The sequence below is a fragment of the Camponotus floridanus genome, unplaced genomic scaffold, assembly GCF_003227725.1.
Source record: "Camponotus floridanus strain SB8 unplaced genomic scaffold, Cflo_v7.5 scaffold155, whole genome shotgun sequence".
Classification (NCBI taxonomy): Eukaryota; Metazoa; Arthropoda; class Insecta; order Hymenoptera; family Formicidae; genus Camponotus; species Camponotus floridanus.
The window spans coordinates 89330-150277 of NW_020229276.1; the positions used below are offsets into that span (position 1 = coordinate 89330).

General features: G+C 33.7%; 1 protein-coding gene and 1 long non-coding RNA gene across 3 annotated transcripts in view; one reads left to right on the plus strand and one right to left on the minus strand.

The window, feature by feature from the left end:
• The window catches only part of LOC105252005 (sal-like protein 1), a 51980-nt gene extending 35833 nt beyond the window's left edge, over positions 1–16147 (minus strand). The window contains exon 1 of the mRNA XM_011259162.3: positions 13990–16147. The gene's annotated coding sequence lies outside the window, so the exon portion shown is untranslated. The remainder of the gene's footprint in view (positions 1–13989) is intronic.
• Positions 16148–28472: 12325 nt separating this feature from the next.
• LOC105252003 lies at positions 28473–60316 on the plus strand. 2 transcript variants are annotated; one of them, XR_889257.3, is made up of 3 exons: positions 28473–28888; positions 48227–48516; positions 59905–60316. It is a non-coding gene; the product is annotated as an uncharacterized LOC105252003 (long non-coding RNA). The 2 variants fall into 2 exon arrangements; XR_003122514.1 differs by lacking the exon at positions 28473–28888 and adding an exon at positions 30641–30882.
• The last annotated feature ends 632 nt before the right edge of the window (positions 60317–60948 follow it).

The window sequence follows — 60948 nt, forward strand, 5'->3', positions numbered from 1 at the left end:
CACGAAAATATTTATTCAGAGAATAATCTCTCTTGAAAATTTACTGCAAGACACCTCGTGTCAAAACAAGAGAAAACTCTAATGGAGGTAGATGATAGATTTCAATTAAAGCGCGGTCGATCTCTCGAAGCAGCAAACGACGACAGAGGTGAGTGGGAGTCGAGGAAAGATAGAAGGAGAGAGAGAGAGAGAGAGAGAGAGAAAAAGAGAAAGAGAGTAACATCGAGACTTATATTGAGATTGAATGCGATCTCGCGGTGTCAGGTACATACCAGGTGGGTACGCTTTTAGCCTATTTACCATGGAGAACGAAGAAACGAAGCGAAGCATCGTTCCTTCATCGTCGTCGTCTTGGTCTGCCTGATGTTGCGCAACCAGATTGTCGGTCGGTTCGCTGACGTTACCACGTGACCGAACCAACCGATGCCAGAGAGACTGGATAAGGTAGGTATCTCGCACGCCTACATCGCCCCGAGCTGCCTGTCGTCCCCTCCACCCTCTACCCCCCGTGCGAGGGGGTCCGCGCTCTCTCATACCTAGCTAAAGTGCCGTGGTTGCTCCAACAACGAGACAGCCTCGTGCAAGAGGGCTTGGCAGCCATCCGCCTGGAGGAGTAGTCAGCGCCGACGCTTTTCTGGGCGGGGGATCGGGGCCCAGGGAGGCGAGAAGGGGACCATCGCGAAATGACTACTCGTCAAAAGCAATTTCGGAAGTCGGAAGATTTATCTCAAAGGCAGACTCTCGACATTAGATGTGTAAAGCGTGATTTCTCGGCTTCTGAAAGAGGGGACCAGGACCTCGAATACCTCGGGCTTAGGAATTGTAAATGAATTTGGTGGCTTATATACACCGGTTTCGTGAATCCCGTACCGGTTTCCCTTTAAGTAATTTCTCTCAACTTTCTGCTCTCACGAGTTTGTATTATAATTCTCAACAAGGCAATAACGAGAGAAAAGAGTTCCTTTTTCAAGCGTGTTAGCACAAAAAGAGACGTCATTGTATAATTAATTTCAGTGGCGATATTCAAGTATTTAGTTTTAGGACTCTCGATATTATTTTAGAAACGAATCGATGAGAACCAGGCTGATGCAGAGGAGAATTTGCACCGCCATTATTTTGAAACGCAAGAGACTCGGGCCTCTCCCCACTTTATATATGACTGTTCCCACCATAAATTGCCTCTGACAATCGATCGATCGCTCTCGATCGGCTGACGAAACTGAACAGCTATTTCGCCATGGAACGATCGGTATCTCTATCTTTCTCCTTCTTTCTCGTACGACACAATAAAATCGAAGCGATCCAGTCTTGTGAGTTTGAGTGACACCAACGTGACGGCCCGAGGAATTCTGCGCCGCGAGGGCAACACGCACGAAACGCGCGCGTGTATCGCGTATTCCGTGAAACCGCGGAGACTTTAATGCGATGGAACGCGGCCTCGATGTCGACGTTAGCCCCCTCCGGGTACGCCTTCAACCTATTTACAGTGACCGATCGTTAGAGGCGATCCAAATACGCTACCGCGAGAACGCCGGTGTCATTAATCGTCCACCGGCCCTGGCTGCTTCTGTCACGTGTCGCACTTAACGCTTTTGATCGACCACCGTTAATCGGGATCGACTTCTGGTCTTCGTTCATGAATTTATGCAGCGTGTGTCTTTTTACATTCGACTATCTTACTATTACTCATCGCTTTTTTTTTGTCCTTCAATATTGTGCAATTTGTCGTCCTCTCGTGATCTATTAATTCACGAATTAATTATATTTAGGAATTTCAGATGCTGTTTTTGCGAAAGATTATTTAGAGTTCTGGCATTTTTAAGTTTAATTTCTGTTGGCATCATTTTCTTACTTTTTTTTTATTTATATATGTAATATAATTTCCTACTTTTATGTCAGGTTGATTAACTCGGAAATTTAATTACTGCTAAAATCAACGATGCGTTCAACACTCTTTCTTTTCAAGATGTGTGATTCTTACATTTAATTCTCGTACGCTACCTTTCTATTTCTTAATTATGTCATTTATCATCTTTCGATATGCTAGAGTTAAATTAAAAATATTTAATTTTATTCTCTCTCTCTTCTTTCTTTTCTACTCTTCACTCTTCTTATTTTATTCTTCAATAATTTATTTAATACAATAATACTAATATTATACAGGGTGTCCCAGACCATTTGTACACCCCTTTTAAAATGAAAATAAATGGCTTTTATCAAAAATCGCGAACAATTTTTAAATAAATCGGATATCGCTCTATCAAAAATAAACGTTTGAATACAAAAGTTCCGGAAATACGCCATTCGGATCGGAAGTTGAATTTTTTTAGGGGAATATGGTACTTTTTATTACAAATTCGAATTGTACATGAAAAAATAAGAAACTTTTGTATCAAACGTTTTTTCTAAAATCCTAAATATTATATATATTTTATTTTAATATAAATATTAAAATATAAATATTAAATATTATATAACTATCTATTTATATAAATAATAATTATATATAAATATTTTTTTATCACATGTATATATTTATTATACAGGGTATCCCAAACTTAACGAATCAGCCGTTAATGGTAGATTCCTGAGGTCATTTGGAGACGAAAATTTTAATACCAAAATGTTGAGAAAGACTTCATAAAAAAATGTCCAAACTACTGATTACTGTCACTAATCCTATTTTTTATTTTATATTCATCTCTCTATCGATATCAATATTATCGCGTTGTATGCGGGCTCCTTTATGCGTGATGTATGTCTCTAAGCACATGAGAACGTAACGCGCCGATTGATAATCTTTAATCTTTTGTAGCGCCGAAACTACATCTTCCTCATTTTGATATTAAGATTTTCGTTTCCAAATGATCTCAGGAATCTACCATTAACGGCTGATTCGCTAAGTCTGGGACACCCTGTATATAAATATATTAATATTAATTAACGCGACATAAAATTAAAATCTCTATAATCACAAACATAAGAGGAAAGTATGTAAGAAGGAATTTTAATATTCCATAATTATCTTAATGAGCATAATTATAAATTCTTAAAATATGATTATAGATATTGTTGAAATCGAAAAGTGCCAGAGGACTTAATATCGCGCGCCTTATCTCAATTTTATCAAGTCGATATCGCTCATTATATTTAATACACGGTCGAACAACTGCGACGGCTCTTCTAATTAAACACTCAGCGAAAAAGAAAATAAGAGAGAAAAGACGCTCGACTTCCGCCGTTTCGAAGACGAGGACGGAATCGCGTCAAGCGTCCGGGCGTCGATGCAAGTTCCCAGGCGGGCCGGTATTACTTTATAACCGATAATTACCGTCGCGTTTCGAAAGCGCGCTGCTCCACCCTCTCGAGGATCGGGTTTTGTTAGAGCCGAGAGACAGAGAGAAAGAGAGAGAGACAACGGCCGTTTTCGCGGCGTCCTTGCGCGGCAAACTGGGTCAGCCAGCCGCCGGTCCGGTTCGTTTTCTTTGACGAACGGAAGTTCTCTGTACTCGGAGGCGAGCACAACCGATTTGCGCAACCGATCTGAACCGGCCCCGGGGCGATATCCCCGCGTCTCGGGGAATCGAAACGAAACTTGACAGACACGTGGAGAAAGTCAAAACACACGCCACTCTATCGGTTATGCCCAAATTATATTGTGGGACCTACATTACGCGTACGTCCGAACTAATCGCGGATTTGGGCAACCCGAATTTTCGTACAAGATGGATTGCCAAAAAAGATTGCCATTAAATCTCTCGTCTCTCTTTTAGAAAAAATTTTTCATCACAGACTCGATGAATATATATTAAATTATTAAACATATATTAAAATTCCAATAATATAAAAGTTACTTACCAATTTAAATGTAGGAATAATGATATATTTGATTATATACGTGTTTAAAAAATATATTAAGTATTTAATATATTACATATATTAAAAATGTATGAAGAAATATAATAATTATTTAGAAAACGAAGAAAAATTAATGTTTTATAAATACATTAATTAATAACAAAACATTTTTTTACATTAATTAATTTCTTATAAATACATGAATAACGAAATATGTAGTTTTTCTTCCAGGAAAATATTTATTTATAATATTTATTATTTAAAATTGTATGAAAATAAGAGGAATATTTTTCATTTTACAATTTTTCAGTAGGGTGACAATTTCATCAATACTGATAACCGAGACCATTCGAGATATCGACATCCGCAAAGGCGGTGTGTCACGACAGTCGTTAATCGCGTGGCTCCGCCATGTCTCGATTCCGCTCCATTGGTTATGCATTAGCTCACAGCTTTTTGCTTATCCCGTGCTGTCGAAACGCGAGTTCAAAGGCCACCTCGGTATAAGTAAAACTCGTGATCCTTGTGCGATTCCTGCCGCCAACTTTCGGTATGACAGTAATTCGTATCCTGCGATGTGGCCGTAAATAAACGAGATGTCTCGCATTTTTTTTTTCTACCAGAAAAACCGCTTGTGCCACCTCCGTGTGACCGGGAGAGAGATCTTGAGATTCTTAAACACTCGAAAGTTTTATTTAAAATCCCTCATGAATCTTCAATAATATAAGAGTCATTTATCAATTTAAAAAATGATTCTGAATATAAATGATGATATACATAAATATGTTTAAAAAATATTTATTATTATATGAATTAAGAAGTATAATAATTATTATCTTTTATAAATTAATGTACATATAATTAATATATATTATATTTATAAATAATTACAATCTTTTATATAACTATTATTAATTAAATAATCACAATATCTTACGTAAGAAAATATTAATAAGATCGACTTAACTGAACGAAAATAGAATTTTTCAAATTATTAAATTAAATTTTTATTTCATTTTTAAATTAAATTTTTATTTTATGATTTTATGATTAATTTCATTTTTAAATTAAATTTTTATTTTATGATTCTTTAGCATCTTTAAAAAAAATGGACCGTTACCGTGTTTAACTCCTCGTCGAATTAAATCGATTAAAAATTTAATTAAAAAAACTTTTATGGTCGAGTTTCCTTCTCGCGTCGATTTACGGTATTAAAGGTTTATACGCGGTTTTTTCTTCTCTTGCTCATCGTCGAAACGGTATCGTCCCGAGTAACCTCGTTAGCCGCCGAAGCTAATTAAGACGCGTACTATCCTAAGCGCGACTCGCGCTAATAAATACAGCGCGTAGTAACGCGGGGCGACACCATCATTAAGTTGCATGAAGCGGTATACGTGTTATATTCGCGGCACGTTCGCGATTTTGCATTAGCACTGACAACCGAGACGAAGGCGCGAGAAGCTTCCGCGACGATTCTGCCTTCTTTTTTGCGCGTATAATCATATCTCCGACGTCGCGTAGCGCGATATTAGCTCGGAATCCACGGGAGGATAAAAACATTTTACATAAATATCAGATGTGATTAGACGTAGTAATTTTATACGAGCTGTTCAATCAAACGCGAGGACATTTGAGGACGAATAGAGAAATTTTCAGAAATTTCAGTTTTTTCAATAAAAAAAGATTCCAAGAAACGTATGTTTGACAGGTACTTCTTTGAATAATTAATATAATTAATATAATTAAAATATAATTAATATAATTAAAATACCTTGTTCTCCTAAATGTTGTATCATTTTTTGTAGAAGTTTATTTAGATGCATTTTTCGGCTTTCCAAGAGATGACATGTGATTAGAAAGAAATAATGCAACTTTTTGAGAAATATTTATTTTTAAGAATAATTTTAAATTTATGGTTTTGATTAAATATTACAAATATATTTTCTTAAAATGATGTACATATTTTAGGGTATTTTCTGAACATTACTTTTCTATATTAAATGCAATTAAATCTATTGTATTGCCTATTAAATTTTTAATTGTTGTGTTTCATTAAATGAAATGTAATGATAGAATTTAAGAAAATAATGGAACGATTTTTTTCGGGTGGTTGTTCTTTTGAGAATACTGGGTCAGTATACTCGAGTGTATGCATTTCTCTCAACCACCGTAATGGTCCGCCTTTGTAATGTTCTAAACCGCTCTTATCCGGTGTTCTAATTACACCCTTAATTACACGTGCACGCCGAGAGAGAAGTCTTTTCATGGCGCGGCCCGAAGTCTGTTCACCGGCATGAAGTCATTTCCTCTCGCTCCGCGAGATTTATAGAGACAAAAAAAAACGCAGAAAAAGTCGAAGTCTCGGAAATTTAGACGTTACGTTTTAAAATGGGATCTCGGGACAAAAGGAGATAAATTGAAGTGGAATTCGTGAAGAGATTGAATTTTTTTTTAACCGACATCACGACCTGTCATTTTGAAAAATCTTATAAATATTATTTTTTCGATCATGAATTAATCCTCCGTTTTTTTCCGTAGCAAAAATATCGCGAAATTTGTCATTTATTGTAACTTTTCAATTTCTTGTATCACGTATATATTGTATATACATTCGATTTTAAGAAAATTTAATTGGAAAATATAGTTTTCGAAAATTTATAGTCGTCTGTCTCCAAAGTTTAATTCGGAAAAACTCTCCCTTTTTATTTTTATTTAATAATTTTCAAATTATTAAATTGACTTTCCAATTTCTTGCATCATATATCTCTACACTAAGCCTGAAATTAAAATTCCATTAAGGCAAACTTCACCTGAAATTAACCGAGGAATGTATTTATTTGGCTCGTGGAGATTTAATTCTCTAAAGTTCCTCCTCCTCGATTATTTTTACAATCACCGAGATATCTACGAGAAAGATTCGACGTTGAAGAGAGGCTGAAGACGAAAATCTGTCATTGTCTCTCCTTTCGGCGAGGATATTTTCCCTCTCGCCTGAAACGTCTCGATCGCGATCACACGTCCACCTTGTGGGAAAAGGATCGTCGATGTAAAAAGGACGCGTCGATTCGCGCGCGTTCGCGATAGCGATGTTACATTCGCACCTGTCCGGAGTCCCCGCGATCCTGCACCTATGTCGAAACGACCGCTACGGCGCAGCAACTCTGCAGAAATTTCTCTCTTGGCAGCAGCGGTTGCAAACCTGCCCTCGGCTCCTAAGCTCGCTTCTGCAATCGCGGCTACAACTGCCTACATAGCGACTCCGCATTATATGCGCCATCCCGCGTTTTCTAGCCGATAATTATCGTACCACTGCCATCCCGGGGCCTTAGCCTGCTTTTTCAACTCGTTTCCCTCGAAATGTGGCGTAGGATCTAACAAGCGACCGTGCGATTAATGCCTACTTTGTCGAGTAGCCCGAAAACTCCGCCACCGGAAGTCGTTCTCGGCTCGGCCTCCTCGATCTGGAATCGATCTTCCTTCGACGGAAACGTCGGGTCGATTATAAACTACGCAAGTTGCCCGAGATTGTCCAAATTGTAGAGTTATTTTATAGAGAGAAGTATTCTGATTCATCGATAGCTATTGATCAATCATCTTGCGTAATTGTCTTCATCTTCTTTCTGCAATCGATACACAAAGAACGTTCCGTCTGTCCGCGTTATTTTATAATTAATCTCGAGAAATCGAAAGTCATTTCTCGATCTCAATTGTACTCGCGAGGATTCGCAATGTTTTGGACATTGGATAAATGTGCGAATGCAAGTGACGGTCTTTTCTCATTCTGAGAAAGTATCGTCAGCGTAAAAACTCTCGAAGAACACTCGATGATTCCCGGGACACCGGGTATAACGCGGAGGATAGGTGCACCTCGCTATAGGTGAACCACTCGACTATCAACCTGGCAAATGTCAGAGTATCCTGCCGACGTCGTCGTCGTCGGAACCTGTCCCGCACTCGTACAAGACCGAGAGAGCTCGTGGAAAATATTAGACCTCGCGAAACCCGCAACTAAGTGCGGCGTGTAGATTATTGCTACGCGGTGCATAATTCAGAGTTATTAGAATCCACGCTTAATAGATGTGCGAATAATAGATTCCGTTGGAGATTATCGCTTGACCTAGTTTGACGGAAATTAAAATTTCAGAAGAATCCGAAGAGCTGGAATTTAGAATCTACAATGTAAAAGTTTCTGAAATATCTCTTTAACTTCTTTTTATTACAATTTATTATAATATCTTTTATTTTATTATATTCTTTAATTTTATATATTTAATTTTATACTTTTATGTATTTATTCTTTCATTTATATTAATTTTAATATTAATTTGATTTAATATTAGTTTTATATATATAATTAATTTTATTATAGGTCAATATAAAAATTCTAAATGAGAATTTAAAACATAGAATTTAAAAAGAATTCTGCATTAATTAATTTGACTAAATTAAAAATGACAGATTTTGTTAAATATTAGCACTGGATTCGACGTAATTTTCAACGAAATTTTTAATAAATTTTTAATAAATAAATTTAATTTTAATTAATCAGTTCTACAGAGCGGAGAGGGGGAGGGGACTAAATTATGTCGAACATCAGTCATCTCGATAAAACGATAATTTATCAAGGAGTGGAAGGAACGAATTTTGCCTCAATTAAGCGAAGCAAACGACTTCGTCATCGCGAGAGGAATTTATTTATGCGTGTATGCGATTTAAAATTTGATCGAGCCTTTCGCAACGAAGTAAATAAGCGGGATTACGAGATTTAACACTTTTTTTTAAGATGTCGAGTTCTCTTTCGTCAACTTTTCTCCGTTTTTTCTTCTCGTTAATCTCGCGGGGACGTCTCTGATGTCAATAAGAGAGAAACAAGAGTGAGAAATCGGATTTTTTTCCCCCCCGTTCGTCCAGAACACACATGTGCATTCGCCATTAACATTCCGATAGAAAGCGGTGACTCATTGCTACTCGTAGAGTATTTTAACAGCGTCTAGAAACTGATGAAAGTCACTCGACAATAACTTTGTCCTACAATTTACGAGCAGATTGTATACCGAGGGTCCTTAATTCCCCAAAGGATCGGCGATTCCAGGATATCCCGAAGCCGCAATTGCATCTACGCTCGAGGGACTTTATCATCGAACGATCGAAGCTGATCGTAGAAAAATTTTTATTTTATTCATTTCTTGACATACATACGTGATCGGGCTGTTCGCTCCAATAATGTAGCGTCTTGTATGAGAAATAATTGAATTACTATCTCGGAAGATCGATCGATCGTGACCGAAACGTTACGTCGCCATCTAAAGATCGACACCGTGATCGATAACATCGAAATCAAGACCGAGACCAGTTAACGTTTCAGAAATATTTCGCGTTACGTTACCACGATGCTTGATCGATCGATTTAATTCTTCCAACATCAATTCTTTTTCCTTCCCCCCCCCCTCCCCTCGCGGCCGATCATCCTCGGGGCCCCAAGGATCGTCATGGAAAGAAATTCAACGGATTCCTCGGGTCTATCAGCGATGTATTTTGCGGCGATGACCTCACGTGTCCTTCCACTGTCTTCCTCCGGGCATCGCGCGCGCCAGCAAAAAGGACTATTAATAATCCGCCTTGCTTTCTCATCCTCTTCAATGAAATGCGCAAGATGCTCGATAATTATTATCCATGTAACCGGGAAGAACACGACGCGTTAGTTTGCATTATACGTTGTATTACGTAATGATGTTTTATATATATTTACATCTATTATAGTCGCCTCTCTTAAATAATTACATTTAATTATTCTAAATTTTTAGATACCATGAATCCCATTAAAATTTCTGTTAAATAAATCGATCATTATTCCACATACACATGTAAATCTGTTTGAAAAAATTATGAAAATCAATCTACTTTACTGACAAGGAAGTTATAAATAATAAATTAATTCACATTTTTTTTATAGAAATAAAAACTTTTTATTTATTATATTTTATTAATTTATATTTATTATACTTATATTTTATTACTTTAACTATATTTTATTATTTTTATTTTTTATTATTTTTATTTATTTTCATATTCTTATATTAACAATATTTTATTAGTGCTATGTAAAATATGCCGAAGGAATATTTTACAAATTTTATTTCCTAAATAAATCTCGATTCGGTTAAAAGCGCGAATCACACTTGACACGAGACGTTCAATAATTCGATTTTTTAATTTCATTATTTCCCTCTGATAAAGGTTTGAAAAAAAAAATCATGCCGACAAGATGTATGCAAGATACGTGCGTTTTGAAATAGCCGTCTAAAGGCGGCATTCAATCGAAGACAATACTTGGCATTACTAGCCCACGTCGCGCACGATAGTCACGTGGATTACAAAAGCGTCGGCGTCATTATGCGTCGCGACGCGGGGCGACGCGTCCTAGATATCTCCCGCTCGCGGTGACTTGAACGCCGGCAACACACGCGATCCCACGCTCGGAGATGCGTATCTCCTGCGTCTGCCTCCTTCCGATCCTCGCCTTTGTTTCGGCGTCTCGTCTTCCCGGCGATTTCTATTCCTCCGCCCTTGCTGTATTCCGTAAGCTCGTCTCTTTTTTCTTTCTTCATCTCGCAATCGATGTCCCTTTGAATTCGGGGAATCCGTCTATGCAATCGAAAGGACGATCGCGACAATAACCTAAATAATTTTCTCGAAAGAAAATGTATCGAGGGAATTATAATTGAAATTTTATTCTTTTTTAAATTTTCGAATTTTTAAAAAAGATTCTTGTAACTTTTTAAGTATTGAAATTTTGTTAAGAGCAGACAAAAAATAAAATTTGAGAGAATAAACAATTTCAGGATATAAAAATTTCAAAGTTTAGTAAATGCATACAAAAGATTGTATATTTATTGAATTAAATTAATTCAAAAATTCGTCCTTTAATTTAAAAATATTCTTTTATCAAATAAACAATTTCATTAAATAAAAATTATTAAATAAAATATTTCATAAACAAAATATATCTGTTTTTTAAATAAGATAATTTTTATGGGGGATAAATTAACCTAATCTAACTCGATCGATTCAGTGTTCTTAGAGGAGTTTTATGGTAAAGTCAAAGTTTATGGGATTCTAAATTAGGATGAAAATAGCGAGGAATGCGAGTCCGCGGATTTCGCCGGCGCCAAAAATAGCGCTGTTAGACGAGGCTTTTATTAGACGTGCTTTTATTTGTCGACCGCACGTCCGACATGTTTATGCTCGTAGATAAAGAAGAGGCGAGCCACGTGTGTCTTTGTCCCGCGTTTTTCTCGAAAAACAAGAGCCGTTTCTGGTCGCTCTTCTCAACCGGTGCCAGACCGGAATCGAAACGATCAAAATTCCACGCACGGTTTCCTCGGACAGGAATAACAGATTCATCCAAAATACCACGAGCGACAAACGACGGGAGGCGAATCCCCCCCATCATAAAAATCTCGAAACCGACATCACAAAATCGTCCTTTATAAAATCGACTCCGATTCATTTCAGGCGCCCTCCTTTTCTTGAAACTCGATTCTCAGTGTCTCCGCTAAATGAATTATTGTCCACTCGAAATGGTAGAAAAGATGACGCAGATTTTATTTAAATACCGCTTGAGACATCGCGATATTAAAAGATCGCCACTCTCGACAAAATCTCGAGCTATCTAATGATGACATTTTTGTAAAAAGAAACTTCATTTCTGACAAACAATAAGACTCTTGTCGAAAGGGACACATTCTCTTTACGTTTTTAAATAAAATTTTCATAAAAATAAACTTTCCCTATTTTTTGAATACGGTTTCTCCTTTAATTCCCTGGAAACTTGATTTTACTATTAAACCGATCACGTTCTTTCGCCATCGAGGTCGGTTTATTCGAGAGAGGGAGATTTGATAAAACTAGCTCTCTCGCTCGCTCCTTCGAATTCTCGAATCTCCAAATTTCTTTCTCTTCAACTTTCGCGGAATCTGCGAGCGTGATCGGTTTTTACTCGGCGACACGCGGAAAAGTTAGGTCCGCACGCGCGACACGGTCGCCATTACCGCGATTTTATAGTTAATTAATACTGTGGCACGGTTGCGGTATCGTGAGCAGCTGGAATTTTTCACCAATTATTTGTTTCGCAGCCGGCGATTCATAGCCGAGTAGAACGGATACGTTGCGGTCGATTTTAAGCGAGAGAACCGATTTCTCGAAACGTCAACGAAAGGAAAAAGATAAGCATACGAGAAGCGACAGAAACGTATGGACTTATTTATCAGTTGATTACTTTTAATTAATTCATCGCATTGAAAACGCGATCGAATCTTAATCATTGCGAATATTAATCATTCAATTTAATACCGATTCAATTCACACGTGCCCCATATCGACAATTATTTTATACATATAAATCAAAATGATATATTTTAATAAAGTATTTTTTCATCGAGTACTTTTCAAATTATGAGGCTTGAAATAATTTCTTAATTTTTACTTAAACCATAAAATATCTAGTAAAATATTCATTTTTCGATTATCTTATCTTAATGTACAAAATAATGAGAGGAATCGATTGGTGTAAAGAAAACACATAATTGTTTCGAAAAAAATATGTAGTTTACAAAAATATATAATTAAGAATTACTTTTTTTTTTCAAAACAATTATGTGTTTTACATCAATTGAGTCCTCTCATTATTTTATACGTAAAAGTATTAAGATAGGATGATCGAAAAATGAATATTTTACTAGATATTTTATGGTTTATGTAAAATTAAGAGATTATTTTAAGCCTCATAACTCGAAAAATACTCGATGAAAAAATACTTTATTATAGTGTTTTAAAAAGCTCTCGTAAGCTACAAGAGCTTTTTTTTTAGAAGAGTTTGCTTTGACACCCTGTATATAACGTAAACAAATTATAAAACTTCTGATTATTTATTTTTTTAATCTATATGATTATTTAAATTTATGCATATTGCTTTATTAATCTTTTCTATCTCTCGTACTTGATTATGTACTTGTTACTTTTTTTTTCAAATTTTATTTTTATATAGACACTTGTTGATTTCTGCTTGCTTTTTTTTTCTCATGCAGTGTCGAGGATCGAGTTCCGTGTTTACTCGGCGGGATGCGCGCACGAAAAAATACAATTTTGACGATAATCGCGATCGCGCGCTTTCTCCTCGCGTTGCCCGCGCGCTCATTTGCATCGTATCGTAATTTCCCATCGAAAATGAGCCGCGCGAATATACGTATCGCAGTAAGGCTTCAAGGAAATCGTTATTAAGTAATGATTTCCTTGAAAATATTTTTCCATTAATCGCGATTCCCGCGCGCGATAAACCAGCAACGGGTGTCGCGAAAAATGCGCTACCCATCAGTAATATAATATCATCATTCTCCTTCAAATATACACATATATATATAAGTATAATTTTTGAACCTAGTTGATGCCGTGTAATTTCCTTTCGAAACGTGCGTCGTGGGCGCGCGAGGTAGAATCCCTCCGGCGCGATTGATGAATCGGAGGCTGCGTCATCGCAAAGATTTCCACGCGAAATCGACGACACCTCCATCATCGCCTTTATCTGTAACCTGTAACTCGAGATTATACGCGGTCGCGATCGACAACGAAATTGTACACTTGTGTGCGATTTTATCTATGATTGTGCACCAATCATCTTTATATCCAGAAATTTTAATAATAACAGTAATGATGGAATTAATCATTCCAGAGGGAACATTATTCCTCTTTCGATATTTAGGGGAAAGATATCTGCTCGCTAGTATTTATGTCTTTAGAAGAGTAGCTTTGTTGAATGCAAAATTTTGGGATGAAATTTGACGTGTCCTTTTCGAAAGAGCGGTCGTGCATCCGCAACAACGTCCGATCGATCGCCGAAAAAAGTTTACACCTCGCTGGCCGCAAATAATGCGGCTTGCTGCACTTTCGCAACGCGGATAAATATATATCTGCACGAGGCTCGCACACACACATACATTATATATATATAGGCGCACGCACACGCGAGCAATCGCTACACCGCGAGCTGGTACCCACACTCCTGCCCACACACACACGCGTGTGTGTGTGTGTGTTGTGTGTGTGTACGATACCGGAACGAAGCGAGTGACTAACCTCTGTGAATAGAAGAGACGAGGAGATCGCTGCCAGGTTAATACCTCGAGAAGACCAGAAGGTCGATCCAAATGGCTCCCCCTCAGGACCCTCCAGAGAACTCTGGAGCTGGGAATTCCTCGGACGGATTAACAACGCGGTCGCGGAGAAGCTGCCGAAACTCTCTCGACGAGAGGTCGTTCACTGGTCGACGATCATGTGGTGCACGACACGCTGGATGACGCGAGGCGTCGTCGCGGCTCGACGCTCCTCGCACAGGTAACCACGTAGACGCGCCGACGCCTGGTGGCCATGCGACCTTCCTCGATCCCCCGGAGAAAGCTAATTTCTCGAGGTTTCCTAGGTCCTGGATGCTTGAATGTTCTAGGAACGCAATGTTTGATCCTAATTTCCCGTCAACTCTCCCAAAATACGACAGATCCCGATTCCTCTCGAACCCTCAGAGATCTCAGGATCCTAGCTTTTAATAGATTTTCCCTCTTGGACTCTTTGGAGATTTTCTGATTCTCCAACATATAAATTATTATAACTCTCAATTCCTCCGGATGGAATAGATCTTGAATAGATCTCGAACCTTAAGGTGTAAATCCTGCTTCTTTGGGTTTTTAACGTAAGAGATCCTCGGGATTTCTATTTCTTTGATTATTCTGCACTCGCGCAGTACCGTCTCTAGAAGACGGAAAAATATCACTCTCACTCGCGCGGACGTTCTTCGGAACCCACGAGTCCATGCATTCGTTTTATCAGGCAAGCTGGTTCAAACAGGGACCAGTCCTTACGACGAGGTCCTCGAAGATTTGCGATCGCTGGACGCGACCAGCGGTACCAGCTGTTTCTAGACGCGTATACGCGATCATAAACCGTATTGCTCGCCGGCAACCAAACGACTGTAAGCGCGATGGTAGTGGTGGAGGAGGAAGAGGTGGAGGAGGAGGAGGAGAAGGAGGAGGAGGAGGAAGTGGTAGGGTAGGTAGGTAGGTAGGTGAGCACTCGAGAAGAAGGAGAGCCTTCTTCGCGGCGTCCTCTTCCACCTCGCCACTACGATTGTCCGGCAATCCTTAGTCTGCGAATTTCGAGTTGCCGCGACGTTATCTTTCGACGATGACGACGATCGATTCAACGCAAATGCCTAAATAGACAGGAATACCTGTAGGAAGTGGCTCTCCTCTTTCTTCCTTGGTTCTTCAATCGGAAGTCGATCGCGATGCTGAGGAACTTTTGGAGAACGACGATGAAGATGATGAACACTCTTCTTCAACGGCAAATGGAAAAGTGTCTCTGAAACACTTCCCCTTTGTTACGATGATGTGCCAACTGTGTCAACGATCCTGATCGGACGCGCCACTTCAACAACTCTCTGTCCAGCTCGAAGATTCGAAACTCTTCTACTGATCGAAAGCTCTGCTAAATATTTATCTCGAAATGGTCAGAGTCACAATTTCCTGAAGATCCTCCTAGAGGTCTCGAAACCCTTTTGCAGATCAAAATTCAGCGGGACGAATAAACTCTCCTCGCGCACAGCAAGACGGCAAAGTGAAGAGAGAGAGAGAGAAAGAGAAAGAGAGAATGAAAAAAAAGAGAGAAGGAGGTCGACGGCGACGTCGCGACGCGCGTCGTCGGCGAGATGAGGCAAGCCACTGGTCGGTCCCCGCCGTTGCTCTATGGCGTGCATCATGGCGTGTACTTCCAGCGGTATAGTTTGCGCGAGCGGGGCCCGAGGGGAACTTGAGGAGGTAGAGGAGGGAGCGATCGACTACGAGAAAGAGAGAGAAAAACAGGGAGGGAAGGAGGGAGAAAAGAGAGAGAGAGAGAGAACACGCACTAGGTAGGTAGGTAGGTATGTATTTCGCCTGGGGCGACTCCAGGTATAGCGGTACTTGGATACCTCATTCCTCTCAACCCCCTCCGGGGCCCTGCTTGCTTCCTCCTCACCGCGCGACACCCTCCTCCTCGTCGTGGAGCGCACAAAGGTTCTCCAACCGGCGGTTCTCCGCACGTTGCACGTGTCACTAACACGGACCCGGTGAAGCCTCCTCTCCCAGGTCCGCGGGGAGACCGTCGATGCAACTTCAAGGACGTGGCTTTTCGGCCTGAGCCTAGGCGCTCCGACCTACTGAGACGCCAGAGACTTCGACGAGGGGTTAAGACATGTTCATCGAGTTCATCGGGAAGAAGGAACATGTACGATTATCAATCATTGCGAATGCGCTGGTCTGGGAAAGATGTAATTGATTGATAGAGAGCGTATAGCAAGAGAGTGGTATGGTAGTGGTAACGGTGCCACACTAATAGCATTTTATCCAATACACGTGTCGTAAAAGTTATTTATTTGAATCTCTTTTACCAACTTTTCTTTTTTTTTATTCTTTATACGAATGCGATTTTATTATGTTTTTCAAATTAAACATTTATATAAAATGTAGGGAAATTAGATTTACAATAATTAGAATTTAAATAAAAGAAATATAATTTTTTCACAAAGATTTATTTATAAAGAGAATAATTGTTTCTCTCTAAACATAAAATTCGGAATTAAATTCTTATTTGAATTTTTTTTATTTGAGTGCAATTTTGTTTTATTTAAAATTAAATATTTAAAACTCAAAATTTAAATAAAATTTAAAAAATGTAAATAAATTGGAGCTACAATAAAAATTAGAATTCAAATCGTGCGGCGCGGATAATATTAGAAATATATTACTTTTCGAAAAGTCTTACCTATCTTATTTTTTATTTCTCTAAAAGTGAAACAAAATTCGGACTTACTTAAATTAAATAAATTTATTAAATGAATACAAAACTATTTTTTTGAAAGCATACATTTTTTAAATCACACATTTTAATCAACTTTGGACAAAAAATTGTTGCAAAACACTTCTTTGCAGAAATCAAAGGAAAGACAAATAAAACTGATCAAAAAAAATATTCTCAAAAAAAATATGTAACTAACACTTTGACTAAATTTTTCATTGGCAAAAATACAATTAAGATATTTGTCTTCGAATTTGAATTTTTATTTTAACGTTTGCTTCAATCTTTATTTTAATTTAATTCAACTTTTTGCTTCCGCTTTTACTTCCTATTTTGATATGATTTATTAATCTGTCGTGATTTATCGATACACTCGGCAATCAGGGACAGGGTGTTGTCTGTAATCGACAACCCGTCGATATGTCGATATTGATATATCTCGCGAACCGAGTACACCTGCGAGAAAGGTCTTTTCACGTATGTATATCTCGCACAAAGAGAATAACGCAAATGCAAATGCACGTAAATAAACGATCGGCGGACAATAATTTATCGGGAGTCTCCGAATGCGCCTCGGAATTCGTTTGCATTCACGTGGTCCGCGGTATTTTTTTTTCTTCCACGACAAACATTCCAGCGCCGTGATAAAATTTTTAACGCAAAACCGCGGAATCCACCGCTAACTTGATGGCTATTAAAATCACCGATAACGTACTCGGAGACAGCGCGATCGATTGCTCTCGCAAAATTCTTCATAAGGAATTTTATTATATATAAATTTATTTTTTATTATAATTATATTTTTATTATTTAAAATTATAATTACTATAAAATTTATAGTTTGAGATTATAATTATTATAATATAATTTAACTAATTATTATAATTTATTATTATTTATTAATAAATTATTATATTATTTATAAATATTTGTTTATAAATATATATTATATTAATAAATTAATATATTTATTATTATTTATTAATAAATTATAATTATAATAATTTAACTAATTATTATAATTTATTATTGACATCACAAATTAATTTTTATAAATTATGAAAGAATTAAATTAAAGGAAGACGCAACTTCCGATTAAAACGAGACGAGATTCTTCAAAGTTCGCGGGATTCTTAGGATTAATCCGATAAGCGTTGATTTTGCCGTGGAAACCTACATTCGGCGGTCAGATCCGGGTCCAGGTTGGAAACGCGGATCTCTCATTGTGGCGAGAAAATAAATTTGATCGAACGGATCGGGGAGATCGATTCGATTCGCCGGCCGGCCGATCGCGGAAAAATGACGGGAGAAAGAAAGCCCTGACTAATAACCGACGGCGGCCTTGGAAAAATAGCGCTGCGGATGATGGAGCGCGGGAACGTGCGGAAGAAGCGCCGCTCGGCGAAAAGGAAAAGAGAGCCGACGGGTTCTGATCGATGATGTCAGAAGGATGCGCCGCTTATCGACGTCTGCACGTGCGCCGAGATGCTGCTGCAATTAAGCCTTTCTCTCTCTCTCCCTCCCTCTCTATCTCTCTTTCTCTCTCCCTCCCTCTCCCTCTTCCTCCCTTTCTCCCTCTTCCACAGCCCACCCTCGTCTCGCATAGCACGTGCACACCTGGTACAAGTCGACCAGCAGAAAGTCACGCGAATAAACGATGAGAGATAGGATGGAAACCGTTTCGATAAATGATAACGCATCTATAACTGACCGAAGCGACTCCTCGTTATTCTAAACACGCCCGTGACTCTCGTCGTTGTTGAGGGGAGAGATTAAATTCTCCTTCGAATCATCCGATGAATTTGTAGAAATTTTATATAGCAGTTAAATTTCTATAGATTTTAAAATTAACAGCGATTTTATAATAGTTAAATTTTTCATAATCAAAATTTAAATCACGTTGAATCTGAAACGTAAAAAATTCCTTGCACTTGTTTGTCGTAAATAAATTTGAATCTTAAAAAATAAAAATATAAAAATAAAAACATATAATAAATAAAAATATAAAAATCTATTCTATACAAATTTTATTATGCATAATAATATTAAAAATTAACTTTTATATCATTATGATAATTATAATATTCTGATATTAAATTGAATAATGTATTTCGCTATACAAATAAATTTTACTAAATTATAATATATAATAATAATAATAATAGATATCATATTTATCACATTAATTAAATATTATTTTCTTCGATTATTTTTTCAAAATAATCAATACCATGTTGCAATTTCTCCGAATAACATGGTATCTTTACACGATGCTTTGGTTTAACAACGTGATAAAGAAGAGGCAACAGGATGTGGATATTCTTAATAACGGTAACGGCTCATTCGGGATCCCTTTATGATCATTAATTCACTTGGTCGCACTAATATCGCTCGCGTATTATCATTATACCTGATGTGCCCCGGCGAAGCTCGTTAACGAAACTACGTAGTATTTGGTTGCATCCTGTGTTTGCTAATTGCGCGTATAAAACGCGAGGCGCAATTTCATCGCCGGAGAGTCACCGGAAATTATTCTCGGTATCATTCTAGGTCTCGAAGTACAAAAAAAAAGAATTTAAATGTTTAATCCGCTACAATTTTAAATAACAATAATATAACAATAATTATTATTAATATAACAATAATATAACAAGAATAATTTTAAATAATAATAATAAATTGAAGCCCTTGATGCTTAAATATCCTTTTTTCTGCCAAAATTCTCACCTCTTGAAGGAATCTGGGAGGAAAAATCCTTCAAAAATCCTTCCTGAATCTCTCAAACTGCAAAACGAAAAATAAAATTTTTCTTTCTAAAATATATAATTATAAATGTCGATGCTACGATTGAAGGTTTGGCAGCTGGGGGGGCTTGAAATTTTTCGAAAAATTAAAGAGACTCCTCGGAGATCCTAAAAAGTGCGATATTTCGATGCGAGCGGAAATTTAAAAAACGGAGAGAGAGAGACAGGTTTCTCTTTCAGGGAGCCGAGAATTCGATAGGGGCTGAGAGGTTTCGACCGCGAGAACCGGCCGAGCGTGCGGCCGGTCACCGTAGCCGAATTCGTCGGCCCCGGTTCCGGTGCGCGAACACGGCGCGCCAGGTGCAACAGGTGAGTCCGGCTCCGGGGCCCCCGAGCAGACACGGCTCGGTGCGGTGGGCCTTATCCACAGGTCGGCTCGACCAATCCCAGGACGAGACCTACATACGAGAGACTTCCACCACCCGCGGCTACCTAAGGACACCGCGCTCCTACAACCGGTTCGACGTAACTCCCGATCCCGTTAACGCGACGCGGATCGGGCTCCAACTCTTTCGGAGCTGGATCCGCGCCGACTGATATCCCGAAGATCGCCTCTTGCTTCAAAAATCCCCTCCCCTTCTTCTCCGAGAGAGAGAAAGAGAGTGTGTCTCTTGTTCTCCATTCTTCGAGCGATCGATGTATCTCTTTTGTCGTCCGCGTCAATTTAATTTGAATAGATCGATTCAGCGGCTACCGCAGCGATTGTGAACAGATGTGTTTGTTGATATAGGTGAAATTGTTAAGAGTAAAAGTCTGACAAAGTAATCTTCTTGGTGATCGAGCGTAATCTTGTGTAGCGATCGTGTTCGAACATATCACGTTCGGGCACGACATGATTCTTTCGCAAAAGTACTCTTCAATTTTGTTTGTGATTTTCTCAATTATAGTAGGCTCGTAAGAGAGGACGAGGAGGCAGAGCTCAGATATTTTCTTCGGAAATCTATTATCTCGAGAGCTGAGAATTTTTTCTAAAATTGTTTCTAATTATATATATTTGAGGGATAATTCGAATAATATAACTTGGAAATCTTTACGATATATTTAGAGAATTTTAAAAATTTCCGAAAAATTAGAGAAATACATTTCAAGATAAAAACTAAAGTTGGAAATTTTTTTAAAAATTTCTAGAGAATTAAAAATATTTTAATATTTCATAAAGAAATTTTAATAACTTTAATCATGTGAAATTTAGCACTTATCATTTGAAAGATTAAAAATTCAATTTCGGTTGTCAATTTTTCTTTACGATAAATTTGTAATGTAAGAAAGAAAAATACAGATGAGGAGAGAAAGAGACAAATAGAGCTTAGAAAGAGAGACAAAAGCATTTCTTTCGAAATTTATCATCTTAAAAATTTCTTTTACAAGTTATTATTTAATTATATAAGGAAATTTGAACAACATAATTTGAAAATTTTAAGAATTCTAAAAACTTGCTAAAAATTTAAACTTAGAAGTAAAAACTAAATTTAAAGATTTTTAAAAAATTTCTAGAAAATTAAAAATATTTTAAAATTGCTGTATAAATTTAAATATAAACTTGAGACTTATTATCAGATTTATTATTTATTTATTTAGTATTTAACATTTTAGACGTTAAAAATTTCCTTAATTTTATGATGTTTGCAATTAAATTAGATTTATAATGTCACAGGAAGATAAAAGAAATAAACAGAAATTTTGTTCCGAAATTTATTATCTAAGAATTTTCTATAACAGTTGTTTAATTATAAAAAATATTAATAATACAATTTGGAAATTTTAATTTGTTTTTGCTCAAAGATTAAACACGTTCCCTAAAATTTCTTGGAGATAAAAAATAAATTTAAATATTTTAAAACATTTTTAGAAAATATTAAAGAATATAATATTCTTAGAAAATATTTTGAAATTGCTATATTTGATATTCGTTGTCAGACACATATCTTGATTAAAAATACCTTAGAAGTTTTATAAATTACATTAAGATTCATAGATTTTTTTTTAGAAATGTGTTTTTACTTCTAATTTATTTTACTTTTTTTTTATCTCGATGCCATCATCAAGGCATCAACGTCCGGAGACTATCACATCTCCTTCACGTTCTCATCCTGCGACATACGCTTGGTCGGCCAAGATGATCCGTCGCGATAATCCCGATTGCAGGCAGGACTTAGTTCCGCGACTAGTATCCGCTCCATAAATCGAGCGTTGCGCAAACCGATCCCGTAATGAATGCTAGATGTGTACCCGCCGACCTACTATATGTATAATTGATAGGAGGCGAGCCAGCTGCTCCCTCGGCGAATTCAATTAGGAGGCATCGGCGAGTCGTCGATCCTCGACGACATTCGCCTCGATCAATCGACATTTTTTCGAGCGTTCTTAAAAAATAATCGAGAGGGGAAGAGGGGAAAATACAACGGATAAGGCGTGTCCGATTCTGCATCGCGTGCTTACAATGTATTACGACTTGGCGAAGGAATCTCAAATGACAAGTCGGGTTCTCAGGTATCTTACGGGTTCCACTCAGGTGCTCCAGATCGCAGTAGCGGAAGTTGCAACGCGGGGCCGCGAGATTTTTTTTTAATCCGCCGACACATCTCCTCGAGAGCCTCGAGAAGTTGCAATCCTCCTCCGGCTCCGCCGGGAGAAACGCGACTCCTCCGAGGATGCAACTCTGTGCATCGTGCATCGTGCACGCATAGTTATGCGCTCGTTCTCGAAATGCACTGACGCTTGGGTGCTAATCACAGCCCGAGGTGCAGGGGCGTATCGGGGGCGGCATGACGGAATATTTTGCCCCCCTCCCGGGAGGTCGTCGATCCTGCCGACCTGCCGATACGGACGTCGGTCTCGTTTCGCGGCCTTTTTTTTTACTCCATCGCAAGTTTTGATCCTAAAATTCTGACTAGGACGCTACCTGTTGGTCCGATGTTAGAGATCTACGAATAAAATCACATAAGCTATTAAAAAGTAAAGGATATTAAAAAGGAATGATAAGAAAGAATTTTAAATAAAATATTAAAATAAGTCAATATTCAAATATTGATTTGAAAAATAAATTAATTGAGAGAAGAAAAATTGACATCTGTTATCATCAATTAGTTTATTTTCCAAATCGATATTTTAACATGATTTATTTTAATATTTTACTATTTAAAATTCTTTTTTATTATTTTTTTAATATATACATACGTAAAACTATTTAAATTCTTTATTTAAGAATAAATTAATTAACAAAAAAATTAATGAATGGCTTCATTGTTTTTTTACAATATTATTACATCATGTTAAAGGCAGTCTTAAATACTCGTTACATGATACCACTAAAATATTCATTAATTTATTTATTAAAAAATAAACAGGAAAAAATCTTATAATCTCCTTCACAAAAAAAAGATTTAAAAGGATGCATAGCAGACGCATATAAAATAAAAATACATTTAAAACAGTGATTATAATTAAATTCGAAAAATAGAAAAATTTAAATCAATGAGCATTTGAAAATTATAGAAAATTATAGAATTAAAATATTAAATTATATAGAATTAAATATTTTAATTCTATAATTTTCTATAATTTTCAAATTATATAGAATTAAAATATTAAATTATATAGAATTAAATATTTGAATTAATATGCAAGACAATTAGATTAGACAATACTATCTAAAAAAAATTACTAAAGAAGAAAATTATTAAGGTAAAAATAAAGACACCGGGAGAAATTAATAAATAAACAAATTAATAAATGATTAAAAAAGAGAAAAATACATAAAATCGAGAGACAATATCTAATAATGCATTCGCTGTGCTAATCTCATGAAAAATGACCGTCCAAAGTGCCGGTCGGGTTTGATTAATTAACAGTCACGGCTGCCCAACTTGTCATTTCTCGTTGCGCGTACAGTAAATCGTCGTGTACAATCACAGAATAAACAGCGTTCGTGCACGATTAGGAAAAGTGCAGCATCAGCATCGTTATCGCTCCACGTCGCGTCAATCTCCGCGCCTCATTGTCGATAGATTAAGGCAGATTAGTCGGACCTACTTTCGGATTACGCCGCCGTCCCTCTGTTATGGAGCCCGAGATAGCATCGAAAGATAGTCGTGCAAACACTGCATCAATTATCGACGACATATCGGCGAATTTGTAATCGATTTTCCCTCGGCAGGATCGCTCGATACGAGATGCTCGGGAGAGGATAGAATCTAGCATTCGCGAATCAAACTACGCGAGTGCGATGTAAGGTAACCGATGAATCGCATTTCGATTAATTCTCCTGCGCTCCTAAAGTATCATTTGAATATATCCTACCTTTCGAATCGCTCCAATCTGCAAATTTTACAAATTGCACGCTTATGAATATATGATGATAAATAAATCAATCAATAAATTAGCTTTTATACGAGCTTCCGAGAGATTATAATTTCTCTTGTAGCACGTAATTCTCTCTTGATAAAATACGATAGAATCCTCAGAAAAAATTAAATAAAATAAATGATAGATAAAATAAATAGAATATAAAGAATTTTAATAAAATTAATTAAATATAAATATAAAGAATTGATAAAATATAAAATTAAATAAAAGGTAAAATAAAAAATTATATATAAAATTAAATAAAAGATAAAATAAAAAATTAAATGAAAGATAAAATAAAAAATTAAATAAAATAAATAATTAGAAAAATAAATTCTCTCGCGAAAAAGGAGTAAATAGATTTATCTAAACCGATGAGGACGTAACGAGCGACGATTGCGGTATGTGTAGCGGGACACTCTTTATAAACGAGGGAATAAACGAGCGTCCGTTCGCGCCGCGAACGCGAGTACTCTATCTGCGAGTAACGCCAAGACGAGTAACATTCGAGGCGTTGAAAGATGACGGCTCGGTAGCCGGGGCTTTAATAATAAATATACGGGCCATGTAGCCGCGGGGGCTCCCCCGATCTTGGCCACCATGACGCGATCGTGCGGCGCGCTCTACAAAGTTGCTTCTCTCGGTTGCGCTCTACAAAATTGCTCGCTCGTACCATCCTCGCGATGCGGGATTATGAATATATATGTATCGCGAGAGAGTGTAGCGCGATTCTCTCGACCTTTCCAGATGCCCGATTATCGAATACAAGATTATTTGATTGTACGATACATTTATTCAGATATCGCTCCATGATCTCCAAGTGTTTGAGATTAATCGAGAAATTTTCGGAATTTTCAATTGAATCGAGAATAATAATGATTTCGATGATTTATTGCTACAAGTATTTAATATTTGCAATTTAAAATATATTCATAATCTTAAATATTGTAAAGATTCTTCAATAATATTCTTCAAACATTTATAAAATAAATTAAATGAAATAATAAGAGGCCATGATTACCATTTATAAAATAATAATTTATAATTATCTTTTGTGCTGAAGAATTTTTCTTTTTATTTTCTCTCTCTTTCTCGATATCATTATCCATCAAATAATTTACATAGATTTTCAATGCTTTTAAAAAATTTATAAATTATAAAAGATTGTAACTTGATATTTAATTGTGTTACTTTAGGAATTAAAGTTATCAATCGGAAAATTTTGAGGACTGAAAATACATGTAAAAATCCAGAATTTTTAATTAATTGTATCAGTTAATTTCCCTTATATTTTGCGAGCACAAGAAAATTTCCGAATAATTTAGCGTGCAAATTCTACGAGGTTAATTTATTTAATTATTATTTAATTTATTTATTTAAATAAATCGCACGTAAGAGTTTAAATCTTAATCGGCCGATATAAATTTACGATATCGTGGATCAGAAAAAATTGATGAAATATATTCGGGAAAATTTATACGATTCCCCCTTTATAAGATATCAAACTTATCGCGTCCCGATTCCTTCGACAGTTTCGTTAACGATCGATAACAATAAAGACGATACGATAGACTCGACCCGATTGCGAGCTTGTTTATTGCTCTATGTTGCGATTGAAAAATGATCGTTCCTTGCGCCTTGAAGGTGCAATCTCCACGAAGAAAAAGAACGAGAGAAGGAGAAAGATATTAATTTCGCCGTACCCTAATTGCATTATATCTCATGCCTCGCCTTCGCGCTCAGAATCGCGAAAAATACAAACGGCAATTGGCAACGGGAATCGCAAATTTATCGAATTTCCCCGCATGATCCAGGCTATCCTCTTCTAAATCATGGACTTATGTGACTAGGAATATAAATTATAGTGAGATATATCTTGAAAAATCAGAGTGAACTAGCAATACAGATGATAGAAAAAACACAACAGCCAAGGTATATCAAAGCTTTCAGATTCGAAAATCTTAAATATTAAACTTAATTATTTAATTCTGTAAAAAGATCTATTGAAAAAAACATCACACTTGTAAAAAAACAAATGTGTAAAAAATATCTTGTCTGTTTAACAGACATCATATTAATAAAAAGCAAGTGTATAAAAAATATTTTGTCTGTGTAACAGACATCACATTTTAAAAAACAAGTATATAAAAATTATATTGTCTGTATAACAGACATCATATTAGTAAAAAGCAAATAATATTTATAATATTTATAAATAATTATATTATAAATTTATAAATAATTTATTAAAATAATATAATATGTATAACAAATATTTTGTCTGTGTAACAGACATCACATTTTCAAAAACAAGTATATAAAAATTATATTGTCTGTATAACAGACATCATATTAGTAAAAAGCAAATGTATAAAAAATATTTTGTCTGTGTAACAGACATCACACTTTAAAAAGCAAGTATATAAAAATTATATTGTCTGTATAACAGACATCATATTAGTAAAAAGCAAATAATATTTATAATATTTATAAATAATTATGAATAAATTTATAATATATTATAAATTTATAAATAATTTATTAAAATTAGTTATAGATAATTATTTATTAATATAAATAATATGTATAACAAATATTTTGTCTGTGTCAACGGATAACATCATACTAGTAAAGACCAAATTCGTAAAAAATATATTGTCTGTATAACAGACATCACACTTTAAAAAGCAAGCATATAAAAATTATATTGTCTGTATAACAGACATCATATTAGTAAAAAGCATCATATTAGTAAAAAGCAAATAATATTTATAATATTTATAAATAATTATATTATAAATTTATAAATAATTTATTAAAATTATATTTATAATTATAATTATATTTATAGATAATTATTTATTAATCCCACATCTCTCAATTTTAATAATTTTGAAAATTTTGATTTGTTATCAAAACTATTATCTAGAATAAACAAATCATAGTTAACTGATTTCTAGAAAAGAAGACAAGATAAGAAAAATATACAAACTAATATCATTCAATTATACATTTTAAATAAAATGGAGCTCTATCATAAAATATTGCATATTGGATTCCGTGTATATGTTGTGCCTAAATTATACTGAAAGGCAGAGAGAGAAACAGGCTATAGTACATTGTAACGAATTGCTATTAATATTATGATGGCGAAGTCGAAGTCGCATGTAAAACGAAAGAGTCGGGAAATACTTTGGATAATTAACAATGATGATGTGAACGAGACATCGATTTCAACTAATTTACTCTTATTTGAACACCAAGTTTTTTTCTTTCTTCCGCTTGACCGCTTTGCGCATAAATAATCAAGCTACAGCGGCTTGTCCGACGCTTTATCGGAGAATTAAATCGTGAATTAAAAATCCACGTGTCTTCGGCGGTAATCGGCAACGATCACGAATGTCAGTGACTATCATCGAATGCGTAGGTTTATGAAACTCAATAGTCCATAAATATAATCCAAAAAGTATTAAAAGGATCCAGCGCTTGCGACAATAGACATTATTTTATTATCTGGTCATTATTGATTCATTAATTTTTATATCAACGATTTTTAAATAATTTCTGATGAAACAAAATTTGTGTTGTATTTTTTATAATCTTTGTTGTAGAGAAGTTATTTTCGTGACTTTAATCAAGTATAATATAAGTTTAATGAAAGAGAAATGATTGCAAAATCAATTTTTTGGAAAATTTTGAAGACTTGCATAAAAGAATTAGTTTATTTTATTTTATTTTTATCGGTAATTTGACTTTATTTTATTTTATTTTAAATGATATGAAATATCATAAATATTATGGATTATCTATAAGTATCACAAGACAGAGATTTTATTTAAAAAATTATATATCAGAGGATTGATTAATTTGTATATAAATATTAAAATTAGATAGAAAAAACAACTTGTTTAAATTTATTAAGAAGTTTATTCAAACAAAAATATTGTATCTACCGCGACTTATTCATTTGAAGTAAGAATCGAAAGAGAGAAACAGTATGAAAATTTTAATCTGTTATAGATATATTTACGCGAATTGCAATTATTTCTTTAGCGATTTTCCTCGATATACGAGTATATTATCTCGAATACATTATATCTTGCATCGCACAAAATATTTCTTATTGATATATACAATAATTTACACAGATTCTTATATCTTTAAAACATACATTTTAATACAGAGTGTCATTCAATTTGTCAGCAGTTATTAAATATAAGTTATTTTTATCTATAGATAATCATTGATTGATATTCTGTCCATTAGTACAGTAATTATATTCCGTTCAATCATAAATAGCTATAGTTTCACTGATAACGTCGCTATTAGTGGTTTATAATATAATGTATAAAGCCTGTTATCATTATTAATACTGAATTTGAAGTAACACATCATCATCGAATAATTTAGATAATGGAAAGCGATGATGCATATCTTATTAATAATTAAATTAATAATCAAAATATCTATTAATAATCAAAATTAGGAATTTGAATAATAAATGAATATTCAATCAAAAATATATACAAGGAATATTTATATTGATATAAAATAATATTAATATAAAATAATTTTTGGAATGACAACAAACCGGCTGGCGCGCGGCCTCGACTTGGTTTGTTTACACGCCGTATGTACGCGAGTCTTTCTATCATTCGTTTAACGAGACTCAAGCTGGTAGTAGCAGAAGCTTTGTATTCTTTCTTGAAACGCGATCATTCTTTACGAACATTTAGCAATTACGATTAATCAATTCTAATCGATTAAATAAATGCCAGAAAATGTTTCGCGCAACTTATTCGTTAAATAGAAGCGATAAAGAATAGAAATTATAAATTACTAATATATGATATGTTTAAGTCCGACAGTAAGAACTTTTAGTGAACTATATAAACTTTTTGCGAGTGTGTGTGTGCAACGTACCCTCTGACGACCCTTCAACAACCTAAGAGAAGGAGAAGACTTCGAGACATCGAGTTCGCTGCTGGAGTAATCTTGGGGTGAGTAATATTTATTATATAATAATTTTAAAAATGTTCTTTTAATATTTTTTATACAATAATATTTCTTTATATTAAAAATCTATAATTCTCTCTATAAAAATTTATATACTTGAAAAGAATAGTTTTCCAAAATTTTAAAAATTCATTCATAAATATTTGTTTATATTGTATCGAATACCGAATAAAATTCAGTAATAATTTTTTTGAAATATTAATAATTTTGGATAATAATATTAACCCTTTAATCTACAACTACGTGTGAGACACGTGATCTTGTATTCGGGCCAAAACTGATTATCATGGGCATGGCCCCTGGTACAATGATCGGGCCAAATGTAAATATCACCTTTTGTGGTATATCTACCACAATTATTACATCAGGTTGTAATTACTTATCAAATATTCCACAAAATTAAATCAGTTGTATCTTACACATGTATTTACATTCCGTTTTGGACCCAGGCTGTTGGAACGTAAATCGTAGGTTAAGAGGTTAATAAAATTTTTTTCAAACATTAATAATTTCGTTATAATTTAATGATGATTTTTGATGAGTTTTGATTTTTAGTTATTATAGTATTTAGTTATCATAGTTATTATAGATCAACGTAGAGTTTCAATTATTGCGCATCGACCAGTGAATCGCAAATTTTTAGTTTATAATAAAAAATGCTAACTGCATAGACTACTTTATCTTCTATTCTATTATTATATTCTTTTAATTTTTTACTTTTTTAAATTTCTATTTGTCGCACACAAATGTTTAGACGGATTTTGGCGTACTTGGCGTGCATTTATCTGCCTCATCTATTTATTAAAAAGATTTTACTATCACGCCACGTTAAAAATACGCAAAAAAGAAACTCGAGGACTTGATATATGCAACTTACATGTGCGCCAAATGCACGACAGCTACGAATATACGGCGCAGATACTCGGCGAGGATCTCGCGCGCTCGCACGGGAAACTTTCTAATGCCTGCATTAATATTTTTGTGCCTGGGAGCTAGAGCCGGAGTTGCGTCAAAAGGTCGGGCGCTCGCAGTTTCTTGCACGCGCGCCGCAAAACGGCCGGATATGGTACATCGAATTTAACAGCGAGAAAGAAACAGAAAGAAAAAGAGATGATACGATATTCCATTCCATCGCATAAATATTATTTCGATTGAATTCGTTCGCGATTAGCATTATTGCCCAAAGGAGCAAAGATTCCCCCTCGATTTGCAATCAGTCATTTTGATCACAAATGATAGATTAATATATTTATTTACTTAGATGGCGATAAGATGATTCTTTTATCTTTCCATGTTTAATACGAATTTTTCGAATCTTTATCAGAAAAAAATTTATTAATTTATTAATTTATTAATTTAAGAATTTATTAATTTATTAATTTAAAAATTTATTAATTTATTAATTTAAAAATTTATTAATTTTCCTTAATTTTTTCAGAACGTAATATTTTATACTAATATTAGTTATTTTTATTATTAATTTCATTTGTGCATCAATTATCGCGTGCTGGTTCTATTATCTTTTTTTACATCAAGAGAGAGTTGATTTTGATTAATATATCATAAGAATCTTTCTTTCAATTTTAATGTTAATAATTGTTTAATTTTTTTTATAAAATGTAACTCTTTGTAAAACATATTATGTATTTCGTTTTTTTTTCCGAGAGTCATTGTCTTAAGATCTTCGCATCCAGAAAAACTCTGGGATCTTTGTTCTGGAATTTCGCAGACTGAAATTCCCGAGGCGTTTCGCGCTCATCTGCGGCTTCGCGATCGCGAATTCCGTTAGCGCTAAATCGGGGAGAAAAATGTCGATGACTCGGGAAATCTGATCCTGATTTCTTGCCGGTCTGGAACGAAGAGGCAACGGCAGCATCCGATGTTCCCGTTGAATTAGCAACGCGCGCGCGAGAAAATTGCACGCCTCTTACACGTCGGCGGAAGGTCATCACTGGGACGTACCCGTTCGCGAAAAGAGGTAAGATCGTTTCATTTCAGATATATATCTATCGGTAATTGTCCTTGATAACGGGAATGCGTGTAACGGGGCGGCCTGATATACTATATATCGCTTTGTTCCCCCGCAGGATCACAAACTCTATTATCGATATACGGCACGGCATTTCATCGAGCAGCGGAATTCAAAACGCCCACCTTCCAATTATCTTTCCGAATTAGATTCGCTCTACAATTACTTTATATCGCACGCAATAAATATATCATAATTGGATACATTTATATCTAAACAGTATACATATATAATTTTTTATACACGAATGTGTCATTCATTTTTTTAGAATCTATTAATTATTAATAAATTTTAGAATAAATATTAAGAATTATATAATTATATATTTATAATAATAATAATTATTATTAATATTATTATTATTAATATTTATTCTAAAATTTATTAATAATTAATAGATTCTAAGAAAATGAATGACACATTCGTGTATAAAAAATTATATATGTATACTGTTTAGATATAAATGTATATAATTATGATAAAATTATAAAATTATATATTTATTATAAATATCAAAAATATTAATATAGCTATATAAATAAAGATTATTAATATATTAACATAAATTAAAAGAGAAACTTGTGTCTTAAATATTATATATAGTATATGTCTAATATATAAATTTATATAAATATTATAAATTAAATATTAAATATTAAATAATTATTAACATAAAATAATATTTTAATAAGTATGGCCATATTTCGCGTATTTCCATTTGACATTAAGTTACAACTAGATTTGCCGGAGAGGCAGGCATTCATTAATTTCACAGGGCGCTCATTAATTCTACAGCCATTGCACAACACATGCACCTGAACACGACGATATTTCGATTCTGCTCGTTTACCGGATCGTTTCTCGCGCCGACGAGAGATATGATATACGACGCGACGGTCTACGTAAACGGTTATTAGCGCGACGTTTAATTAACGCGCGGATAATTAGCCGCGACAGGGATTTATCCCGACTTGGCAAAATCTCGCGTTCGCGAAATTTCCCCATTTTTGCCACTTCTCTTTTTCTCTCTTTTTCCTCTTTCCTTTTTTCCCCCGTCTCGACTCGAGCGCGATTCATTTAATCATCGCGCGATTTCTATCGAGAACTCGTTATGATCTCTTGCAAGCTCTCTTATCGTCGTCTCCATCTTCCGGCGAGATAAACCTCCATCACGTGGCTCAATATTTATTACAAAATATATTAATAATTACTCGATAAACCTCTGGGGCAATAATAGATAACCTCACATTGAAATTAAATGAAAACTCGAGGCGATAATCTGCCAATCATTGCTCTCTCATGCTTGGCTCTCGTTCTGCCGCGAATTATAGCGCGAGACGATAATTACGTGGCGTAAATCACACTTAGCGCTATTTTCTTATTAAAGATTTCCTTTCTTCATGAGAACCAATTTTAAGATGGAACGATTGAAAATGAAACGTTTCTCAGAAACTTAAGTCTCATAATGAAAGAGAAGCTGAGATCGAATGGAGCAAAATCTAATTCCTCTTTCAACTTCAAATGAACTTCATTTTAACGAATTGTATTCCTCTTTCAATTTCAAATCAATTTTATAAATAATGATAATTAATAGTTTTAATAATTAATAATAATTAATAATTTTAATAATTAAATGATAATAATAATAATTTTAATAATTAAATAATAATTTTAATAATTTTAATAATTAAATAATAATAAATAATTTTATAAATAATAATAAGTTTAATAAAATTTCGTGTTAATGAGTCTCGAAGAAATATAAATATATAAAATGTTAAAAATTTGCAATTTGCGATAAATGAATTTTTTTCTATAGATATTCTTTCGTTCCGCTCAAATTTCTCAAGGAGTTTATATAATTGAAAGGAACAGCTATCAAATATTAATCAAATATCTTTAAATTTTCTATCACGAAAAAATTAATCATTTTTATATTCCAATTTTATTTTAAATATGTGAAGTCAAATTTTAAATAAAATCTATTTAACCGTAAATAAGCTCGTAAAAAAATTACGTTATTGCACAAACCACAAGCAACCTAGTAGAATTCTGCTATCATTCAGTGTCACCGATCTTCGTGATCTTACGGGAGATTAACGTCTTCCTCTTTCCCGTTAATATCGAAAGCCGCGGAGGGATACTCGCGAGCTTTTACATAAGCGCGATAAACCTCATCTCGGGTGCGTTTAGGCCTTAATTAGCGGACCCCCCGGTACGTAACCGGCATGTTCCGATATATCGGCGTAAACGCGTTTTACGGCGGAGAAAGTCGGTTACATATACATATATTTAATAAGCAGCGGGAAATCCTCCTCTCCTCCTCCCCCCCTCCCGAGTCGCCCCTTCCCCTCGTCCCGTTTTTCAGCCCTCGCGATCCGGGGACAGGCTCGTATATCTCGCCCCGATATCTCGACGCGCGATGTATTTATGGGCCTGCGAGAAGAGGATCGGCTCATTATCATTAGCGGATCTCGTAATTGTGCGTCTGTCGTGTAAACGTCCTCTCGCGAGAAATCGAGCGGCGAGGATAAGAAAGGTTCAAAAGATTCTTGCGACCGCGGGCTCTTGATACATTTTTTTTTTACATCCTCCGCCGAGAATCGAGGCTGAAGGATTCCGATTAAAATATTTACGGCGCGTTAATCGTGTCGATTCCGAATCGTCCCGCAATTGTTATCAGTCGCCTCGCATGAAATAAATCTCGGTTTGAAAAATAAAGGAATTAATAAAGATAAATAGCTTGTGATTTTTTTGGGACTTACTTGTGTCAGTCTTGTATAATTTATTATCAGGATTTATTTCGAAATTTCTTTAATTCATTTATTTCATTTCATTCATTTAATTTTTTAATTCATTTATTATCTGGAATATTTAAAATATTCCCAACAACAATCAGCTTTGTCTCTCATATCTAGGTTCCTTCTCCATTTCTTTTTGTCACTCAAAGTGTAATTTCTACGCTAATTTTGCAATTTTTTATTATTTTTTGGAATTTTTATAATTTTTATAATTTTTTGAAGTAAATTTTGGCTTAAAAATTAAGTGAATTAATAAAGATAAATAGCTTGTGATTTTTCGAGACTTGTGTCAGTCTCATATAATTTATTATCGAGATTTATTTCGAAATTTTTTTAATTCATTTATTTCATTTAATTCATTTATTATCTGGAATATTTAAAAAATTCCCAATAAGATAGCCAATAACATTCGGCCTTGTCTCTCCCATCTGGATTTCTTCTGTTTCTTTTTGTCATTCAAAGTAAAATAATTTCTACACTAATACACAAAACAATTTCTATACTAATTTTTTCTATACAATTTTTTATAATTTTTATAATTTTTTGTAATTTTTATAATTTTTGGAAATAAATTTTGGCTTAAAAATTAAGTAAATTAATAAAGATAAATAACTTGTGGTTTTTCGAGAGACTTGTGTCAATGTCGTAATTTATTATCAGGATTTATTAAAAATTAATTAAAAGATTCCCTTGAATAACATTGTCTCTCACATCTAGATTTCTTTTTGTGTCATTCAAAGTATAATTTCTACAGTAATTTTGCAATTTTTCATAACGATATCTGCTAATATCATATCAGTCTGATCATTAATCATATCACATCCTTTAGTATTTTCTCATTAGTCGATTTTTTCATTTTTTATACTTTATACGCGATTGGAGGCGATCTCGATCATCCGGCATTACCGACATCATATTGTCGCGGATGCACAGTATCTCTGACATCCTTACGTTGTGCTAATCTTCGCTTTATCACGTGATTATAGCGCGGGAAAGAAAAGAAATAACGATACGTAATTACATAGTGAAAAAAAGAAGGAGAATAGATCGCGTGACGATCGGTAACGGTCGTTCCTAGAGCCTTCACCTAGAGCTCATCGTCACGTGACTCCCCGGATATCGGCGAGCGCCGATCGATCGCGATCGATCGATTCTCGATCGGCGCGTTAACGTCGTCACGTTATTAGCCGGGCTTTAAACGGCTAATTACGCGCTCGAGCGCACGAGAGGATTTTTGCGGAAGATCCTTGCCGCCGATATGCGTCTCGTCGTCGCTCGCGAGCGACAACACAAGTCTAGAAAGTCCGCGAGAGGAGGACTTTTACGCGATCGCTATCGTGCCGACCTAATAATAACAATTTCGTCAAAACCAATAGCCGACAACGATGATCGGCGCGCAATCTTTTCTTTCTCTCGGACTAGTTTCTAAAAGCCAATTATCGCCACCCATCAGTCGGATTCCCGGTGTTGATCCGATAATTCGAGGCGAGTCATCGCGGTGTCCGCGGATCCTTCCGGATGAACTCCTCCCCGTTGGAGAGAAATGTATTGTGATACCATTTCTAGAGAAAAACCGTTAATATAACCGTAATATTTTTTCTCTTCACATTTTTTGTTAATATAATTAAAAAATTAAAGTTGCTGTATTTTTAATTTCCTTTTTCATCTCGTTCCGAGGTAATTTTAACGAAATGACGAGACTTCTGCGGCAAACCCGACATGATTCAAATAATTTTCAGTTATAATAATAAAAATGTGTTATTATGCGTCTAATTGAAAATTATCCGAATTATATAATTATTATGTCGTTTAATATCGTAAAAATTTCATTAATTCGTTAAAATTATTTTCGAAAAAAATGAATTAAAAATATAAGAACTTTATTTGTTTTATTTAAATAAATGACTCAAGTATATTTTTAATAAAATTACACATTGTGTTTTTGTATCTGAAGACGTCATTCAAATTCAATTTTAATTTGTTTTTGGAGAATTTAATTGAAAAATAATTATAACATATACATAACATATATATACAGCCAATTAAAATGCGATCTACTTAAAATGGTAATAGTTAGTTCAAATGATCATCTGAAAAACGAGAAATAATGAAAAATCAAGTTGATCAAAATATAAAAATGTTAAATATCGGGAAAAAAATCTTGCTTCTTTTTACTCACATCTCTACCCATTTCGTTTTTTCACAAAACAAACGTTACGGTAATATAATTAATTACAATTAATTATAAAGCGAATTCGAGGACGACTTGGAGGATACGTGATGCTCGCTAAATTGAGCAAACAAAAAAGCGGACAAGACTCGATCAAAGAATTGAAGTCGCTGCGCGGCTAATTAAGAGTTAATATAGGCAAAGAGCGTCTGTCATATCTGACTCGACGTCTGAAATTCCACGTCGAGTAACTATTCAGGGGATCCGCCATCCGATTAATCACGAGTCCGATGCACTGTTCCGGACGTATTGTGCGAGGAGCGACGAATAAAGAAGAGCCTCTCTGGCTTTCGCCGATCTGGCTATTCGGCAGCTCGCAGGACCGCGTCGCGAAACGTTTGAATGCGTAATTGATCTTCGTCTTTTGATTCGCTAACAGAGATGTCCGGGACAGTTTTGGACACGGGAATCGAGACGGGATGGGGAGGATAAAATATGAGCGGTGAACGGCGTGCGATATCTCTTCGTCCAGGGTGTCCTAGAATCGGCGAAATGTATGGAGGCTGAATCGAATGTGCCTTCAACGAAAATATCAGCGAACGAGTCCATCGCTGGCACCAAAACGCTGATTTTAATGAGAGATCGGCAAGCAATTTTCTGAGAAAATATACGCGCGATCGAAGAGATTCGGCAATATTCTTCAGAACCAGCGGCCATTTTCGATCATTACGATTAAATGAGGAGTATAAAGATGGTTATCAAATGAAAAGTACACGCTCTTTTCCTTTTACATCGCGAAGAGATGCTAAACTTATTTTTCGTTTCTTTATTTTCTTTATTTTTAATTTATTTTCTTTATTCTTTATTCTCTTTATCTTTGATTTAATGATTTCTTAAATTTCTTTAATTATTTTTTTAAATTCTATTAATGATTTTTTAAATTTCTTTAATTATTTTTTTTAATTCTATTTACATTTTTATAAAATAATTGTTTATCAAATTTATATCAATTACGAATTTTATGACGTTCTTTTTAAAAACAATTTCTCCGATATTTTATATATATTATAATCTCCTAGGTTAGGTTCATTTTATCCGCACAAATTTATTACAACTTGAAAAATCGAAATCGATTTGACAGAAATTTTTATGTAAAAAAATCCAACATTTTTTAATTTGATTATCGAAAGATATTTCCTTATAAAACCGCTAATAGAAAATTTTTTCCTCCCAACGATTTCATCTCCTGAAACTCAATTCGCGGGAAATCTCTTGTGTTGGATCGTGAATTGACGAAAGAATCTGAGAGAAATACAGAAGGAACGACCTGTCCGATTTTGCAGCAGCTTTGCTCTCCTCTCTAGGTATCGGGGCAGCGAAGTATGACCGTCGTCGTCGTCGGTGCCTCCTCGATTTTCGATTGTTCGGGTTAGCTCGTGCTTGGTATCGTGCCCGCGTACGACGCACAATAGGGCCCCGTTGTGTCGTCGTTACCGTGCCTGCCTCCGCCATTACCGTTCTCATTGTTATCATTGTTATTGTTATTATCTAGCTAGCTAGACGCTATTAACGATTGAAATCGGCCCCGGTTAGATAGTCACCGAGTCATTGCTTTCCCATTGGCGGCGAAATGGTCCTCATTTGTTATCCCAAAAAAGTTTTTAAAATTACACAATAAGCAATAAAAATGAATAAAATAAAATTTCCTTAATGGAAATTAATGTTGTAATTTTTTTTATAATGTCGAAGGAAATTTTTTAATTGCTCTTATGTCGAAATAAAAAAAAATATATGCGTATAATACAACGAAAAATATCTAATTAAATTAGAACATATAAAATGTCCCTTATTTTAATAATAAAATTAAATAATTAAAACGAAGGGCGAAAACAAATAATTAAATTTGAATTATTTAGTTTACTTTATTAATTTAAATTTTAACAACAATGCTTTAATAATATTTTCGTATAAATATTTCTATGTATCACGTATAAACTCATACAATTTTCTCATTTATTGGAAAAATATTATATGATATATAGCCTAGTTCTTATTAATCTTCGTCTTTTTTTAAAGAAGGAAATTGTACTCTCGAATAATTATTTTAGACGTACACTTTATGTTTCTAATTCAAAAGCAAAGCGACGCCATTGGGAAAGGACGGCGAAGTACATTTGATATATCATGGGGCATACTTATAAGTAGAAACGGTCCGATCGAGCGGCTTGATCCTCAGGCGTGGTTGAGCAAACACAAAAGCGCCTCTTCTCGAGATGCAGAAAACAGGTCCGGCCAACAATCAGCGATGCATGAAGCCTCCTCGGCCGATTTCACAAATTATTTTCGGCCGTAGAAGATCTCTGCGAGTCGCATAGTAATAACATTTAAATAAAATGTATACCTTTCTTTCCTACGTGTACATCTCGCAGAACACATCCAGCACAAACTGCACATATGATATGGACCTGGATATTCGAAAAAATAACAATTTTTTAACAATATATGAAAAATCGCGTTTCTTTTCTCAAAAAAACATCAATAATTTTTAATCATTCTTTGCAAAAACAGAATTATAATTTTGCAATTTAATAATTCACCTGTCAGTTTTCTTATTTTTTTCATTTCCAATTTGAATTTAATAAAATTAATTTAATTTAATAAAATTAATTTAATTTGATAAAATAAATGTAATTTAATAAAATAAATTCTAAATTCTAATTTTATTTTAATAAATTAAAGTCAATTATATGTATTGAGCTATCTGGCGTCGAAAAAAATTAACAAATTACAAAAAAAAGAAAAAAAATGGCGCCAACTTAAGTTTTCGCTCGAGAAAAAATAGACTCCGGTCAAAAGAAAATTCTAGTTTCTAGATTTCTTCTCCATTAATCTCATCTCTATTTATTTATAATTGTCTCTTGAGATTATCTAAGCGAAAGCTGGACGTAAATTACGCGATGGGACGAACGGGCGGTGACTGCATCTTCATCTTCGCGATCGTCGAAAGTGCGCGGCGCGCACGTCGTGTTATTATTACAGGCTCGGAGGCGATCATGACCGCGCCCCGTTAATTATTCGTCTCGTCAAAAGATACAGGATCGAATCGCCTCGTTGTTCCATAAAACGAGCGATCTTTCCTGCGAGAGACGGCAACGCGCGCGGGATCAATCTGTCAGCTGTTTATTCTCGGGACGCAAAAATCCGCGTGCAAAAAAGCTGCACTGTTATCCGAAAATTACAATGTATTTCAACAGATGTCAGAAAGGATTTCATATTTTAATCAAACTTTTTGCAATCGCGCATTCGTGGGAATAAAAAGACTTAATTTATATCGTAGAAATTGACACAGTTTGAATTTCAACATTTTAACAAAAATTTACCGCGAGAAACAAGTCGAATTGTTAAAAAACTTTATTCAGATTTAATTAGCCTAGAAAGAATACATTTTTGTGAATAAGAGTCGCGCCCGAGAAAATTCCCAAATTTAACAGTTATCGTAAAGATTCCTGTCTGGAAAAAAATAAATATTTTATTAATAAAAATTGAAAAAAATATATTCTTTTCTACTCATAAATTATAGGTTATTAAGATCTTATTAAAAATAATAAATCTATAAATTAAATGAGAAATAAATAAATAAAACAAAATGAAATATTAATAAATATTAATAAATTGAATTAAATTAATAAATATTAATAAATTGAAATAAATTAATAAATTGAAGTACTTGTTAAGAGGCCTTTTATCATATTTGGATCTCGAGTCGCGTTGGAATAAAATCAATGGAGGAGATTAATGATCGCGCTTCGGTTGGAATGCGCTCTCTTAGAATCAAAATCGCGACGACGACGCGATAAGAGAATCATCGGAGAACGGTCCCCTGTTAATTCCGAGACGATTGCATTAGTTATCAGTCACGGTCGATAGTAGAACGTTGAGGAACGCAGAGGGAGACCCATCTTGCTTCCAGAATTTTTTGCCCCCTGCCTCGCCCATTTTGCTGCTTCTTTCCCTCCGCTCTCTCTCTTGCGATGCGTACCCTTTCGCATTTCCCCTTCTCCCCCTTCCCTCTCCCCTTTTCCATGGCGAGACGAGAATTTTGCCCCCCTCTCGCTCTGGAGACCTACTTAGGGTATCGCCGCTCCTTCCTTCCTCCTCGTTTGCTCATCGTCCTCGCGAATCCTCTACGAATGATCCGATTAGCGTGACCGATTCTCTCGAAACGAAGTGATGCCAATTACTAAACGCGGGTTCGCGAACTTTGAATGGAATCATGCAGTGAGAATCCCGGAGCTCTCCTTTTGAGGCTCACACAATGAGATTTATTTGAATAAAGATACAGGACTGTCGTATCTCTGAAAGTGTGAATTTTATAAAAGGAACTATTAATAAAATAGTAGTGTCTAGTCCATGAAAAACTTGGAGTTCTCAATAATTTTTTTTATGTCCGGAAATATTAGAGAATTCTTTGAGATTTTATTGGGATTCGGAGAACTTTTTTAAAATTCTCTCCTCGATAATTTTCCTCTTACAGATATTATAAGCAGTCGGCAAATCAAGTAAATTATGGAGGATTAAAATATGTATTATAATTATGATAACTGAAATATTGTAAATATGTATCTTGTAAATGTGTATATGTATTTAAATATGTATCTATTTTTATTTATATATTCAATTATTTCTAGCAAAATTTTGAATATGCAACACTTATTCCTCATTGTAATCTATAATGAAAATATAATGAATATGAAAAAAGAAAACATTATGCAAGAGAAAAATGTTTACGAAAGTTATTTAGTTTTTTCATTTGCAAATTTAAAACTTAAACTCTTTGTTTTTTTTGTATGAATGAAAAATGTCAGAACACGTATACAATAAGATTTATTTTAAAATATCGCGTCACACAAAAAATCTTTAAGATATTCTCTTTATCTGAAACTATGAATAAAAATACCTGAAAGATCGGGAACTTTTTTACAAGATTGAAATAGATAAATGTTAAATATATAAATAAAATATACAAATTTCTTCTGATAAATTATTATGAATTCTAATAAATATAAATAAATTCTAATAAATAAATAAATATTGCTAAATAAATACTTTAATAAATTATTATATCTATCATATTAAAAGAATATCTTTTTATGTAGAAAATAATTGTGTTAATTTTGCTTCATTATATTCTAAATTTTCTACGTATACATATATTCTAAATTTGAAAAAAAAAACAAACAAATTTATACAACTGGATAAAAAAAATATATAAATTTATTTTGTCGCAGAAAGGAAAAGACAAACGAGTAGTCGAAATAGATCAGAGATAGTAGCAAGATAAGACATTGCGTTCCCGTTGAGGTCGCGGTTATGCAAGCGAATATAAGTGCAATCGAAATAATTATCATCGTTATGCAAATGTGCGCGCGATGATTAAATCTTCCTGGTGGAACGCACGACCGGAGGCGTAGTCTCTTTCTCTCTCTCTCTTTCTTTCGAGAAAGGAGAAAAAGGAAACCGGAAAAAAGGAACAAGTCGAACAAATTAACGCGTACATCCACGTGACGCGCGAGCGTTAGCAAGAAAAATAACGGTGGTTATTTGCGGTATAATTCCGGAAGCCGGCTCTTTTTGCGCGCGTCTCGCCGTGTCGTCCGTCGCCGCGTCGATGATTGCGCTAACTCGATCCACTCAATTCTAGCCGATGCACTTTGCACAATGTATCAACTATGTTCTTCTAAATAATCGTATCATTTCTAAAAAAATATTTATATATTCGTAGCAAAAAAATTGCGGCAAAATGCTCTGAATTTAAAGATACGCTTGTAAAATCAAATTTTTATTACATTATATTCGAGATTATAACGAAAGATATAAATCCTTAAATATTAAAGAACAAATCTTTGAATAAAACGATAATAGAAAAGTAGAAAAATTTAATTTATGAATTTTAAAATATGAAACTTTCAATATTTTTTAGGAAAACATAAACTTTAATAATTGAAAAATAATAATTTAATTAATTTTTAATTCGAAAAATATAAAAGTTGGAAATCAATATCTATTTAATTTTAACCAATGTAATTTTATGAAATATATTAATTGCGTTTCAAAGTACAAGCTTTTAAATAGAATAAAAATCATTTTTTAAAGAAAAAAAATATCGTAGAAATAAAAAAATGCTCTGGATTTAAAAATACACAGGCAAAATTTTTATTACATTCGAGATTATAAAATGTAAATCCTGAAATATGAAACAATCTGAAGAAAACAATGATAGAAAAAAATAAAAATTCAAGCGATAAATTTTAAAGTATGAGAGAAGCTTTCAATATTTTAACATTAATAAAACATAATAAAAAAGTACAAAAGATGAAATTTAATATAGAGATTGTTTTTAAGTAGATGTTTACATAGATGTTTATTAAAGACAATCCTCTCGCGAGACGCATCCGAGGGTTCGAGTGGATTTATCTGCCACGTAAGAGCGTTAATGTGAGTTTCGTGTAACTCAGAGTCCGCGAGTGATTTACTATCTTAATGGAACATGACGTGAAATTTCACTCGGTCATCTCTCAGCCTCCTTTGATAATTAAATTACATTTTATGCGAGAATTGGCTTCAATTATAAGTGAATCATTTCTAAGATAATTTTTGAGAATTGCTGTCTGATTAACTTACCGCCATCTTTTTTATACATTAAAATCATCGAAAAATATCGAGCAAATTATACACACTTAGAGACGATAATAAAAATATATTCAATATTTATTATATAAAAAATGCTTTCAAAAAATATATTTAATATTTATTATATTTAAATTAAAATTAATTAACAGTTGAAATTCTGTCTCTTAAAACTTGCAATCGCAATTTAATTATTTTTTTTGTAGTTAAAACGGCAAGATTCCTTTTAGGGATCCAAGGTAAAGAATTAACGCGACGGATTAATCGACCGAATTAATTTCACGCAGATCCTGAAATCTCGCGGGCGAGTCTCGCAGGACAATGATCTCGCCCAGGATACCGTTCGCGCGGTTCAGGGACTCCGAGAGAAGTAGGTTTCCCGCGAATTAGCATAATACATTTGATCGTGCTTCGTGGAATATCGTTAATAACGCAGTCACGGATACCCTTTCGGCTCGCGTGTCCTTCTCGTAGAGAATAAAGTACACGACTATTTTCTCTCTTTTCCTCTCCGCTCCGATCGATTTATATTTATGCGTTATTGGCAAACGCAAATGGCCAGATAACTGAATTCATTTTACGGTCTCCGGAATAATTTTTATCGATTAACCATTAAACTTATTCTTTTTCAGCACGTGATTTTTTCCACAAAAACTTCCATTATCTTTTTTGTTAAAATTTGAATCCGATATAACAATTTTATTTAATAGTAATTTCATTCAAAAATTTATAATAATATTAAAAAAGTCGGATCTAATAATTTTTTTTTAATTTAAAAATATATTTGATATATAATTTTTATTAAGAATTTCATAAAATAGATTTTATACATCGAAATAATATAAAAATGGGATATAAAAAATTTTATGCGGATATGGAAAACTGGAGGGAACACACTTGAGTCTCAAATGCATAAGTATTGCTTCGAAAAAATGTATGAGAAAAGAATCGACACGCGATCTCGAGATTGAGTCGATTTTTACGGGTGTCGCTCTCCAAATAAATCAATCGAACAAACGACGTGTGTTTCTTTGCAATGAGAATTATAAGCTGACAATGCGGCATGTGCAATATCCATACGGCGAGCATAATCGATTTTCCGCGGCGGATATCGATCGCGCGCGCGCTCGCGAAACCTTGAACGTTCATTTGCAACTTAATGAAGGAACGAGACGCGAAGCGTGGAGCGCACGCGCGCTCGGAAAAAAATCGCGAATTCGATCCGTCAATCTTGCTCCTTCTGTGTCTTTCTCCCGCGCGCGTGCATACAATCGGCGCTTTTGAAAGATCGGATCGAAAATCTAATTACTGTCCCTTTCAGCCGCAGCGCGATTTTATAAAACAGTCGCTCGAATCGATTCGCGATTTCCGACGGACGATTCGAGTTGCCCGCACAAAGCGATCGTTTATGATGGATTGTCTTGAAGAGATTCTATGTTAAGAAAAGAGAAAGATCGGGAGACAATCCGGAGATAAATCGATAGGAAAGATGTAATGATAAGTCGATATTATTATTAAAGGCTTAGTTTACACCGTAGCAGTATGAAAAATTGATAATTTGTAGAAGTTTTTTTTGAAGAATATTAAAAATTGATCTTTTTGCAGTTTTATTGATATTTGTTTTTATTGCTGTTTAATCCTTTTTTTTATCAATATGAGGGCAGCGTGTTTGAAAATGCTTAGTTTAACGATGTGTGATACGCTGCTCCTTTTATTTAATAATAATTTTAAAATTTATATATAATATAATATTAATATACTTATATATAATATATTATTAATATATTAATATTTTTTTTAATGATATCAAAAAATTCAAATTGGATATAATAATTATATGTAAAATTATCCTAACCCGAACGATTCCCATAATATTATACAAATATTATACATTAAATATATTTTTAAATTTTACATAATTTTATGTAAAATTTAAAAATATATTTAATGTATAATATTTTTATTTAGAAAATATAATTAAAATGAATACACCTACCTTTATTCTTGGAATGCTAAACTTAATTTCATTTTTTAAAAATTAACAAAATATGAGTAGTATAATATTTTAAAATTAAATATTTAAATTTTGCAGGAATGTATTTATTTCTTGAAGATTAGAAAAATTTTAATTATTAATTTTTTACCTTTCTTACTTTGTATCGAATACAAAATATCACGTTCTATGTCAATCTAATTTGGATGTAATTTAAAAAAAAAAACAAGAAATGCAATATTTTGTGTGAAATTTTTGGAATACGATGATTTTTCACATTTAACGACGATCTAATAAGTATGTATCTCGGAAGGTGATCATCAAGAGCACGAGAAATTGATGGAGTTAATTAAGGTGGGATTTGAATAGAGAGAGGACCGATGCGGACCACTTAAGGATCAGAGGGAATCGTTCGGGTTAGGATAATTTTCCGGGATAATAGTGGGTGGAGTAACGGAATTGTGGAACTAGAGTAGACTCGACGAGCAATTATCGAGTCTTTATCAAAGGGGGAGTTCATGGCGATTACGTGACCTTTCACTTTTCCACAATTTAGTAACTCGACCGGCTGGTGACGTAAGCGTGATCGCGTTGCATGCCGCTAAACACTCGCGGTTACGATGATTTTAACACATCGTTGCTTAGTTTAATCAATCGTTCTCTCAGAAAAAACACGCATCTTCACGATAATTTATTTTATATTCTGCATATTTATTTTATTTTTAATTTAATTCAATTTTCTTTATTTAATATTTTACTTTTTATTTTAATATTTTATTCGTTTATTTAAGTATTTATTTTTATTCGTTTTCTTCTATAAATTTAATTCAATTTTATTTAAATAATTTTTATATTTTTTAATTTTTATAATTTTATATTTACTTTTATTTGCATTCTCTTTTCTTTCTTCTTATGCTATTTTAACGCTATTATAAGTCATTCTTTTTTTTCTCCTTTATAAAATAGATTTTTCCTCGTGTATTATGCTAAATAAATAAATAAATATTCTAAAGAAATCCGCGAAAAGAATATGTGATAAATGTCGATATTTTTTAAACAAAGAGGAACAATTTTTAAGAATGAAAAGAATTAAAAGTTAAAATATATTTTTATAATTACACATTTAAAATGGAAATATGAAAGTTAACATGTGTTAACACAGTTAACACATGTTAACTTTCATATTTCCATTCTTTTCAATATGATTTTTAAATGTTGACTTTCATATTTCCATTCTTTTCAATATGATTTTTAAATAATATAATATTTCAATATGATTTCTAAATAATATAATTCTTAATATATATGTAATAAAATATATAATATATGTAATAAAAATATATGTGATATATGTAACAAAATATGTAAATACCAAATAAATCTAAATGAGTCCCTAATTTTTTTCGAAATTCAGCGTCTCGGGTTCAACGATCTGATAGAGTCTGATTGCTCCATCTGAAACAGTATACTATCTAGCTCCTGACACTTACAGAGAGACGCGGCGTGTTAGCTTTGCAGTGTATCAGTTTGCGGCAAATCGTCTCGATTTATCTCGAGAATTTGAATCGCGGTACGACTCTCAAGGCCTCTCGCGCGCGAAGGATTTATTTATTCTCCATGGTTATACATGGGACTCTGAACGAGATAGGAATTAGGCGATCACGTTCCTGCCCGCAAGGTGCATACGCCGCGACCATAATCGCGATAATATTCCGCCTGCCCGGAAGACACACACATACAATGTTCGCCGCGACGCGCCGCGCGAATTGCATTGAATGCAATTACTATGTAAGTCGTCGATCGGGTCCACGTCCTTCTTTCCTTTCTTCTTCTTTCTTCCTCTCTGTCTCTCTCTTTCTTTCTCTTTTTTCCTCTGCCTTCTTTTCCGCGAGCCAAGCTCGCGCGCGCCCATCCGTGAGAGTTTACAACCATTCATCATTGAAATGTGCAACGTGCGGCATTGCACCACTATGTACGACCGACACCAGCGCAAATAGAAAGAAGAAAGAGACGAACGTATGATTTCATTCGTGGGTCCGCGCGATTGCGTCGTCTCTGCCCGAGAATCAATCATGTGTATGATTATTAGAATAAAAATATTGAATTTAAATCGAGAGAATTTCATTACATGATTAATTATAGAGGATAAGATCTGAATCTAAAGAGGAATTTTTTAAAAATATTTTTAAAATTATTCATCTGGAAGAAAGAGATTCTCAAATTGAAAATGTTAAATAAATTAATTTAATAATTGAGATAAATGATTCAATAGAAGAAATAATGTGTTAAGAGATAATAGATAAATGTGGGGGTAAAGAATATGGAATATATTTTTTAATTCTAAAAAAGATATTAAGGGAAAAATATTAAGTTTACTCCAATAAATTTACAAATATAGATTGAATATTTTAAAGAAAATTTATTTAATCAACATATAAAATAATTTAAAAAATCAATCTAAATTGAATATTTTAAATAAAATTATTTAATCAACATATAGAATAATTTAAAAAATCAATCATGTATGATTGTCATAATCAATAAATAAATCTTCCATTAATCCCATCCCAATTAATCATGTTATAGAGAGAGAGAGAGAGAGAGAGAGAGAGAGAGAGAGAATTAAAATAAAATTCCGTCAATTTATACTCAATTATTGAGATGAAGGATAAAGATGGATAAAATGCATTGAGATTGATAAAATCTTGAGCATTCAAAACAAAAACTCAAAAAAATTATATTTGTTTCGAAAAGAGATTCTTCTTAAACTAAAAATATTTGAAAAGTTAACTTACCAATCAAAATAAATGATCCAATGGAAGAAATAATGTTCAAGATAGATAAATATCGAGAAATAAGTTTCAAGATAGATAAGTATCGGGATGATCTAAGTATCGAGAGAGAGAAATGTACTTCTTAAAAATTTTCAAGTTTCAATAAATATAAAATAATACGCATAATCTGAATATTTAAATAAAATTATTTAACGAAGATATAGTAAAATTATATAGGAAATTTATTTTACAATCGTGGTACTCCATTATATGACTCGAATAAATGTTTCATGAAGGCGAAATTTTTGAAATCTGATATTTAATATGGAATCATGCGATTCGACAGATGAATCTTTATGAATATTTATTTGAGAATCTATTGTGAGAATCTATTGAATATCTATTTGAGAATCTATTGAGAATCTATCGATTTTTCTTTTGATTTTTGTCAAGTCGATATTCTCGTGAAAAAAGCAAATGCATTTGTTGAAATCAACTTTTCTTTAAAGCTACCGATATATATATTTAATAATAATTTAAAAATATTAATAAATAGTATTAATTTAAATATTATTTAAAAAATACTAATTTATATTAATATAATTAATAAGATAGAATAATAATTGATATCTATCCAAACTTTAAAAAATTTATATTTATTCGAACCACATAAAAACCACATAAAATAGTGACAAATTAAAGAAACAGCAAATTTTTCGCAAAGCATAGTTAAAATTAATAATATTAGAATTATTAATTAATAATATAAAATATAAATTAATAATAAATTAATTATGAATTCTTAGTATTTCTTTATTAACACTACTATTATACATGTATAATTATATATTTATTTATTTATTTATAGAAAAGCGAAAGAAGCTTGAATGAAGAAAGTCATCGCACCGTTTCGAGAATTCACCTCTCTCGATTAGCCCGCGGCGTTCTTTGAATTTCCTGGAAGCAAGTACTCATCTCGACCGGTGTACGGGTGTCAGGCACGAAGGAGATACTTTCGCGATATTCTGCGTGAAAATCGCGAACGCAATCCATCCAGAGCGCCGTCCAGAGATGCCTAGGACATCTTTATGCATCACGTGACATCTGCAGGAGCGGAAGCTGTAAACGAAACGCGGAACACAAGACGAAGGAAGAAAGGTAATGCGCTTTCGATGGTCCTGTATTATACATTATTCCTCTCGCCGACATTTTAACGCGAGAGCGGCGCGATTTTACATAAAACGCGCGATTTTACGAGACGCATAAGAGAGAAAGTCTCGGATCGCTCTGCAGTGCTTGCAGTCATTTAAAGATCATTCCGGGACTCGTCGTAAACCGCAGCCTCCTGCGTCCGCAATTTATCTCCTTTTATCGTTGCAGGAATCGGGTCACTGATAACTTCTTACTCCGCCCTGCGATGTTTCATGAGCGCGAAATAAATTTTCAAAGATTCGAGAAATCTTGAAAAAAATTTTCAAGACTTGGACCTCATGGTTGCATGTCAAACAAATTCGATTTTAGGAAACATTTATTCGAGTTAATAATCAAATGCCGCGAACGTAATAATTCTTTTATTCAAAAGAAGCTTTCCGACTTTTTACTTTATTATTAAGTTTCCATAATTATTCTATATCTTTATTACCTAATTTTCTTTCAAGTATTCAATTTATATTTGTTCGAATAAAATTACTTCAATTTTTTTAGGGATTTTAAGAGGGATTTTAGAGATTTTGAAGGGATACCTCAACAATATTCAGGATTACCCCAATTATCTTGAAACATTATTTCTTCGATTGGATCATTTATCTCAATTTTTAGATTAACTTTTATGTTTTTTTGTAGTTTGAAAAAATCTCTTTCTTTCAATGAAATAATTTTAAATATATATTAAATATATTTTAATTTCAAAATTAAATAAAAAAATTATATTACATTTAATTATTTGACTAAATATATGATTATTATGATAAAAATATTGAGTTTAAATTGAACGAATTCTGTAATAATGATGATTAACTGAAGGATAAGATTTGGATCATTCTAAAGAATTAAAAAAAAAAAAAAAAAATATATATATATATATATATATATATATATATATATTAAATATATATTTTAAAGATTTGGATCATTCTAAAAAATTTAATATATATTTTTAAAAAAAGAATCTTATCCTTCAGTTAATTACTACTATTATAAAATTCGTTCAATTTAAACTCAATATTTTTATCATAATAATCATATTTATCCAAATAATTAAATTTAATAAAAGTTTTTTATTTAATTTTGAAAATTCATATGACAGATAAAGTGGATTTAAATTTCATATATGAAGTCTTCCTTCCATTAAAAATTCACACTTGATCCTTAATGTTACAAAATTTAAATTCTCTCCTACTTACGATAAAATAATCTTCTTATCTGATTTTAGTATAAATTACTACTATAAATTCTCTTAAAAAGTGAGATGAATGGATGCGCGGCATTCTTTAGCAACTAGACGAAACGGATGCAATTTCAGCGGCGGCAGCCGCCGGACATTGTTTCTCCCTCATATCGCTCTACAAATCATATCTCAAGCTTGCACACGATCGCCACTTTCAAATAGTCTCTGCCCAACTATGCGAACAGCGTTGAATTAACGACGCGATTTCTAAAACGAGCGAGCGCGAGGAATATCGCGCGCGTTGCTAGCGATATCGTCCGATGCTTATTCTCGCCGCGGGCGAGAAATTAATTGCGGGATATATGTCCGAGCTACTTTAATATTTTTCTCGCAATGTCGGATTAATCGAAAGACGATTCGATATCTTCCCTCACTTGAGCTTCTCACGTTCACTCGAAAGAGAGAAAAGGGAGGGGGAAGGGGATAGAAAAAATTCTTGATAAAAAATTTCAAAATTCCTCGCGATGTTATCTCTTGTAAGGAAATATCTGAAACTTTTCATCGAACGATAATTTTGCGATGATTTTGAATCTCGTCTCTTCGCGAAATTTGCGGCGTCATTTCTTTCTCTCTTTACGAGAACGAAGTAATATGATATCAATTTCTACACTTTATTTTATGCGAACCAATAGCGTTCCGGGAGACAAACGATACAATCTTCTCGCGATACGCACAAACGGAACGCTGGCAGATTGTATCGATCGATATGAAATTACACTCGTCTATATAAAACGTGAGATAAATTACGCGCCACCGATCACAAGAAAAAAATGATAAACCTTATCGGCCGGCGATGCGCGCGAGACAGGCTGAAATTAAACGCTATTTTTCTCACCGACGCGGGGAAAGTTACGATTACGCGACATCGCGGAATCGATTCTGTGTTATTTAAATGAGTTTATCACGTTTCGCGATACCGTCACATATAACTCACCAATAAGCCGTGACATGTAATGCCATAAAGGGAAGATAAAAATATTATTTAATTAGAAGGAAAATAAGGATATCAAATCGAAATTAAAACTTATTTATTAAGATGCACGAATCATTATCTTTTCTCAATTAGATATAAAAAAAGAATCATTTAAAATATTATCAAATAATATTTAATAATTAAATTATAATATAATATATACCATATGTAATAATTATATGTAATATAATATAATTATAATATAATATATATAATAATTATATAAAAATTATATATATAAGTATATATTGTGTATTATATAAATAATTATATTACTTTATATAATTCATATAATAAAAAATATAATAAAATTATATAATGAAAAATTTTATTTTATATATATAATTATATTATATAATTATATAATAAAATAATATATAATTATAAAATAATATATAAAAAATATTTCTAAGATATATTATTAAAACTTTAAATTCTCTTCCCATTTATTTCTACAAAATTGCAGTACACGAATGCAATTACGCCGACGACGCAGCACGCAATACGCCAACGCCAAGCGTTGAAGTTTCTAAGCGAGCGAGCCAAACGCATATTGAAGTCTCCGCGAAACGCGTAGGGAGCGTCGCTTACATCACTGCATCGACGTCCTGAAGCATCGAAGTTTCCGCTAGAGACGCTTCTGGAGATTTTAACGCGCGGCGCGCGGACTTCGTGTCGGCATGTTGCATGTCGTAATCGATGGTAAATCGCCGTTTAAATTCCGGTTAAATAAATTGGCGAAATTAAATCGCGCTGCAACGGTCTGAACAGTCTGAATATCTTTATCGAACGCACGACCGTTTACCCTTTACGCGTCCTTTATGCAGCGAAACTATACTGATACTAGATTTAAATGGAAAATATATCAATTTATTTATTTATTACATGTTTATTATTCATTATTTATCATTAATTATTCATAATATTTGTATTTTCTCGCGATTTAATGATACTGGATATTTTGACATTTCTTTTAATATTTTGCATTCGTTCTAAAGGTGATTATTCGATTAAATCAATCTACGTTAAATTAGCCTCCCTTAGCATTAAAAATAATAAAATTTCTATACATAATTTGATTGCACATTGCTTGCATATAACTGAGAATAAAAATTAAATAGTTTATAATTAACTTAATTAATAAATTTTTGGTTACATACTTTTAATAATAAAGTTATTAACAAAAATTTTTTTGAAAGAAGGCTATTGAATTATATTTCATTTTTTTAAATTAATTTTTTATTAATTTATTCGTTATATTTATTATAGATTTTTGCTTTAATGATAAAGTTATTAACAAAAAAATTTTGAGAGAATCGATTTCAAATACTTTTCTTTTTGTAACTATTTTTTTAGAAGGGTGCAAATAAAAATTCAAAAACGGCAAACATGCGCAAACAATGTGCAATAAAAAATGATGTATTAAAATTTAATTTTCTCGAATGTTGGGAAACTTATATGAGAATATAATTTTATACGTAAGTCTTATAAATCGTGTATTAATATAAATTATCGAAATCAAAACTTGTTGTTCTACTAAACGCGCGACAATAGTCACTACTCGTTACTATGCATAACTATAAATACGACGCGATTTACATAACCGGGACTAGCTGGGCCTGGTTATAAATATGTATCGAGAGACTTGTCACGAAGATTTGCTTGCGCGAAAATTAAATCGCTCCGCGGTATATAATAACGGATATAATTAATGGTTCTATTATCGGAATCCGTATTTCATGCAGCGTTTCTCTCCGTAGCGATATAAACGTGACTAATATATTTGTGGCCGTAAAATTTTCCGCTGGCTCGTCTGCTACTCTATTATTTACGCATCGAAATTTTCTTTCGCAATAACAAGCACGAGATCGCGTAAACATCTTATAAAAGTGCACCTGAGATACGCGTAAAAAATTTCTGGGATTTAATTCGGAAAAAGGATATTCGAAAGAATCATAGATTCCGATTGAAAAATCTATCCAGAATAGAAGTTTTTAATATTTTAGAAACGCGATTCCAAGCGAAAAATCCGAGCAAATCCCATTTGCTTTCTCTAATGCTTTTTTTTAAATTTCCCAATTTTCAATCCAAATATTTAAAATGCTTTTTAGATGGAAAATTTAACCCAAGCAACGTTGCTTGATATTTGATTTTTAAAGTTCTGGATTAATCACAGATAGAATCAAGAAATTAATTAAATATTCTTAATTCAATTTATTTTAAATAAAATTTTAAATAAAATTTTATTTTAAATAAAATTTTATTTTATAAGAAGAATTAATTAAAATAAATTTAATTTTTCTTCATTTTCAAGGTTTTTTTATTTCTATTTCAATCTCTAAAATTGAAACAGAAATAAAAATGCAGAAAAATTAAAATTTATTTTATTTTTATTTGAATCCATTAAATGGGATTAAAACAGAAATAAATTCAATGAGTAAAAATTATTTAATAATTAAAATAGAAATTTAATTAAAACGTAATATTAGATCACTTATTTGGGGCGAAAATAATTATTAATAATTGGAATCTATACTGTAAATCTGGCAAAATCTTGGGAAATTTCCAGGCAGGTCGCGGAGGTGCATCTTTTCTTCGTGTATCGAGACAGAACCTGCGCGGGGGGCGATTAAAAAGAAACGCTCGAGCTGTTCACGTAGCGTTTCACGGTCGCACGATTTCGATAAATCGCGCTACGCGCTCGCGGATTGCTGCTCGTACGAAGCTACATCAATTCAAGCGACTCGTAGAAAATCGCGCGCGGATCCTCTCTCGGCCCGACACTTAGATGAAAGTAAAACAGCCGCCGGGGCTCTCGCGTAGATTCTCGCCTGGCGCGTTGACCCATTAACGGCCGACATCTATTTTTCCTTTTTTTAGAAAAAAAAGATTTTTATTATAAGTAAAATTAGTTATGCCAACAGAGTGCATATGTGTATGTATGAATAATATTTCACGTTTAGCCTGCGAAACTGGAACGCGGCTTTCTATATGCACAAGATAAAAATTGAATCATCTCATTGAATCTATTTTCAAAACGCATTCAATCCGTATATCAATCTGAGATCTTTTAAGAATCAGACAAAATCGTCCAAAATTTTTTTCTTCAAATTATTCAAATATTTCATAAATAATTTTTTTGTTGAAGAATAATGTCATCTCGGCCAATAACGTGTTGTTCCCATTAAATGAAAATAAAAACAAGGATTTAACAGCAGAATGAGAAACGACGTCAGTCTTGACTGGTTCGTTGTCGATGTCGTTGAACTTGACCGAAGGTTTCACTTTCCTCGAGCGAACTATTGGGGAAGAGAGGAGCACGTGAATAATTCATGCGCGCCCTGTTCCACAGGATGAGCTACTTAATGATTCCTTTTTCCTCAATGACCGGAGTCTTGTACCACCGCTTATTATATCAGGGAACCTTGAACCTAACCATCAATGACCTCAGTTAGACTTTAAAAGAAACCCTCGAGTAAACGACCTTTTTCAAGTAAAAATCGCGCCTTGGAAAATCGATTAATCTCAAATTTATTTAATTATCTTATATTTCAATCTCGCAATTTTTTTTCAACAAAAAATTACATTTATAAAAAAAGGATTTAAATTTAAAAATATAAACTCGTGGGTCGGAGGATTTTCCAAAATTTCGAGACGCAATTGCATATCGTTTACAATTTTAATTTAAATGAGAAAACATTTCTTGTTAAATTTATAATTTTATAATTTTATTATATACATAAACTAAAAACTAAATGGGTGTGAAAATAAAATATTATTTATCAAATAAAATAAAAATTTATTATATATCTATTAATCTCTAAAATATAAATCTATTATATATAAAAATAAAATTTATTATAAGTTACAAGTATACAATCATAAAATTTATCATTTTAAGTAAATATAAAAATATTTAAATAAATAAATAATGTATAATTTTAAAATAATAATTAAAAATTTAATTACAAATAAATTTAATAATATAATTTAACATTTTGAAATAATTAAATATATAATTTTAAAATTCATAATTTTAAATTATAATAACATATTTAAAATGTATAATTTTATAATTGATTTTAATGCAAACCCATATGCAAATAATTATTGTGCCGAAATTATCAATGTTAATTATACGAAATCGAAAATCGGAGAAATTGCGGAATTGCGTTTGGGCGCGTTGTTACGGAATTCCGCGGGACGGAGGAGAAGAATGCGTAATCGGCCGATGGCAGCGCGTTCCATTTTCATCTAATTGGCCGCTCGCTTTGGATTTTGCGCGCTCTTAATTGCGGCCAGGAAAGTACCAGCGTGGCCGGCATAAAATGTCCTCCCCGCCCTCGTGTATTCCACAGGAGCGGAATCCTCGGGACTGAATAAACGCCGCCGCTAGGAACGCCTCTCGCTTTAACTCCTTCTTTTGACATAACTGCACGGTTTTTGTATAGAAGAGAATCGAGAGTCGCGGTTCACGGAAGATTGAAAATGTTCTCGGCGAAGAAGTAATCTCCTAACCCATTAAACGCGATAATTATAATGTAAAAAATTTCAGACGCAAGCCAAATAATAGTTTTTATATTATTTCTTTTCGAAAGTAATTTATATAGATTATATAGATTATAAATTATAAATTTTTTTTATTATATTTTTGTAATAATAAATTTTATTTATATAAAATAAAAAATTAAATAAAATTTATTGTTACAAATAGATTTTATATTATTTTATTTTATAAATTTTGTACAAATTTTCTTTTATATAGTATATAAAATGAAATTATGTTTCCGAATATTGGAATCAAATTAGATCAGATTGACAATTTTATATAAAACATACATATTTATGTAAAAAATGTCAATATGAAAAAGGGAAAAAACATAATAAATCACGTGTTACGCGTGTAAATGCGTTCGCAAGTATGTTGCACGACAGGTCGCGGACTAAAAGACGATAAATGTCGCATTAAGGAAGGGGGAGACGCGGGGAACGGAAGAGGTGCTTCGAATCGAAGTTTTTGCGAGGCAGAGAAACTACTCTCTGCGGTCTGAACCGAGAGACGAGGCATTGGGACGATTACATTAGCTCGGCGCGATGCTTATCGGCGTTGTACGCACGATTAAATTGATTTATGTATAAAGTTGGAGGCGGCGGCAATGGCGTTTATTCGCCAGACTCGTAACCAGAGTGCAAGAAAACCTCCCCCTCTCGTATAATAATATTTTTTTAATTCTTCACAATTGTCTTTCTTAAGATAATTTTTATTTAAAAAAACTTTTAAATAATTATATATAGTTTATATATATATTCCTTTCCTCGAAAAATGTTGCAAAAATAATTTTATATCTCTTCTGCAAATATATTATACAGGATGTCCCAGACTTAACGAATCAGCCGTTAATGGTAAATTCCTGAGATCATTTGGAAACGAAAACCTTCATACTAAAATGTTGAGGAAGATGTAATTTGGGCTCTATAAAATATCAAAGTTTACCAATCGCGTTACGTTCTCTTATGCTCAGGGATAGCGCATCAAGGGACCCGCGAACGGCGCAATAATATCGATATCGAGAGAGATGAATATAAAATAAAAAAAAGGAATCTAAGTCTGGGACACTCTGTATATGTCTGAAATTTAAATTTACACCTCCTCTCTCGAATATCCTTTTTATGGAATCGGGGCGCGTTTCCCTCGCGCTACGAGCGTGTAATTCACCCACGCGGAGAGTGGGTGTGAGCCGCCATCGGAATTCGATATTATCTGCTGACAGATACGAGATCGGCCGGCGCGCGTGACGCGCTTTTTTTCCCGCCATCGCGAGCGCGTTTCTCTCTTTTCCATCGCGATCGCGATCGCACGATCCCCTCGGTTAGCCTTTAGCTTAAGAGGGAATGGATAGATACGATAGAATTCGTGCAATTTGCATTACGATCGTTATCTGGCGACGTTCGAACTAAACCAACGGCGCGACCGCCCTTTATACCGATAACTCTGTCTCCTCGAACCGGCGTGGATTACGAGCGCGGTAATAACGATAATGACGTCGGCGACAAACGAAAGGGGGGATTCAAGAGAAGGGCCGCGTCTCTCTCGATCGACCTGATTAAAACTGACTTTCATGGCCAATTAACCGGCAAGCTAAGACTCGTCTGAAAATAAGATAAGGGGATCCACCTGTCAAAATTTTGTCGCGAGTCTTTCGGTCGCGATACCTATAACATACATATATTTGTCGTAAATGGGGGAAAATGTAAACAAAAAAAAACGTCGCGGATGAACGCTCGATCGTCAATTATCTCGAGAAATGTCCGTCTTTCTGTAGCCGGAGTCGAGGTAAAAAGTTGCGGATTGCGTCGCGGTTTCGCGCGAGGAATGCAGAAAATATCCCGCGCGTTAACATAGTTACTTAAATAACTACGTTAAGAGCGTTAGTAAGTGTTCGTACGACGGGGAGGTTTCTTGAGTGATGGAGTGCTAGCTGCACATGTGTATTTTCTTCGGTGATCATTGTCATTTTAAACTTGCAATTTTTTTTAGAAAAGTTATTTTTTTCTCTTTCGTTCAGACAGAAAGCAATAAAATAAACGATTATAAATTATATTATATGCTGTGTGTGGATAAATCACTTTGAATTTCTGTAACAAATGTTATTTTGTAATGAGAGAAAAAGAAAAAGGAAGAGAGACTTTAAATAATATATTTAATAGTTATATGAATTAATTACACATAAGTATAAATAATAAAATCCGTCTTTTATTATTCAAGTTTGCGAAGAGGATCTGAATTACCTTCGCACAGAAAAAACAAAACTGCAAAATTTTCTTAAATTTATGTATAAATCTAAAAATAATAATGAAGGAAATGAATCTAAAAATAATAAAAGATATTATTAAAAGTAATGTAAGAAAGATAACATATTAAAATTAAAAAGAGTCAATTAAAATATTAAATATTTTATACATCGTAGCATAATTAAATGATAAATGATAAAGTGATAAAGAAGTATAATCTTGAGATATGCAAATGTATGTGTATGTATCTGCGTGTGTTTATATGTATGTATGTAATAAAAAAGATAATTAATATTCTTATTTAGTTTAAGGAATAAATTATGTTTAAAGAAAAATTAATGAAAAATATTATTTTTAATTATTTTTTTTGTAATATTATTAATAATTAAAATGTAAATTCAATTAATATTTAAAATATATAAATAAAGACAAAATTATGTGCATATCTCATGTATTATATCAAATTCATATAAATAAATAATGAATAAAGATAAAATTGTAGTTCTAAAAATATAAACCAATATTTATATTATAGGAATTATATTTCTAAAAAATTATATATATATATAGTTGCAATATTATATTTTGAAATTGATTTTTTTATTATTCATTCCTATTTAATTTTTTCTCTTCCTTTTTCCTTTCTTCTTTTTCTATGTAATTCGGATTTTGCATCTGGATATGTACGAAGCAGAAAAATAATTTTTTTTCTAGACTGGATGGATTAATGTCTTCGAAAAAGACAATATGTGTGTGTGTGTGTGTGTGTGTGTGTGTGTGTGTTGAACAAAAAATCGTTAGTGAGACAAAGTGAGTTAAATCGCGAGTGTAGACAAGTGTTTTGGAGATGACGAAACCGAGCACAAAGCCCAATCATGCGCGTCAAGCTTTTGTCGCGGCTGCTGCGAGCGATAATAATCGATCCGCAGACGTTTATCTCTCTTTTCTTACTCCTGATCACGTTACGAGCGCAAAAAAAACACGCCACGATCTCTAACGAATTTCAAGATTCAATTATAAATCTGATCTTGCCCTCGCGAAAAGCCCTTAAAAGTGACTAAATAAAATTTGCAAAATTTTGAAAAAAATTTGAAAAAATTTGAAGTTTGAACTTTGCAATTTCGGGGGGGATTCCAAAGAAAGAAATTTAATTCTATATAATTAATTAACATTTTATCTCTCTCGGAAGTTGTTGGAAATCAACATTCTGGATCCGGTGTTTCTCCGGAGTTGCTCCGAAACGCTCGGTGTTCATCGACCGATTTGCGGTTTGGGAAAAACGAACGGGTGACCGTGCGGAATTTGACACGCGTGACTTCGCGGCTCGGGATTGAATGATCTCGTTCGTGAAGTCATATATAATTACGGCGCGCGCGGACAAAGGATGTGGAACGTCGCGCGAAAAAGCGCGCGTGACCGACTCGCCGTCGTCCTTTTCGTCGTCGAAAGAAAGAAAGTGACCGTACGCGAGCGCAGTTTGCGCTGTCGCGCGCATGAAGGGGGGAAAAAAAGAAGGCGGTCGAGAGACGACGGGTTTTCGATCGAAGACGACGAAAAACGATCTAGCAGGACCAGCTCTCTGTGCGATTATATATGTACCTTTTTTTTCTGGAGGGGAAGGGACACTCTCCTTAATAATATTCAAGTGTTTCTTATCGAGCTGTTTGTCGCGACCTGAATATTCTCCTTCCTTTACTTTCCTTATTAATAAAAATATCGACATTTTCTGCTTCTTATGCGGATAAAGATTTAACTCTAATATAATTATAAAATCTAATTTAATAAATTTTATACAACAGAGAGAAATTAAATAGAAATGAATAATGAAAATTAGATATTTAATTGTAAATTTCAAAATATAATCCTTTAATAATTAAAAGAATAATTCCTATCAAATACAAATATTTTTGTTAATACCTCTACAAATATAATTTTTTAATTATATTTATTTTTTCTTAATATAAATATAAATAATTATAAAGTTATCACAAAGAGAAATATAAAAAAAATTAGTTGTAAAGAAGAGAGAGATTATAAAAAAGATAGATAATATATTTTTATAGCATGTGTTAAGACAAAAATTTCGTAGTTATATCTTCCTGTGCGAGGATAATTCAGATTTGATTCACAGATTTAGATAATAAAAGACGGATTTAATCTCGTATAATCAATTCACAATTACTTCGCATAATTTTTTCTCGATTTTTGTAGTCTTATTGTTAGACTTTCTTTCATCAACACGATTATCCCGACGTCTCATTTAAATCGCGATATTCGCGATCGCTAATTTATACATATATATATGTTCACATTCGCGTCTTCTCTTTTTTTACAGCGAGCTGAAAAATGTGCATCCCCACGCGACTCTCCACAAGTAATGCACACAATAATCGCGCCAGTGAAGTCTCTAAAGCCGACATTGTGAGAGGCCCGGATAGAACGACGCCATTTTTCATATCGCGCCCGCGGGCGACGCGCTCGCATAAAGGAAGAAAGAAACAAAAAAGGAGAATCGCGCCGATGCGATAATAATTGCCGATTTTATGCAGCTAATGAAAGACGCCCACCTAGACAGATCTCAGTGGAGTCTCGGTGACAGCGAGAAGAAATAATTCTCCGAACTGTCACCATTGTCATCGAGATACGTATGGACGTTTGACACAGAAATCCTAGCGAGGAATGTCAACCTTCCACTCTTTACCGCGGATCTCTTCTCGTCTAATCTTCGCATTGTGTTTGCGAGAGAACAATCAACAAATGATTGTTGATTGATGATTTTAAATGGGATCACCAGATCCGGGAAGGAAATTAACGGCTGCGTTATTTATTAGCGATTCCTTCGAGGAAGATCATGTCTCTTGTGACTCGAGCTTGCTCATCTTTCTCCTTCCTCTTTTCTCTCTTTCTCTCTCTTTCTCTCTTCTGTCTTATAATACGTCAAGGACTCGGGAGCGCGAACCAGGACTCGCGTTTGTCTACATCCCAGATATGTCACGTATATGTGTGCGTTAAAAGTGACGCAATCGGATGCCAATGGCTGCAGCAGATTCTGACGTGCTCGTGTTTGGCGGATGCTACCGCCTAACGGTTGCTGATATACAAAGTCATAGAGCATACATATACACACATAACATATGGGAATAAGCAAGCGCAAGATTCGAAACCGCAAACCAGTAGTGAGGCCTCAATGACGTCAGGCTTCGTGAATGGGCCTCGTGGAAGTCTTAAGAGCTTGTCGATTCGGTCAGAAGAGGCGTAAGCTATCGATAGCGAAAATCTGTAAAGAAATCAATCGATAAGAAAATTCTATCATTGTTTGATTGATAATTGAAAGCAATTATTAAATTAATTTATATATTTTTATAAGACAGTAAGGTGG